This window comes from Falco cherrug, chromosome 9 (genome assembly GCF_023634085.1).
Source record: "Falco cherrug isolate bFalChe1 chromosome 9, bFalChe1.pri, whole genome shotgun sequence".
Classification (NCBI taxonomy): domain Eukaryota; kingdom Metazoa; phylum Chordata; class Aves; order Falconiformes; family Falconidae; genus Falco; species Falco cherrug.
The window spans coordinates 51,506,325-51,557,591 of NC_073705.1; the positions used below are offsets into that span (position 1 = coordinate 51,506,325).

General features: G+C 41.3%; 1 long non-coding RNA gene across 1 annotated transcript; it reads left to right on the top strand.

Moving 5' to 3' along the window:
• The first annotated feature begins 926 nt into the window (after window positions 1–926).
• On the top strand, window positions 927–45,024 carry LOC114015866 (uncharacterized). Its single transcript, XR_008734022.1, has 12 exons — window positions 927–1,639; window positions 5,208–5,361; window positions 12,694–12,893; window positions 29,470–29,584; window positions 29,679–29,841; window positions 31,172–31,341; window positions 31,709–31,823; window positions 32,402–32,564; window positions 35,333–35,540; window positions 40,925–41,066; window positions 42,063–42,108; window positions 43,059–45,024. It is a non-coding gene; the product is annotated as an uncharacterized LOC114015866 (long non-coding RNA).
• The last annotated feature ends 6,243 nt before the right edge of the window (window positions 45,025–51,267 follow it).

Consider the following 51,267-nt stretch of genomic DNA (forward strand, 5'->3'; position numbering starts at 1 on the left):
TAAACCGGGATCATCATTACTAATTCGGGTGTACACTAATGCGCAACAGGTTAATGATACTTACTTTAATATTGATGAAACGCAAAGATTGCGTTTAGCAAAACACCAAATTTCACTGCGTGTGAAACTGTATTCATACAAAAAAAATTGTGTGTTGAATATATAACAATTTTCATGGATGATCCTTGTAGATTTGAGTTTATTGGGGGTTGCTGCTTATATGTTTTGTCTCATAGCATTTTGAGCCCAAATTTAAAATCCTCTAAAGAAAACCAAACTGTGAACTACTTAAGATGATGACTGCTTTAGCGTGCCTTTGATCCCTCTGCAGACCCAGGCCTAGTTTAGAGAAGCTGTTCATGCTTTTTGATATTTTTTTCTAAAAAGGTAACAAATAAGAATCTCAATTTAAAAAAAAAAAGGGGGGGAGGGGGGAAGAAGCAGCCATGCTGCTATATTTTCTCGTATAAAACTATTCAGATATATAGCAGTATCACAAAATTAACAAGCACAAAAAAAGATTAATTAGTCCTTATCGAGGTATTTGGTAATCTCATTTCTGGTCATCTGAGGTTAATGAAATTTTGTTGTATGCCAGCTGGGAAGGAAATCATGAGTGGCTTTTTACTGAGCCTTCACTCCAGAATTTTACGCCGTCACATGGGGAAACAGGAATAATCTCTCTGTCAGGGATGTCCGTAATGAACTGTGAGCTTTCACATTTATTGTGGTAGCTGTAACATTGAGAAACGATGTTTGTGATCCACAGGTATTTGATTTACGGTGTTGTTTTATACTTCATCTTCTAAGTTTAGGTAGGACATGCAACATTAGTTGCGTGACCTTCAGATAGCTTCTGACCCACAGTAAACTACGAGTTTTGTGGAGGTCGCTTTGATCAGAAATGACCTAAAATCCTACGTATTTCTTTACCATCTTCTAAATATAAGTTATTACCTCTTACATTATGCCCTGGGAAGTAGTCATAGCTTCTGATCTGTCAATGAGCCTGCATTTCGGTTGGCAGATGATTGTTTGATCCTGTGGCCCAGATAAAGAAGTCATCTGTCCTGTAACCAAACTGTACCCAGAGCTGGTCAGAAGGTAAAAGCTGAATAAAAGTTTTGTTTTCAATAGTAAGTGGAGTTTTTTTGAACTGAAATTTTCATAGCAACACATCTGATTCCAAAACCAGATCTTACGGCTAAGATTGCCGTGGCTACGATGGATCTTGGTCAAATGAGGACATCAGAGTCAAGTCAGCAGCCTGGAGGTCACACACACCTGTGAGCACCCGACCACCAAGTCAGTAGCTGGCCACCAACCTAGTAAATCTCCAGAAGTATTTGCTTTCCCATTGCATTTTTTTTTCAGGGGGTGGGGGAGGGAGGGAAATCCACAGATAACCTTTTGTTTTTCTAAACTATTGTAGAATGAATTCCTGTTGTCTTGTCACTCCTCATTCAGAATCCCTTTCCTGACCCCTCTCTCTCTCTTTCTTTCAGTGTCACCTTCCCGTTTCCTCTAAAGGCTTCCCTATAGCTGGGATGGAGACTCAGGCTTACATCCCGTCACATCTTTGCTGGTTCGGTATCTCACAAGAGACCTTTGTAAAGTCTGCTTATGGTCATGCAATAAGGTAACCAGATCAGCAGGCTCGGAGCCAGCACTGGGACATGAAGTTAAGGCAGGGAGTACACGGCATTAGCCAATACTATTCTCATCATCTCCAGAAAAGTTTTCTCTGAAGTGGTTTATTCATACCCCAAATTGGATGAAGCCAAAAAGGGAGCGCTAGCTTTAAGGCATACACAGTGTATGCTTAATAAAAAGCTTTCAAGAGAGGAATGCGTGAGCTAATGCAGTCCTAGAGCAAGGATAGCTCATGCTTCAACAAGTTATATGCATTTTTGTGTCTGTTGTTGATAACTTGCCCCTACCTGTCAATGCTAATTATCTCCAGCTAAATGAATGTTCAGCTTTTAGTGGTCAAGAGATTCAATGCTTAAATGAACAATTCCTAAGCTGTCAGAGAATAGGTTCCCTCACACGTATGGGTTGGTGAGGTAGCATGTAAACACATCTACTCAGCACGAGGTCAGTTGGTGTACGAGCTCCAGTTAGATGGTATATACGTGATGGGGAGAAAAAAATCATACTGAAAACAAGACACGTTTCAGGTAGCAATGAGAGCCAAAGCCATCAGAGCGTGTGATGATATCCTTGTCAGATAGCATCTTGACGTAAAAATTGCCAAGGGAGATTTTGGAATCTGTACCAGAGAAGGTTCGTTTGTAAGGAAACCAAGGCACAGATATGCTAGGAACAGCGCAGATTGATCGTGCAGAGGCAGAAGTTTAGGTAACTGGCTTCTCACAGACTCTTACACTCTAATTTTCTGTCTGCATTAAATATTTTTGTTGTCTGTATAAATTACGTTATCTGGTTTAGCTTAAAAGACCTTTTGAGTTTCAACGGGCATCCAGGTATTCCAATGCGTTCAGCCATAAACTCCTCCACACAGGTTATACATTTGAACTAGTAAAAGCTTTTGTTAAGAGGGAAAAAGTGTGCTCCTGACTATTGGAAAGTTCAGTAGTCGAAAAACATTTCCTGCTTCTATAAATGACACATTTGAAAATAAAGCGTTTCATTACAATGGTCGTTTGGAGGCTGCAGCTGGCAGCTGGCACTTTGGGGGGGAAAATTATTGTGGCTTTGACAGTAGCAGAATAACAGTGTATGGATGAGATGGCTAGCAGTATTGATAAATACGTAATTCTGACCAAACCTGAGCTTTCCTTTGGTGTCAGCAGGCATTCTGAAGGAAGTGATAAGGCACAAATGAAAATATTCCTACAGAAAACATAATTTGGGGGCAGAGGGAGAGAGGGAGAATGCATTCTTAGCACTCCAGGGTAATCGAGGCTGGAGTGGACCTCAGGAGAGCTCTAGTCCTACCTTCTGCGCTGAGCAGGGTCAGCTCTGGGATCACACCAGGTTGTGCAGGGCTTCCTGAAGTCCTGGGCTTGGAAACCTCTAAGGATGGAGACCTCGCAGGCTCTAGGGGCAACCCGCTCCACCAGCCTTATGAGGGAAAGCTTTTCCATCAGCATGTTAAGCCACTTGACCCTAGATATTTGAAACCATGAGACAAATGTGACCACTAATGGCCTTTGAGCCACGTCTTTTTCTGTGAAAAGACAGGAACGTACATCATTGGGCTTTGGAGGCGGAACTTTGTCACTAGAGCACCCTGTTTTGGGAAAGTATTTATCCAACCTGTCCCAACGGAGCTGTTCCAACTAAGAAATTTCTGGTATGTAAACCGAGCAGGAGTCTGTTGGTTGGACCCTTGTTGGAAGGCGGTGGGCAGGAATACCTGCTGATGCTTTGCTGTGCAGTATTTCACGTGGGGTCTTACCTGGCAGGGGGGCTCTGCTCGTTGGATGGAGTCCATCAGGTAGGGGAAGGAAGAGGAGTCGCTGATTCATAGTGCCAGACGGAGCTTTTGCAGTCTGGTCCCTGTCTAGACTCGAGGAGCTTTCCTGGGGGCTTCAGGTGCCGTTGTCATGGCAGAACAGCGGATCAGGCTTTCAGAGGCTTTAACCCTGTGCCCCCCATGAGCTCCCAGCTGTGAGTTTTTAGGCTAGGTCGTGGACCTCCTTCCCTCGGAGGAAAGGTTTGCTATTTGTTTCGCCTCCCATGCTGCAAAGATTAGCAGCAAAGGACAGAAACTGCACTCGAGTTTCAACTTTAAATATTGAAAATAGCTGGGGAATGGCAAACCCACGCTTCGGAGTAGCAGGCTGTGGAGCTGAAGTGTTTGGCACGCAGCTGCGTGATGTTTCAGTGTGACTCCTCACACACTCCGGTTTAAGCATCTGTTTAACGATTTGGCTGACCAAAGCCAAGAACACTAAATATTGTATAATCACATCTCATGTTGATGCCTGTTAAAGTATGTGAGTATTATCAATACTGGGTGTCTGCAAGTAATTTGAACTCTGTTGCTAAGTCCCCAGGGTTTTCTTTTTTCTTCTTTCTTTATTTATTTATTCTTCTCCTAGAATTTAGCCTAATTGTATACAAATATCAATGTTCATCAGTAGGAATGTAGGAGGTAGGAATTTTGAGTTTGTTTACTTGTTGATCCTGACCTCTTTTGTGGCTTTAGAAGTGGCATGTATGTGTCCAAAATATGATTTTCTTTTTAACACCTACCAGTAACTAGACTTTATGGATATTTATTAATAAAATCCTTGAGGAGGAGGTATTTTTAATATAGTGTGTCACAGTGTGATGGTATATTTTGAAGCTCTTTTCTGTGCATAGTAGATACTGACTTTTAATATTGTTTACACAAAAATTAAACCAATTGCTTGGTTTTCTGACACTTGAAGAAAAGCTACTGAAAAATCTAAATATTTACCAAGGTAGTAGATGTGTTTATGACTGATTTTGATCTGTAAAGCTTGACCAGCTTGGAACGGAGACTGATGTTTTAAAAACTGGTTTTCTTATCAAATGCTATTGCAAATGGAAAAAATTAGTTTTAAAGGATTTAAGGAAATAACAGCAGACTCTAAAATTTTAACATGTACTCAAGTGAGTGGTCTTTACCTTCACAATCCTGTTCCTATGGATGACACTATTCATATGGCTGAAGGTTGCGAGGCTGAATCCAGAGTAAACACATAATTTAGTGGGATAATATTCTGAGTGCTTTTAAATGTTATTCAAGATGGTCTAAAGCATGTTTATAATTTACTGGAAGTGTTTGCTGTTCCCAATTTATTTTTCTTTCTCTGTTCATAGTATTTGATATATACTTACTCTGGCTTGTAACAACCCGGTGCATAACAGACTTTTCTACCCATTTTGAACACTTTCACATTAAGTAACCATACGTTAGAACATGTTCTATTTTTAAAAAAATAAAAACAAACCCCGAAGTTTTTCCATTTCTTTCATCATAAAAAAAAGGTTAAGACCTTAAGATAAAATATAAAATAAAGATACTGAAGCTTAATCTGAGCCATGAAATGGATTCTTATATGTTTATGTTTGCATTTCCAAGAAGTCATTTTGAAGACCCTGATGGCAAAATCCAGGGGGAAATTTGCATACTTAAAATGTCATTGGAATTGAGAGACCTATATCAAGAAAGTGATCCGGATTGGTTTTGTCCCTTGTGTCTTGCCCAGGTTTTGAAAGTTGAGTGCCTAGCACCTGGCGGGGCTGCCTTGATGGAGCTCTTGCTTCCTCCCAGGATGGCACCGCGTCTGCTATGGCTGTGGGCAGTGTCACCAAAGCTCACCTTTTCCATGGCTGACTCATGACCACTGCATCAGCTGAGAGGTAGGTGAACTGATCTTTCTTGCCTCCACAGTTCCCAGTTCTCCCCAAACTGTGTGGATCACTCCAGGCTCTTGGCTGTTCTGTGCTGAGGTATCGCCCATCTCTCGCTGAGGCTGAGTTACCGTGCCGCCGAGAACACAAGCTGTATGAGTACAGCTGCCGGGAGAGGGGGCGGCAGTCGGGCTTGCAGCCAGAGGGATGCTGGGGATACTTGTCTAGTCCCTGTCACTGGTGTTCCTGTCTGGTGAAGCTGAGTCATAGAATCACAGAGCGGTTTGGGTTGGAAGGGACCTCGAAGCCCACCCAGTCCCACCCCGTGCCCCGGGCAGGGCCCCCTCCCCCCAGCCCAGGCTGCTCCCAGCCCCATCCAGCCTGGCCTTGAGCACTGCCAGGGATGGGGCACCCACAGCTGCTCTGGGCAGCCTGGGCCAGCGCCTCGCCACCCTCACGGGGAACAATTTCTGCCTCACAGCTCATCTACATCTCCCCTCTCCCAGCTTAAGGCCATTCCCCCTTGGCCTGTCACCACGTGCCCACGTACAAAGCCCCTCTCCAGCTTCTTGCCGGCCCCTGTAGGTGCTGGGAGCTGCTCTAAGGTCTCCCCGGAGCCTTCTCCTCCCCAGGCTGAGCAGCCCCAGCTCTCCCAGCCCGGCTCCATGGCAGAGGGGCTCCAGCCCCCTGACCACCTCCGTGGCCTCCTCTGGGCTCGCTCCAACAGCTCCATGTCAACTCTTTTAGGACTCTTGCAAAAGATGCAATCATTGTGAGGAAATTTTAGCAACAGTTTAGATATGATGCAGAGATCTGTGCTATGCGATTTGTCATTAATGAAGGACATCATTTCTGCAAATATATCTCCTAAATGTTGTGCTTGCTGTCAGTGGTCTCACTGAAAGATCTTACTAGTGACTATAGTGTATATATTTATATTTTCTAATAACATATTAACATGACCTACTTGCTGCTTGCTTTCATTAAAAAAAAAAGCTTAAGAAACTCATTCTTTACAAACTCATTTAAGGACATTTCACTATTTACTTCTTTGATAATATTTAAATTTCTACCTAAAGGACATCAGTTCTTGAGAGTGCTGCTTAACCACCAGCTCTGCATTGCTGTGTCCATGCGTGGATACACACACCTGTGCCCAGCCAGCATTTTTGTATGTATGCATTTGATTAATATACTTGGGATATTTCTGCTCTTAACTGAACTGAACCTGAGCTGACATATATTTCAAGTAGACTTCTGAAAGAAAAGAGGAGCCTGGTATGGGGGAGAAGGCACAGAATCAGGCTTTTTACCTTTATCTAATTTACAGAGCCTCCAGAGATTTATTTTATTTTGACTGTGATGGTGAAAACAAATTCACTGTTCTTGCAGGTTGAGATCTTATCAGACAAACCTTAGTACAAAGCACATTTTACGTTCAGGCCATGAACCCTGGAAAACAGAGGCTTATAAGGACATTGCTGACAAGGTTTAGCATTGCAGTAGTGTTGATGCCAGCATGGTTAGTTAAAATGATCTTGTTTTTAAGGTAAAGATTTGAATCTGTTTTTACACAGTAATGTCTTGAAAATAGAGGGAAAACATTACTTAGGATGAGTCATAAAAGTGCTTTAAAAATGCTATTAAGATTTAAGGCATAATGCAGATCCCATAAATCTACTCTGCATTCTTTCACTAGGAATGACAGGCTTGTATGAAAAGTAGGGATTGTAAATCAAGAATCTAAATAAGGGTGGTTGTTTCTTTCTGACATGTAAATATAGATTATACGTTAGTTGAGCCCTGACTTGATTGCCTTCTGGTTCCAGGGGGACACACAAAGTAGGCGTTTATTCTCCTGAGCAACAGTTTTACCTTGTAAAAGCTGGTAAGCTAAAATATAATTTATCATTCCTCTGGGAAGAAACTTTTTTCCCACTGATTCAGGAAGGGGATTTGCTTGGTCTCTCACTCAGTCCTCTTTTCTGCCTCCCTCTTCATTCACCTCTTGTTTAGAACTCTGTGTGTGTGTTTTGAGGAGATGGCGTTACTTCTGACAGCACTCCTGGAGCTCTCTAAACACAAATGTTACCTGGAAGGATAACCCCCACACACACACGCAAGCGAGCACACCCGGGCGCACACGTACACACATGCACACACCCTTTTCAGCGTACACAGGGAGACTTTGCTCCATTTCTGAAGTTGTTTTAAGAAGCAGCTTCCATGCCAAACTATCTTTCCAAATCCATTAAATGCCCCTTAGGAAATGCCAACAGCTTTCCATCGTGTTATCACAAATACATTTGACCATTTGCATCTTTGGCCTTAGCTTCATTTATTTTCTCCCCATACCCTTGTCTCCACTCTCCACGCTGCAACTCACACGGTGCAAACCTGCACAGCAGATACTCCCCTGCCCCTCCAGCTGCTTATCTGGACGGGGAGCAGAGCTGGCGCTCTCGCTGCAGCCAGCTTACTTCACCTTATCTGCTTTACGCTTCTATATTTAAACAAGGAGGGCTCTTTGTCACTGAACTAATATAAAACGTAACTTGACTAGATGCCTGACTCTTTAAGAAAGGGTATCTATCACTTTTATGTGGCATTTCAAAGAAGAAGGCATTTAATATGCTGGAAGACAAAGAAGGGAGTCTGTCTTAATGTACAACTAGCCGTCTAATGATTAACTTCTCTTGATACTTAATCAGTTTATGGTAGAAAAAACCCGCAGCGCCATGGCATGGTTCAGTGTTGTGTTAAGGTGTCTGCTGCGCTGTCTAAAGTGATACAAAACCTGCATACAGCTGGTACAGAGAACTGTATGATACACCTCGGAGAAACAATGCAATGATAATCAAAAGCATTTAACACAGGAGGATGAGGAGGGCAGCAGGGAGCCTGCAGGAGCGCAGTGGATGCAGACGTCCTTGTGCTGCTGAGGTGTTTGTGTCAGGCTGTGCCACCTCCCGCCCCCCCAGTCCCTCTGCCTCAAGGCCGGTGTCCCGCTTGCCCCGGCGCGCTGCAGGCCCACGGCAGAGCTCCCGCTCGGCGCAGTGGGGACGGGGGGGTGGACAGAGGGGGTGGGGGCAGGTGGGCCCCTGCCAGCGATTTGTGAAAGGCCAAGGTCTGCTTCTACCCCCACCTCGGCGGCGGGAGGCGCGACCTCTGTGGGGAACTGCCAACCAGAGAATAATGGGAATGCAATCCTTTTTTGACATGACTCCCTAAGCCAACCTTATTGCAGATACCTCCTTGCATATATGTTGGTTTGTATAGGGTAAGAGTCTCTTTCCTCTCCGTGCCTCGTTCCTGAAGAACCGAGAAGTTTGCTTATCTTCTCTCTGACTGCTACAGAAGTTGCAGATAAATGCATCTTCAGCCAGCTAAGGTTGGTTGGGATAATTCCTATCCCAGCAGAGGACAATAATCCTGTCCAAGCTTTTTATGTAATAAAAATACACCAAACATTTTGCAATTGTAGTCTTAAAGTACATCGATCAAAACTAAGGAAAAAGCGCTAGGAAATTTTTACAATGGGTGTGACTTTTTAATTTATGATGATTTTGTCCTTTTCTTCTCTTAAGAATAAGTTTACACAATGCAGATCTTCCATTGCCTCTATTTGCATAAAGCAGAAGTAGAAATCACCTTCTTCTTTCTTTTGGCATTTTTTTTTTATTATTATTTTTGTGTGTGTTTCACAGCTCGATTGCTGTGCCATAACAGTCCGTACAGTGTAATACCATGGAATACGGTGTCCATTTCATTACTGACCCCACCGGACTGGAGTGCTGCATTTGTCTGTATTTGTAAGAGGAACATGCTGAATCTGTTCCACCCTCATCTTAAAAGAGAGGCAAAGTCTTCATCCCAACTCCTCTTCCTCCAGAGGAAAAAGCCTTCATATGTCCGGCTTCTTTATATGAGAGCGTACTGCACATGAGAAAAAACAGGGCATTTTGACTTGCCAATGCATTTCCAGTTAGTTGAAAGACCATATACTGATTTCTTATGAGGATGATCACTATGTATATTTTCAACTGAAATGATTTGAAAGTAAGGTAGTTGTGATAAACAGTATGGTTTTGTCGACTGTAAGCCACTGCACACCGTAACATTGTGCCTGCAGCAGTATTCAGCATGCCCCTTACGACATAGTCACGATCCTGGAAATTCAGCATGCGCTTGCCTTTCACAACAAGATAAAACCCCTGAGCTGCCTGCCCCTGGATCGAGATCCCTTAGCGGTGATTTGAATGGGTGTCTCTCTGGGTAGAGGGTGTTGGCACCTTCTGAGACTGGTTCCCATCCCAGGTGCATCGCACGGGTCACCCCAAAGGGCGTTGCAGATGTACTTGCCCTGCTTTTCCCGGGAGGGGTTCCCAGCAACGTGCAGTCCCTGCCACCGCCTGAAACCGCAGTTTGGCTCTGGCTTGCTTACGTTTTGGCTGAAACCTCTTCAGAGGTGTGTGAACTTTTGTGAACCCAGCCTGCACTCAGGACATGGGGCTCTGATTATTAAACACTTTTTCAATGTCTGTAGCAGCTTTCACCCAAAGACCTTAGGACACTTGAATGCACTCGTGATTAACTGCACACTCTGCACTCTGTCCCAGTAGAAAACACCTGGGAAAGCCGGGTCAGCTCTGGATATACTTTCCCAACATGAGGACATGGTGGAGAGGGACCTGGACCAAAATCTCATTTAAAATACCTCAGATGGCTCGGCAGTTCTGCTTTGCAGCTCTGCATTTTGAGTGGCCCTTTTCTATGGCATGATTTAAATCATGCTATAGAACAACCCCTTCCAAATTCTGGAAAAACACAGGTGCCGTATACATATATACAATAGACAAACTTATCTCTCTGATAGTCGTACAGCGAGATGAAGGACAGCCCCAGGCTTAGAGCACTGGTGTATGATTTGAAGACCTGGTTTCCAGCATTTTTTTCCCCATTACAGGATTTTTGAGGGGGGGAGAAAACAGTTCTGCCTTTCTGTTTCGTATGCATTTTTATTGCTTTATTAAACTGTTGCCATACTTGAAACAAAGAGACCATCCCACTGCAGTGCACTAAATGCACTGAAGAGTGAGATCTGCCCCAGTGTTAAGGTAGCAGTGGCCAGGTAGGGGTCATGGAGAACCCATGTTCAACCACTTCCATGGACCTGACGTGGCCATCTCTCAGCAGAGAGCCAGCAGTGGGCACAGGCTCTGCGTTACCTCCCTTGTCTTGCTCTAGTGACTTCCTGCAACACAGGGAAATCCTCGCCAACCTTTGGAACACCAAAGCCGTATCAGTCTCTCCTCCATACAGGTGGTATTTAGAGGGAGTTGGGTTTATTTTTCTTTTTCCTTTATTGTTTCTTTCAAAGCTACGTCTGTCCTGGAGCCCAAACTGCAGGTGAGTTTGCTGTCTACGTAATTGCATTTTGTACCTTTGAATATATCTGAAGGCAACTGTCAACACTGATCCTTAAAAGTCTTCTACCTCCTTTCAGTCTTTGGGACACAGCTAAGCCTAAAACCACAGAGCTGCACAGCCCAAGATTTCTGCCAGCTTCTTACGTGGCTGGGATTTTATAGCGATATCACACTTAGGTGTGACTGACAATTCATAAAACCCCAGAAGTTAGAGGTGGAAAAGACTGTTAGGTCACCAGCTCCATTTCCCTGCCAGGGTGGGATATGCCGCAGGTGTTTCTGCTCTAAGACTTACAGAAGTGCTCTGCCAGCGGTGGTTGTCATTAATGAGCGTATTTGTGAGCCTAAGACTAAGTCCTAGTGGTTGTGAGCACCACCTCTGCACAGAGTGGGAGTCCCAACTGCTCGCTTCTTCCCGGACGTGGGACGTCACGGTATGAAACGTGATCTCCTGTGGTCTTTTGTCCAGAAAAGTATTGGACAATAAAGCACACGGATGAGCTGGGTTATTCGCTCAGGGCACAGGTTCTGTAGCTGGTGGGATTTAGACAGCTAGCTGTACCCACTCGGTATGATCACTTAGTCTAGCCTTCCCAATTTTTAAGTCGGGGAGGAATTTCCTTTTGCTACAGGGTAGTACAGTCACAGTTAAGTTTGCTCTTTCCCTCCTTAATAGTTTAGTACCGTGCAAGTCACTGGGGTCTTTTATTATGATATTTTCTGCAAAAGATATTTCAAGCTATTCATTACTAGCTGGATATTGTAACATTTTGCTGGAACTTGTAGAAGGAGGTGGATTTTTTTTCCTTTTTTCTTTTTACAGGTAAGAATGAAATTCTTTTACTTATTTACAAGACTCTTAATGTATCTGACAGAAAGAAAATGGAATTAAAGCAAATAGTAACTAATTTTTTTTTACCACAATATGAAATTCTGTTTGCTGTCTGATTGCACATCAAATGTTGACATTAACTAGCAGATATGCCACTTCCATGCCAGGGTTTCATTCTTGGAACATGAGATCAGGCTGGTTCTGGGAAAATAAATATTAAAGAAAACATGCTCAGTAAAGTGCTCAGCTCATAAAGGCCCCGTGCGAAGAAATCTGGGCAGCTGCTGGCACCCCCACTGGGGCTTGCTCAGCTCGCAGCTCTCACTTTCTGAGATTAGCATTACGGTTGTGTTTTTGCAGGTAGCCAACGTGATCCCGTTTCTGTTTAGAGTTACATGACTTCAGTTTCCCCCCAACACTGTATTTGGAATGAGCTCTTTTCTCGATACTGCGGGTATCAGCTCTTTTACTATTTTTCAGCTGCTTCCGTTTCACGATAACCTGGCACTTCCTTGGCTTGTTTTGTTACAAAGCAGGAGACTTGTTTTCGCAGTGTTGTTTCCTTCTCTTTTTGAGCTTCCTCAGGTTCCAGGAATGACCCTGCAGTCAGGTCCAGCGTGCTGCATGCCCACCCTTCCCTAGCAGCTGTACAGAAGCCAAGCGTGGCACATGCTGTCCTTGCCTGATCTTCGGAAGAAGTTGGGACTTAAGAAAGGAACGTGTTAATAGGACACTGCCAGTGTTTCCCCTGAGCTGACACTCTTGGCTACAGAGCAAAGACTGGTTCTAGGTCAGGGAAGTAGTAACCAAAGGCAGCCTTTGGCTGTGGGTGAGGAAAGTAACAGGCAAGTTAATTCAGCCTTTGGCTGCGACCTTTGGATACATCTAGCCTGATGGAGTGGACCCACCTTCTGTTGCCCCCTTCCCTTCTCTCCAACCCCTCCCTGAAGGGGCAGAAAAAGCCACAAAGCTATAGAGAACCAAGGAGGTTAAGGGAGCCTGAGCAGTTACTGAGGACTTCTGTCCCACAGCCATGTAGTAAACACCATATAATAAGTTTTAAATTTTATGTTCCTACAGCAGCAAGAGGTCCTGGAGAGGCAGAAGCTCCATCACACCAGTGTGCTATATGTGTGTGTATCCACTCCATCCTTTCTTTGAAGATTTCCTGAACCCTTTGAGGAACTTCCCTGCAGGTCGACCCTCCTTGCTTCCAATGATGCTCCATGGCTGTCCTGTGAACCAGGACAGGGTCTGAGGAAAGGCTAAGATGAAAACAGGTAGGTGAGTAAATATCTAATATGAAGGAAAAGGAGAGGGAAATCCTCTTCCCTAGGGTTACATTCTAAGCTGAATGGAGAGTTCTGGGTTGAAAGGTTAAGGAGAGAAATTATTTTTGTTTCAGGTGGAGCTCTTGTTGGAGGGAAGTGTTGAAATCAGAGAGCTTTGGGGTTAAGAAAGTTTCTGTGCTCAAGTAAGTGGTAGCTGAGCAATTACTTTAAATAATTTCAGTAAAAGTAGTGAGCAGGGAAATTAATTTCCTTTCAGAATGATGTGGTGGAAAGGCAAAACCTGGGGTTACAGCTCAGACAAAGGGAAAAGCTAAATGCTTTGCGTTAAATTCCTTGTGCATTTCATACTTTTACGGACATCCTTGAAATTTATAGTGTAGATGCTCTGGTTTGAAGTACAAGCTCACCTTGTCTGACCTCCCACATAACACAGGCCTTTGAATCTGACCCTGTAATTTCTGCATCAGGCACCTCTCTCCCTGTTTGAGCTATAACATGTTGCTTAGATATCCATCTAGTCTTGACTGGAAGACTGCAAATAAAGGAAATCCATCACATCCTTAGGTAGCTGTGTTTAAATCACTGAGATAAGCCTGTACATCTAAGGTTTTCCCTGAGGACAAGACAGTAACAAGAATTTGCTGAAGAGGCCAGTGCTTGCGGGAGGGTAAGAGGCTGCAGGTCCAGCCATTATTTTTGTAGAGGTGGGAAATGGGGACAATGCCAAGTGTTGCTCTAGGTCCAGTGCAACTGAAGTGTAACATCGTTCTGCAGTGGACTTGCTGTGAAATGTATTCTTTGCAAAGGTAAAGGGCTTTGAACGACCAGTGGGTGTTGGTTGGTTAATTATTTGTTTTTCGAGGCTGACATTGGTGGGGTGACTAGGCAGTAATGCTATAGTGAGAAAAAACTAAAACCTCTTTGATAAAAGGGAGGCGATGCTACCTGTGAAAACAGTTCTATTTGGAATTGTACTGTCTGATTACAGGTCATTTTTTTTCTGCCCCATTTCAAAAATTGTTTTGAAAATATTTCACTTATGTCTTTGGCATTTGAGGAGCCAAATTTGCTTTCGATACCAAAGACTTAGGTGAAGTTTAAGCCCAATGAAAAAAAAAGAAAGTTGTCTGAGGTAACATTATATTGAATATTTTTATTTCATGCTGACAACCTCCAAATGATGTTACTCTCTGATAGTGATAAACATGAACCCAAATCTCAGTTTTGTTGTTCTTTCTGTCAGAATTTCTCAAAAACTGTTTTCACAGTTTCTCAAACCTGAGCATGAAGTTTCAGCTGGACTGATTTCAATAGCATTAGACAATATACTTCCTATGTTATTTAAGTGGTATAGATTTCACCAAAGTTTGAACAAAGGTGTTGACTTGTGAACCGTCCAATGGCTCTGTATCTCTTTTATATGGATCTTTTGGTATGTTTTAACATACTAATGAGGTTTCTTGTCTTTCTGTCTTTTTTCCCCCTCTTATCTACTAAATCTTTACTGTATGCATCTAATGTTCTTAGATGTGTACTTCATTCCTTTTATGTCTCCCGTTTTCCTTAATACAGACCTCCTTTCCCTTAGTGCCCATCAAGCAAACTGTAAATCCCAGACAAAAATAACATGTGGGTGGCTCCTGGGTGCAGGTGGAGCTGGGTGGTAGCAGCCCGGAGCTGAAGCTGTCTTGTTGCAGGGTGGACCTCAGCTGGTGTCCATCGGTACTCCTCTGGTGGAGCACTGTGCTCTGTTTTCATTGCATTTCACTTGAGAAGAGTTTCTGTAAGGCATGTACTCATTCTGTGAAACCAGTCCCGGGTGTCTCCCCCAGAAATAACAATAGCATTTATTCTGAGGTGACATCTGTGTAAAAACGCCCTGTTCAATGGCACCACTGCCTTCAGTTGCCTCATTTCACTTTGTATTTGAACAGCATTAACTTGTATTTTTCCCATTCCATTTTTTCATGTCTTTTATTTGTTTTTCCACCGACAGGATCTGTGGAGTTTAAAGCAGATTTAAATCATCAAGATTTAGAGTGAAGTCAGTTCCATCTTCTCTTACAAATTTGTTTTTACCTGCATTAGCCTTCCCACTGATACTTTAGTTTTTGTCTTCAGCTCTCTTGCCAATTACAGACATCTAAATGAGATTTTTGCAGTATTTGAGACGACTAAGGTAGCACCTAGGCTACATTGTTCCACGTGTTTCTCTGTTCATCTAGACCGCTTCAGCATTGCATTTGCTGTCATGCTGTAGAAAGAGCCATTCCACATTTTTAGTGCATCTTAGGACAGAATGACAAGTATTGTTCGTAAATGACAGAACAGGCATCGGAAAGATATTCTGGTTAATTTAACTACAGCAGGATAACGAATCTGAAAAATACAGAGGAGCCTTCCTTAGGTTCAGGAAAACGTCTTTCAAGATTCACAAGCTTCCCTCTGCCTCTCCTCAGAAAACCGCCCAAACGAGCACTCTAGTGTGTTGGGGGTTTTCCTCATAGAAGTCTCTTAAGAAGCGGAGTCAGTGGGTCATCATCAGGTCAAGAGCCTTTGGTTATGAACGCTGCCTTTCATTTGCTTGAGTAGGCGACCACACGGCCCTGCATAACATTTGGTACAGCCTTGTATCACCGGTTGTTGGAAATGAGGTGACATGTTTATGGATGGAGGTGTCAAGTGTGCAATTCTGTAGCTCCAAATTTTGTGCAGTGCATCATTTCTCCTTGCCCATCCAACATCTCCTCAACAATGATACAAAATGACTTTGTTAAAGAGGTAGAAGGTGCTGAATTTGTTTAAGGGCAATTGTTTCAAATGCAGTTGACCTGGACTATGTGGGTAAAGATACACTTTTAAAAGCTTCTAAATAAGGGACTACGACAGTGTATCTTACCATTAAAACACTCAGTATGCCTAAGGTAAAAAGAAATAGAAGGTAAAAAACGTTTGAGTACCTGTCACATGAAGACCAAGGTATCTAGGGGGAAAAGATGAACAAGAAGGACTGTGAAGTAGAGTGTCATTCATTAATCTATCACTATATGTCAATTGCTTTGGACATTCTTAAGAGAAATTATATAGGATGTTATCTGAAGATACACAAAAGACTAAAATACATAAGAAAGTTTACCTTTCGGGTGCATAATGAAGTTAAGTAAATATGTTCAGTTAGAAGCCTAGTTTCAGGGATATGGACTAGACCTGCCAGTCTGTGATAGCTGCCTACACCAACTCAGCATGACTGGAAGAATTTTGTCTGCATAGAGTTGCTTATATGCAACTCTTCTGAAACTTCTATTATTACCACTACAATACCAAAAATCATAAAAGACGGGGAATTTAGGACTTCTATGCATAATGTACAAGTACATTAAAAGTCTTCACTCTTAGGGCTCACTGCTGCTTAGAATCGACTGAACTGGAAGCTAATGAAATACAATTTTTGAACAGAATGGCAGGAATGTGCTCTACAGAGCATTTGGCTACAAAGATGTACACTTCAGGGAATCTATTGTACCAAAAATATAGTTTCCTTTTTTAGCAGGCAATGGGGGGGGGGGGGGGGGGGGGGGGAAGTGTAGATTACTGTCCTATGGAAACTTTAGAGACTTGCTCTTCAAGGTTAGGAGCACGCTGGTAGACTTCTACAGTTACCAATGCTGTTTTCTGCGCAAAAAATTTCTGTGAAATATATTTTTCAACTTCAGAGTAGAGATAGGAATTATTGTGCTAGCCATTAACTGTTTAAAAGTTAGGATCCTATTTAGTCTAGGCAAAGGAAGTAGGTAGACACCAGTTAGTAACTCTTCCCACCTATTTGTAGATGGCTGTCTGAAGAAGGGGTGGGTACTTGAGCCCTCATTAATCTCTCTTCATGTATGAGAAGCAGGGGACCTACCATGTTGTTAGGCAGAGCATTGGAAATATGAAGTAAAGTGTTTATTTTCCAAAAAGCAATTAGGTGCTAGTGAGGTCCTGCCTGTTTTGGGCTCTGCTTCTAAAGGAACTGTTTAGAATTTGGCAAGCGCTGGCCTGTCCGATGAATGATGATATTAAAAAATAAAAGCATTGAATTTGGAAGGCAGCATCCAAATAACTCCCAGTGGTTTCTAAACCATATCTTGAAAAAAATCCCACCCTTATGCTGCTCCTGGAATAAAATTAACAGAGTAAAGTAGATTAGTACTGTCCAATATAACCCTCTGACTTCCAGGTCCCTTCCAGACCACTTTGCAAGTCCAACTTAGTCATTACCTCACGTTAAGAATTCAGAAGGAAATTGAGTACAGCCTCCGTCTACATTAGGCTAGATGTATTTTGGGTCTGTTTTCCTATGTCCTGCTTTGATCACTTATTTTGTTTGCTTCACAGGATAACAGTAATTATTACAGAAGCAAAATGAAATTAAATCAAAGTTTTTCCAAAAGGTTATAGGAAGTAGGGACTCATAGCCTAGGAAACTTTACCCAATTCAAGTCAACTACACAGCCTGTGACCACAGAAGTGTTTTAGGAAATTTTTTTTCATTTGTCTTAATTTTATGTATCATGAGGTGCTTAATAAGATGCCATGTGTAATGCTGAAGTGACCCGCTTCTACTTTACAAGTGCAATTACCTAAAGACAGGCTGGGTTTTGTGCAGTTTTCTGTTGGGATGTTGAGGAGACGGCAGGTGGTAAAGCAGCCGGTGCCAAATCTTACAGCACTGCCCTTCTGGAAAGTAAAGTGGAGGTGAAAAATGTTACCACATCTCTGGGTCACCTTTCCCCTCTGAGCCTCCCACTCTGGAGGGAAGCCTCGTTGTTCAAAGGCTCACATTGTACCCGTGGCCTTTCTAAATAACATAAACCACACTCTGCTTCAGTGTGGGTGGGCAGTTAAAGCTAAGGTAAACAACCCGCATTGCCAAGCAATATTATTTTAAGCAGTAGGCAAGATGCATTTCAACAGATGCGTTTCAAAAGGAATAACCACAAAGATATGGGAAACACCTGCGAGCCTTTGTTGTATGGGACTCTATGGTGGGACCTGATGGGAGTGCAAAGCCCACCTGCAACTTCTCTGCAAAGCTGTTGCAACAACATCTGCAAGGCAGGGGAAAAAAATGCACCTATTGAGGGGGCATGTTTTGTTTGTGAAAATGAACACGGGGGCACACAAGAGCCACTGTAAACGTGAATGCAAATTGTCTCCCTGTTATTAGTGGGGGAAGATGGGGTAGAGAATGGGCCAGAGGGGGTGGTTGTCACCTCCAGCCCAGCCCAGGATGGCACACCTGCAACCAGTTGTGTGACACAGCACCGGCTGTTTACCCAGTGTGTTTCCAGATCTCAGCCTCAAGATTTACTTACTACAATCCCCACAGGTACAGCTGTGCTTCACAGATGTCAAATTAACAGCACATTTTTGTCAAACACACCTTGTCTTGGCTAGTTGCATGTGATGTCTTGAAAATATCATCACCTCGAGTAGGGAGGGGACAAACTTCTAATATAGGAACAAGTAACTTCGTATAACAAGTTTATAATCTTTCATAGATTAAGGCCAGAAGGGAATATTTGACATCCTATGTAACACAGGGCAGACTGCATTATTCCACAAAAGGATGTATTTTAGAAAGACACCAGCTTTTGTTTAAAAAGTTTAAGTGATGGGGAAACCATGCATGAGAAGTCATTGCAGTGATTGACTGCTATCGAGTAAAAGTCATCACCTTTTTTCCAGTTTGAATTTATGTAGCTTCAGCTTCCAATCTTTCAGTCTTACTATGGCTTGGCCTGATATGTTTTTTTAAAAATCCTCAGATATTTTTTTTTTTTTTATCCATTTCACTCTAGATTACGGTCTAGCTAGTGGCAGGTCACCTTTGGAAGCTTGAATACATGTAGTATCTAAAATTATTCCAAATTGTCTACAGGTTGTTGTATTCTTTCATCTGCCTTTTGACCCGGCTCTGATGTTTCAGTAACAGTAGTAATACATACAATTCCTCCAGATTAGGTCTTTTAATTTCTTATTCCCTCTATGTTTCTTTATAAACTTGCCCCTTGGTTGTAACATGGTTGACACCTTCCCAGCTGATGAGCTGCCGTGAGACACAGCACATGTCCCCTTCTCCCCGGGCCCCTGGGTGTCCTGATCCTCATGAACACAGCCCAAAGTACAGTAAATTAGAATAAATGGAATTGCACTGAAGGAGCCCCATGCCCCAAAAGTAGGTCTTCTGCTATGAGAAGGTTTGACTTAACTCATCTAATCTGTAACAACTTAGGGAAATGCCACGGTTATGTACAATACTATTTAATGTCATTGCATCCCTATAAAACCCATCACAGCAGTGGTCTGAAGACGTGGCAGTATTACAGCTTGGAGCTGTAGAGGTCTTGGACCACAAAGTGTGTTTGTTTTGTCAAAAGCCTTTTCCTGGACTCTAGCTGCAGGCTCTAACAAGTATTTGCATCATATTTTACCAGCATGCACGGCCTTTCTCTCTCCCTGATCCAAGCAAAGTGGAGGTCATGTAGCTATGACTGATATGGGAGTAATTCTAAGGGGGGAAAAAAACCCTGCAGAGAGACTGGAAAAGGGATAGAAATGGATTATATTTGTCTACAAAACCACTGTGTAGTCATGCCCCAAGACTAAAAGATTACAGGAAATACAAAAATGCATCACTATCCTGCACTGGCTGAAGCTAATCTGCATCTCTATAGGCTTAAACAAACACTTGGTGGAAAGACTTGTTGGATGACACCCAGCTTGGGGCTCTTGTCAAAAAGTTGCTGTACAGATTTTGCCATCGTAGAATCATAGTCATTTAGGTTGGAAGAGACCTTTAAGATCATCAAGTCCAACTGTTAACCCAGCACTGCCAAGTCCAGGACTACTTATGTTCTCAGTGCTGCATCTACACATCTTTTAAACACCTCCAGGGGTGGTGAATCCACCACCTCCCTGGGCAGCCTGTGCCAGGGCTTGACAAAACCTTTTGGTGATTTTTTTTTTTCCCAATATCCAATCTAAACCTCCCCTGGTGCAATCAAGACAGTGATCTGTTTCCTGCATCCACTTGGACTCAGATCTGTTTACTTTCATCTTTAAATAACCTATTGCTACTCATTAAGGGGGTTTCTCAGCTCAGTCCTGGAGAAGTGGAAAGGTAAGTGGGGTTCTGGCTCACATACCGTGAGTGAGGGTTTTCAACATTCACATTATAAGATCTTTGCAGAGAGCATGACCCAGAAAATATCAGGCTTCACCTTTGCTGAGCTCTCAGTGACAGGCAGTAACACACGCATCTTTTCAGGGCTAAACTGGATAGGTTTGATCAAGAAATAATTGCAAGGTAATAAACAGGGACTCCTAGGATGCAATTTTTACAGGTTTGCTTTTCACAAAGCACATTGTAGCACACATCACTGAGCTTCTACTGTTTTATACGTTTTCTCAGCAAAAGAAAGATCTTCTCTCTTCGTTGGAATAATATAAAAAATATAGAATTAAAAAGCCTAAGGACACCATCTGAGGTTGAGGGAACATTTATAAACCCTGGGATTTTTACAGGTTTTTAAAAAAATTAAGATCATATGTCTAACCGTTTGAAGTTTTCTTCCATGGGTTGTTTTCATAGTGAAAAGTCAACTTAGGAAAATGGCTCTATATTGAGATTTCATTGTAAGAAAGAAGAGAGAAGACAGGGTATATGTCTGTCCCATCCTAGGACATGGGTTCAAGTACTATATTGTGATTTGCTCAAATGTTGTTGCTGTCCTACAGGAGCCAGGGAATTTTTCTTCTCAAAGTTTCCTCTCTCAGGTAGTCTCCCCACTTCAGTTATATGGAAGAAAGGAGTGCAGTGCTATGCACCTGTGTCCTGCAAAACACTACTGACTTTGCAGTCCAGGGACTGATCTCTCATAAGACAGAGATTAATTCCGATGAATTCCATGTCCCAGCTGTAATGGGACATTACTCGTGTCTTACTTTCGCTGCTGGCATGATGTGACTATAGGCAGCGTTACAGTTGGTGCCGTATGCCACAACGAAGGCAGGTCAGAAAAGAAGAATAAATCCGAAAGCATGATGAAAAGAAAATAAGAGGATTAACCTATTTCTTTACCTCTTTACATTCTGCAGATTGTGCTCATATTGTAGTCAGTGACATGATAATCATCTCGGTCAGGGAGAAGAAAGAGTTACAGGGTACGATGCTCTGGGGAAATGTTGCTTTGCTTGAGGAAAGCTGATGTTGTATTAGCAGAATCCTGAAAGTTTAAGGGCTGCACTCCTGCTTTAAGTGCAGTGGACTGACTTTGGCTTAGAAGACTGTAGAAAATGGCAGATTTCTGCTCTTTACGCTACTGATAAGCAGAGAAGCTACTTAAAATGTTTTCTAAATTCTTGTTCTCTGACAGGTAACTGATTGCTCTTTTTTGGATTAATGGACCATTAATACAGGCTGTCTCTGCAGGCTCAGGGTCTGTTCCTTTCCTCCTGGCAAGCTGTAGCATGATACAAGTATGCAAGTGCCAAAAGTGTCTTTTCCATCTTTCTTGGTGTCACACTATAAAGTACTGGAATGCCAAACAAACAAAACACATCCCATTGCTGTCAGAAGCCTGTCATGCTGCTACTAAAATCTGGAACCATAAAAGGAAAGGTCATTTCTGCATTTTGCACAGAAACTAATGCTTTTCTTATGTTTATCAAATGCACTGAGGATTCTGATCCTTAACTGGAGCTGAAATATAGAGAAATACTGAAAATGACAGCAGCACTGTTGGAAAATAGCCAACTGACTTCACACTGGATTTTGAATCCCGTTTGGTGAAGGTCTACTTTTCTAATAACCTGTGCCTGGGGCTCACTGGAAGTCACGCATGGAGACCACTTGCCTTTTTCCCTACCAGCAATACTTCTCTTCTTTCAAGGATGACAGGCCAATAGCATCCCAGGGCGTGCTGAGCTGATGCCAGCAGTATTTCTCCTTTGTGGATCAAATAGCAGGAATCGGAATGAACCTTCCTCAAATTCTCTTTCAGGATCTCCTCCAGGCAAAACTTTGAGGTTTGCATAACTCTGAAAAGTAATTTGACTTTCCTTTGGCAATGAAAAATAAGCCACTTATTTATGCCAAGCAAAAATATATTTCTTCTTAGTAGCATTTTTCATCGCTAATATGTCGTTTCTGTCTTGCTTTTTAATTTTTTTATTTTTTTCCTTCCTCTTGCTGTAATTTTCCCCTCCTTTAAGGACATTTTTACATGTACTGTTTCAGGCATGCTGAGACAAGAGTAACATATTTGCAGTAGTTTATCAGAATGCATGAATTTGATGTGGTCAGACAAAACATTTTGGTTAGTGGTTTGAATGTGTTGTTGAAAACTGAAGTATGATATGAATAAATGGAAAAATCAATTTTCCTTTGTGTCTTGAAGTACTCCCAGAAGCCCCAATAAGGCCAATCCAAAAAAGAAAATAAGAATGTCACTTTGCAATTAATAGAAATGTGGTTTTGATGCAATGTAATACATTGTCAGAATAAAAGTAAAGCGGCTATCATCTTCGTTTTTGATCAAGGCTAAGAATTTCTGTGATGCTTTTCATTTTCTCACATGTAATGTGATTTTTAGTTTGGAGCCAGCTTACAGCCACAGAGATGTCAGTAAGTGGTACCTTCTGTCATTAGAACTTTGTGCTAGCAGTTACAAGAAAGCTTAGTTCAAGATGTACAAGATCCTTTGGGCAGTTTCAAGAGATGGCTTGTGTCTTAAAGGTGGATGTTTATTAACTGAAACAAAAACAACAAAAAAAAAGATTAAGAAAAATTCACATATGTCTTCTCAGTGGTAGAGCTGTGACTGCTTCTTGCAACGGTTTTTGTGGTGGATTCTTTTGAAATTCTTGAATGTAGCCAGCTCTATAATGATCATCTCAAATTTCTGGTGATTTTCTAATGTTCTGGTGTGTTTTAAAATATCACAGAGATGCCCTGCCTTGAAACAATCATGCTCCCCTCATTCATGCTTTAATCTTTTTTGGAAGAGGAAAGAGAAAACAGTCTAGCTGTACATTATGCATTTAAATCAAGAAATGTCAGAGGGGCCGTACCAAGAGGGGAGCTGCCAAGACAGGTTAGAAAGAGGTCAAGCTGGATCACATCGATCACTAGTTACAGCTTTAACCGCACGGAGGAAAATGGCTACGGCACGACGCTGGCAATGCACGGCTTTGGCCGTACCTCTGTCAGCTCTGTGGGTGATGGAGCACAGGTTGGAAGTCCTTGATGTGAAGTATGGTAATGCCCTGTGGAGTTGAAGTTAATAATACAGAGAGGAACAAGGGAACAGAATATTAAACAAAAGGGGCAGGTTGAAGTGATTTATAGGGAGGGCTGAATTTCTCATTACTATGTAATGGAGAAAAAGTTTTTAGAGCACCAGAAGTTTTTAGGCTTTCTATGGCTAGAGGTGAGTGCTTTGTGGCGAGATGAGTAGGCAGAGGATCTCCTCGTCTTACATTGCGTAATTATTCCGTAGTGAAAAGCATCTATTCTCTTCTGTGTGCTCTCTTCAGGCGTTCACGCTCTAATCCTCCTCATAAATTAAGAGCCAGTAATCACCTACTGCTCTTCAAAGTTTCCTGCTCCTGTTTGATGTCATTATGCTTAGTTCATCCTTTACACCAGGGTTAAGCCTGGCTTGCTTTTTTTAGTGCTGCCCCTATTTAATCTTCTTAATTTATGTGATGGGCTGATATTTGTTTAGAACTCTAAAATAGATTTACATAGTAAAATGGAGATGTCACTGAAACAAAGAGAACCTCTGTTAATAAGAACTGGAGAGTAATCTTTCTGTCTTCTCTAAAGAGATTACATTCATGAAGAGAAACCGTGTAAAGAGGAAAGGGTTCACTTTGTGCAAGATTGTTTTTTAAAGAGAAAATGGAACCCAGGAACAGATTTTTGGTATCATTTTCTGTTATTGCATAGCAAATGCAAAGCATAGAACTCCATACATGTTGGCATGTATGACATGGCAGAGATGACATGATCTAGAACATCTGTGTACTATTAGATTCCATTGACTCTTATTTTTATTATAAAGAGTATGTTTTCAGAAGCAAGAGATGCATCATTTATTGACCACACAAGACAATTTTAACTCTCCAACCCATAACAACACTAACTGAATTAAAGACATCACTCAAAAGTAACTTCTCTTTGTTTTCCTGCAACCAGACAAACCTTAGGATAGGCAGCTATATCCATTTTGGGGAAGATGATGTCAGAAGGTACATTGACAACTCATTCAAAGGTCAATCCTGTCAACTCTTATGGCTGATCAGGCTGCAACGCTCATGTGCATAGCTGGTGGTGTAATCCAAGCTTGTGACAAGCCAAGCAGGACTTCTCTGGAACCTAGGTTAAGTATAATGTTATAGAATGGTGGCAATGGAAGAAAATGATGTAACAGGGTTGATCTTAACCATGAAACGGATTTCTACTGGTGTGTAGGAACTTCCAGCTTAGTCTTCTGGTGTAAACGAACCTCTCTACCATACAGCAGCAGCTGGTTGCTCCAGTGGCTCTTTGGCTGGCGATCCCTGTGCAGTTGTTATATAGGAACATCCCTGCAATCCTGACATTAATTCCTTTGTGCTTACTCAGTGCCCATGTATATACCTTTGGTCATTTAATAAGACCGAAGGAGCCGTTTTGTCACCTACCCAGTATCACCGCAGCCGAGTTTACAGTCAGTCGGGTGGAGAAGCTGTGGATAAAATTTGTCATTTGCCATTTCTCAGCTGGGCTTCCTCATCTGAATAGCAAAAAACCTCAGGCTAAGCAAGGTCATTTAATGGGAGTTATGAAACTCTAAAAGCAGGCTTAGACCATGATCAGCAACTAAATTTATTGTAACTGTTCAGATTAAGGAGACGTTACTTAGATTAGCAGTCTATGAGGTTTTGTGGATTGGAAGGATTGTTCACTGTTGTGTTTTGCTTAACAATAAATGAGAAAGGATATATCAATTAAGCTTATCAGCAGTATTGTTGGGAGAGATGGAACTTGAAGTGGCGAAATAATAGCCCTCCACCCAGGATCCTCAAAGAAATAAATCAAACTGCCAAAAGTGTGGCTTTTGCCGCAATGATTGCACTGATTTTAGGTTGTTCGTCAACAGAGCTTTGCTGGTTAGGCCTGGATTTCTTTTCTGTTTTCCTAACCAATAAAATTATGCCAGCAAAACTTTCGGGTTTTAGACAGGATCTGAGTGACGTATTTCAGTTGAATGATCTCAGAATTTTTTGTGTGTCTCTGTCTCACAAATGGCCTTTTCAACACCAATTTACCAAAGCTGGTTTGTAAGATCATTAGACCTTTGGTTGGTTTTATATATAATTTTGTAAAACAATAGCAGCATAACATACAAGGGCAACCCTATTCCTCTAATTAACTCTGTGCCTTTCAGATATCAGCGTTTCTGAAATAACCCTCTTAACACTCTGCACTTCTCAAGTAACTGTTCTTATATGTGGCAATTAGTTCTGGAAAATATCAAGAGTTACAGACTTCTGGGTTCAACTCCTGTGGGGCAGTAATGGAATTCTTAGAGATCAGCAAAAAGGGAGAATCATGGGGTCTTCAGAAAATAATTGGATAGTTGATGATGATTTACTGAGATGATTTAATTTTGTCAAATAGAGAAGAAATGAGTTTACCTCAGTGGATCCAGTTTAGTGTGCTGGTTTGCTCAGCTTTCTGTATTCCTCTAGTCCAAACTCTGTGTGTGTTTTGTGTGACTGATTACACGTGAAAGCAGCTGCTGAAGTTTCTTTGGATACTTAGTTACCTTGAATTTTCCTATGAAAGAATTCAAAGCTATCTGGGGTCCTAAATCACATTTAAATAATCCAAGACTGTGATTCAGCTGATTCAGGTCCATTGCACACCCCAAGTGGAAAAGCCTCACACAGCCTTCTGTCAAAAACATATGGAGAAAATGCGGTGGGAAGTGGAATGATTAGCGGTAATCAGCCTGTTTCAGCTCCTCTGAGAGCAGCACCAGATTCCTGCCCCACGGGAGCTACTCAGATGATGACAGACAGAGTGCCTGAGACTCAAAGTGCTGAGCATCTGTGATCCCATTGACTCACTTGAAAACGTAAGTCCTCAGGTGTCCTGAAATCCCCTAAGTTTTGCAGTTATTTGGTTATTAAATTCCTCATGCATGGGCTATGTGCCTGGTTTTGTTCTCCAAAGAGGCCACTCTTTTGGAAGTCAAAGGCTCAGGTTTGTACTCCTGTAGCTTAAGCCATCCTGCCCATTAACCCAGCTTCACTTCTTTGGAAGAATCTGCCCTTTCCTATGATCCCAGTAGATTTTCTCTTGCTGTCTCATTATCAGCTTTCTCACATTCAATAACAAGAGCACAGTAGGACCTTTTTTACTCTGCTAACACTAAAAATGAGCTGTCAATCCTAAACCATTCCCACTTTATTGGAGTTGGAACTAGGCAATCTTTAAGGTCCCTTCCAACCCAAACCATTCTGTGATTCTATTATTCATTCATGTTTTCTCAAAGCCATGTCTCCAACTGTAAATTCTCCTTTGTGCTTGAATTTGCTGGAAGCCTGGGACCTCTCGCCTGGGCACTGCGCTGCTGCCTCTTACACAAGGATCCAGTCCCTATGCACTGGAGCAGAAATTTATCCTAGGGATGGAAAACCACATCAGGAACAGAAGAGCAAGCCTCTTCTGCTGGTTGGCACCCCACTGAGCTGGCATCCCCAGGCCCGGTCACCTTAGTATAATGATATTTCTAGTCAGACCACAGTGTTGTGTCCACTCCTCCCCTGTTTTTTGCACAAGGACCATTGCCAGGGCCGAAGGAGCTGGTCAGCTCCTGGCTCATCCCTGATGTGATCCCCTCAGGGCTGCTGAAACAGGTCAAAACTGTGTCCGCTTCGTTGTGGTCTTCACCGTGAGCATCTCAGCCACACTAATGGCTCTGATGATTGCTGCCGCTGGGCACTTGGTGCCTAACGCTTTGTTATAGTGGCTGCTCAATACAGGCTTAAATTAGGATGTCTAGTGTTAGACTGAGCGTATTTATCTTGGGCTAGCATGACTGCAGTTAATAATCGTGCTGTAATTGAAACTTGCCTTTGACATCACCTTCCGACTGACTAATTGGATTGTGTCTTAGTTATTCCCTGCAAGTATTTTTTTCTGTCTTTTCTGATCAGCCTGAAAGGTAACCCCCCAGCAGTGTCAAACCCAAACCAAATTGACCTGTCACAGAAATCGAGGCACAAGTTCAGTTTTTACACTAGAGACCTTTCTGAGCGAGTTAAGAAAACAAGGTGAAAGTTTGCGCTTTGGTGCATGGTGGAGCCCAGTGACTTCTTGTGTCACCCGGGATTTTGGAAGTCGGTTTTGTTGTTGCTTTGCTTTCATCATAATTACTTCCATCAGGACAATATGGGGTTCAGAGGCTTCCAAATCAATGTTAACATTATATTCTCTCACCATATGTAAATGAACATGCGAATTCTGGAATATTAAAATGATGTTCTTGGGGTAGAGTATACAACACACCCTTCATAATGCTATTTATAAACATGGAGAGAGAAGTGAATGTCTCAGTTAAAACAGCCAGCTGACTATGTGGCTTACGACGTATAAAGCGCTTCCCTCATAATGTTTGCATTTGTGGGAATATTTCTTTTTCCTACACTTTGTCATGCACTGATTTTAAATGACTGATCTCTTGCACGATAGCTTATGTGGCTGTGATACAGCTGGCAGGCAACCTAAGGCATTCTTTAATTTTTAAATAAATAAGTTAAAATAACAGTGATTGAAACTGAGGCTATATTAAACTTGATATAAATAACCTGACTTACAAAAAAGCAGCTATAACTTTATAACTCGAAGTCACCTACAGATTCTGTTTCACTTCATCCATTATACTAAAAATGTTTGTAGGGAAAATGGACTAGATGACTACACGTGGTTTTTCTTGGAGGGACAGAAGGGAATTTTTGTCCCTGAACTCACCTGTTAATTTCTTAAAACTGTAAAGAGCAACAGGACACCATGTTGCTCTCTATACGCGCAGGCTACTTGAATAATACAGAGATCAGTTTCAATGCTGAGTCTGTTTTTCTCACTGCACTACAAGAAGCATGTGATATTTCCACTAAATGCCCGCATGAATTCACAGCTGGTGTAAACCAGCAAATTTCCATTCATTCCTTTCTTGGTGCAGTGTCACTTTGGGAAGTGCCTGTCATTGTCATCAAAAGGCTAAACAACAAGAGATCAGCCAGCATCCTCAGACACAACTGGCTCCCTGTAACTTCCGTGGAGTGGTACCGTGCATGCTGCGCAGAAATTTTGTGTGAATTTATCTTAAACAACTTGAAGTGTGTGGGTTTTTTTCCTTATTCCGGAAATGGTATAGCCATGTCATATATGCTAGAGAAAAAAATATATTACGATTTAAGTAATATATGTATTACTTGACACAAGTGCTATTTCAAACACGTGGCATAAATCCATGCTCCTCGTCTTAGCAGCTGAAGCAATCCCAGTCCTCCTGGGAGAAATGGAAATCTTGGCTAACCCTACCATGTCCTGTACCTCCCACTCCCACCCTTGGAGTGGGGTGAAAGGATTTAGGAGAGATTTACTGTGGCAACAAGCCTAAGCCTATCTATTTAATTCCAGAGCTATTTTCCTTTTTGCAAAAGGAAAGCACACAGCCTTTCCTTGTGCTCCACTTTGTGGTGTAAGACTTCTCTTGGTTAAAGCACTGTATAAATACAGGTCTTTGGTACCCATGTCACTGACTGGTTATACTGGTGGTCCATCTGCTTCATCTGCTACTGTTCCTGTTGTGATCTTAAAGGCTTGCCATCATGTGATACATTTGGGTGCTGTTAGAGTGATATCTGAGCTTGTTTCAGGTTAAGATTTTTCGTATCGTTTAAAGGAGTAGGATGCCAAATTTCCACCATACCAATGAGAAAGTAACTTTTCCCCTTCAAAAGGGGTTTTTGTGTCCTCAGCTGAAGGATTTCACTCACACTAGCTAAAAAATTTCCAGCACAGAGACTGTTCAACGTATTTACAGGCAATGGTTACTGATCAGATGCCACTCTCACCGATGAACAGGATGAAAATAGACGATAAAATTCCTTTAATTAAAATCAATATGTGAGGAATGGCTTGACTTTGCAACTTTCAAGAAGGAATGATAGATTCCTTTGGATCCTGTAGCACCCTTTCCAGCCCCAGCTGCCCTTCTGTATGTAAGAAGCTATACAATAAAGGTCCATGTGTTCTATCTTGTAAATCATGTTGATTTCTGTCTCCTAAAACAAGCTTAATACTTGGCTGAAAAATTGCCTCTGTTAGTAATATTATTTGTAAAAAAACCAGCTGGGCTTACATGTATGCTCTCTTGTTTGAGTGAAAAACTATAAAGATGGCTTGACTGATTTTCTTTCTGTAAGAGTTATTTCCTCTCTTCTCCATGTTTTCACGCAGTTTTTGGAATCCCTAAAGACTATGTATCTAACTGCAGCCGGCAAATACAATTTCTCCCCTTAAGCCCTGAAGCTCAGCAACAATGTTGTTTCAAGCACCTGGAAGCCAAGAACAGGTACTGTCATTTTTCTTCTGCACAATTTAATTTTTTCAGAGTTATTAATAACTGGAATGGTAGATTTCCATCCTTGTGTTCTCGTGTGTTTCAGTGCTTCTGAAAGGTCCTAAATGATGTAAAGATTGAGGATTCAGGAGGGACTCCTGTCTATTTCCACGAGGGCGTTGCTGGAGACATGTAAAAGCAACTCCAGAAAGACTGGACTTGTAGCCAGATGGGATGACAGGTGGGTACCTTTTTTAAGATTGCCATGGGTAAAAGAAAGGACGAGAACTGAAGCTCAGCTTCAGATGCATGTTCAGCCTGCTGAGCATGAGGCTTTGAAAAGTATGATTTACTGATCTCATTGTGAGAACCTGCGCTAACTTTTGCTCCTGTATAGCAGAACTAATATGCATATAAACAATGCAGCTACTTTCATCTTCTAAAAGGAATAATTTATAGGTTAGGACCTGTAGATAACTTTATTATGCAGTCACCAGCTTCATGAAGTAGAATCTGCTTTGAATAACCATGACCATTCCATGGAGACATCTCACAGAGTGATCGGTAAAACTCCTGGTCGCTTGACAGCTGCCATAAAAGTTCTTTGTCACACAGTAGGACTATGGTGCTGTGTAACTAAGCAGACGAGGGGGTGTTTTCTGTATTATTTTCCCTGTTTTGTAGCCTTTGGCAAGCACATTGCTGTTGACTGCACACCTATAATCCTTAGCAGAACTTGATATGCTAAATCTGTTTCATGTTCATCTAATCTATGCCATGATTAGTACTTGCAAGAACAGTACATGCCAGGAGTGAGTTAATGTTTGCATAAAAGATATAAGTTAATCAGAACTAAGCAAGCACAAGGCTACCAAACTGACTTGGCTGGTAGACAGCCTGTTAACGTAAAATGCAGACCACGTTAATTGTTAAATATGCTGATCATTCTTTCCAATTCTCATCAAAGTGAATCCAACTTTAGAGCAAAGGAATTAATTCAACTTTGTCTTAAATGGCGATAGTCCTGTTTTCATGTGTGGGTATTCCTAATCTTCCTGTCTCCCTTCTTATTATTTGTATACACCGTTCCATTTTCTGGAGACAGCAGATGCTGCCTGAAGCATCACAACAGAGCACACTGGCTGCTGCTCCTGCTCGGCTCTAGGCTGGCTGTGAGCTTACTGTGTTTCCCTGCAACTGCACAGAGATACCCCTTTTCTGCAATACTTCTAAGAAGTCGCTCTCTAGTTGTTGTTGTTGTTTGGGAATTAATACTTCAAGGATCACAAAGTTCGTTGCACCGAACACGGCAGCCTAAACAGTTTTAAATTTTGTGAACTTCAGAATATTATCAGACCCAGCTGAATGTCTGGGTGCCTTACAACTTGCTACATCCAAGTTTAGGACATGTTCTTTGGTGCAAATCTACTAATGTAATGGTAGGAACTTCTTTAGTTTTAGGTACTTGGAGCCATTTCTTTTTGGACTACAGATGCTAACAGTGATTGCAAAAAACTAAGTCATGTCTTTAATTTGTTGTAAAAATAAAATGCTCCTCCCTACCTTTTAATAACATGATACTCTGTGCTCTTTCCATAGTTCTATAAATGGTCTTAAAAAGAAAACTCTGAATCTGTGAAATGTGGCGGGTTCATTAAACATCTGGAAGTACTCTCATGGCTGTCATCACTTGCTTTCAAGACAGTGAAAAACTAGGCTGTATGATTTCTTGATATTCATACAAGGAATACCTAGTAGCATCATGGTTGGTAAATAAAAGATTAAATTTTCTACACTGGAGATTGATGTTTTAAAGTTTGCGTTTGGGCATTTCCTGAGGGCCTGTTACTAATGCATAATGTTAGGGGCTATTTGTTTTTACTTTGTAACTAGAGGAGGCAATCTAATGCTCATTAGGTAATCTTTATTGGACCATCTCTGCCATATTTATACCGCATAGTACCCTTATTACATGCTTTGTTCCATTTATTTCATCTGTTAAAATTAGATATTTCCACTGTATTCAAAAAGCATCCATGTTCTTGGCTAGCAGGCACAGAATTTGAAGTGAACCGCTAGAAACTGTTTCTAAAGCAACTTTTTATACAGTTTATTATTCCCATCTCTTCTGTTCAGGAGCAAGTGTTCACAATGCCTGTGGTACCAGTGTCCCCATGGAAAATCAAAGGGAAGAACACAGTGACAACAGTGATTTTAAATCAAGTAAAAAACCCAAACCCAAAACAAAGAGGTAAGAAAGTAAACATTGAAATGTTTCATTTTATATATGATAAAATATGAAGATTAAAAAAGCTCCATGTTTAAAGGGCCCTTTGCTTTTTCCCTTTAGTAGTGTGAGGGGTTTTTTTGCTGGCTCTGGCCGCTTTTTAGATCTTCCATAATTGACTTTTTTTAAAAAAAAAAAAGTAAGGAGAGAGAAAGAAAAAGAAAGGAAGCAGTTCTGAGCATTTTTAACAGTTTAATCCTCTCTTTTGACATTTGCCATGTACTCCCTAGATTTACAGTCTACTGTTTCAGAGCGCTGCAGTGAAATACCAGCAACACAGAAGAAATAAGACATTAGGTCACAGCTATGTGACTCAAAGAAATGGCTGGAAAAAGCAAAGCACTTTCGATTAAATACGTGAAGAAAACAAAGAATCATCCAGGCACCTTCATATAGAAAATGTCCAGAGGTTTACGCTGAAAGACACTGCTTGTGCCTTTTATGTTATGTTTCAGGTTTAAAATGTCTTTTTTTTTTTTTTTTTTTTCCATTTTTCAGAAAGCAACAAATACAGATTAAAAGTGAACATTCTTTTTCCACAGGTATTTCAGGGGAAGAATCTTCTCTGCATTTTAATAGATGTGCTGCATTCACACAGCACGCAGCCTCCAGCGTTAGCACCGGCACTGCGGCAGTGCCCGGCATTTTCTAGGACCTCCTTTTCACACGCATCATTCGTATAGATAGCAGCTCTACTTGTCACAGGTAAAAGGTTGGTAGAAAACGCCAGCTTTTTTGCTAGAACCTGCTAGGATAAATTCAAGAGCACAGTGTTTAATAATTATGTACCTTTGGAAAAAGTGCCAAGATGAAATCAGCGAGCTAGAGGACAGTGAAGCGTAGGAAAAAATACCACGGGCATAAAACGAGGCCAGATGGGCTTGACCTTCACAGCTGTGTGCTGAACCTCCTGCTGAGGCAGGCTGCTGGGCACGTTTGGAACGGGGCAATGACCCTCCGTTGATTTCACAACAGTCGTCAGACCCAGCTGATGTTCTCGTGTCATAGTTTAACCAGTGAGCTGGAGGTGGCAGTCTCCATGTTGCATGACCAATATAAAAAATAGCAGAGACTTCCTATTTGTCTGTGCAGCCTTACAGCTTTCTGTACCGAGCTTTTCTCCTGAAGGAACTAAGATAAGCAGATCCAGTGGCGGTGTGTGTTAATCCTAATAGTTATTAGTTAGCATTAGTTAATCATTTAATAATAGTTAGCTGGAGACCTTTCCATGCTGTCAAATACAACAGACTTCACCGAGATTATGAGGAATTCCTTCCAGTAATTCCTCCTGAAATGGCAGTAATGGTTCAGGACGTCATGACCTACGTTGTGAACTTAACTCATAGCATCACTGAAAGAAGTTTGTTTGTAGAGATTTTCTTTGTATTTGGTATTCCAAACAAAGGAAATTCTTTGTCATTTGCTTTCATTGCAACATTTTCTTGGAAGATTCATTTGTGTATTTTTACTTTCTTTTTGTTTGTATGTTCTCTATGAGGCACGGAAGAAATTTCAAAACGATGTGTGAACCAGGTTTTCCTTCTCAATGCGACATGCTAGCCTTCAAAGGACTCTCGTGTGTGTGCACTTGGGACTGTATTGCTAGGCCAGAATTCCTTGGAAGTGGCCACAGATTCCAAGCTCATCAGTTTTGGGGTGTCCTTTTTGACACAAATGGCTTGGGATATCAGACAGTACAACGACTATTTATGTCCTTAGAATTTTCTTTTCTAAAACCTTCTGAAGACAACTATTTCAAATCTAAAATTCTGAATAAATGCATCAGTTGAAAATACTGGCTTAGCAGTACAGGTTTGTCCTTTCCAGCCACAATATGCTATACTATCTCTGAAGTGAATGATTAATTAGATATTTTGATGTGTTCTCATGGTGGTTTTGTAGTTTTATGTTCCAATGAGGACTTATGGTATAAAACTTACAGAAGCTTTCCCCTAACCATTTGGCAAAAGGCCTGGCAAGGGTGATTGCTCTGTTCATTCTTGAATGTGATAATACAGATGCAGCACTCCGTAGCAGTGCAGAGGATATGCCTGTGATAGGGAAGTTTTTCACGAGGCTCCCGGCTCACTGTATGTGTTGCACAGTGTATGGAAGGGATTTGGATCCTTTACCACAAGCAGCCACTTCAGGGTTTTGTAAAGCACTTCAGCTCTGACTGTGGACATAAATGTTCTCCCCAAATTATTTTTTAAACGAACATTTTGGACAGAAATTAGATGAGCTAATCCTTATAAATTATATGCCATACCAAGTAGAATGTGACATATTAAAACTTTGGAAGCCCATTAAGGTCCACGACATTTAAACCTGTTTAATTTTTTGAAACAGGATTCCTCTCTTATGAAATAACAGTCAGTTCAGCTTTTCCAGCATTATACCTGTGCGTAATGGAATCATCCCTCAGCATGACTGGTGACTGTCCAGGGCTTAATGAAGGAGGTTCTAGCAATCATAAAACCTGATTTGTGAGCAAACAGGCATACTTCAGGAGAGCCCAGCTCTAGCTTTGTACCACATCAGAGAGATAATTTAACAACCCAGAGCTGGAGATTTTGGTGCTCTGATACCTGAGCTGACACTAATCAGATTGCTCCTTTCAGCTGGCATCCAAGGCTTCATGTCTCACCTGAGCTTTACCTTGGGATTTGTTGGGCACTTCCCAACTGCATAGTATGGATGGGCCTTGTTAATTCCTGGAAATAGTATCAGCCAGAGAGCAGACCTTAAAGAAAACCATTTTCCAGGTTTCAGAGATTGAATTCGGTCTCGATTTGTGGCAGAAGTAGCAGCAGAATAGCAAGATTTCTATTCAGTCTAGAAAAATTGTTGCTTTTAATTAGTGGCCTAGTGCTGTATTTGGGACCTATGGCATTGTGGTAGTGTAACAGGGATTTCTGTTCCATTTTATTCCACACTGGCCCCCTAATTAAAAGGTGTTCATCCAACAAAGGAAACTAGGAAATTATTTGTGAAAAAGGGGGGTGGCTATAAATGCTTTTTGGGTTTTTTTAAAAACTCTTGGGTGGTAAAATGGAAGGGTACTGTACACTGGGAAGGTGATGAAGAAAAAGGATCCTGGAAGGACATAGCCTCAAAATGAAAAAAATAAATCTGGTAGAAGGAATTTGACTGTGCTACTGTTTTGCTATATCTACATATATATATATATATATATAGTGACATAAATATCTATATGTGCTATACATCTCTTACGTTGATGTAAGTAGAATGCAGTTGGCTGTGGAGCATCTCGATATATGCTATAAATATCCCTTATGTTGATGTACGTAGAATGCAATTGGCCGTGGAGCCTTCCGACAGATGGTGTCTCTGAAGGGCTTAACCAGAGCTGTTAACCAGGATAACCCAATAGATAGAAACATGGAAGAAGGTTCTTTGATGTAATGGGGCATCTTGGCTTGGGTTATTTATTTTTTTTTCCTCTCCCCCAGTCCTGAAGTTCTACAACATCGGGGTGAGATCCCTGAGGAAAGGATACTGAACAGAGGAGGAGGATTGCAAAAGAATGTGACTGCGAGTGTGTGCCAGAGAAATGGGAGAGAGTGCTGGAGTCTGCACGTGTTCAGGAAGACGAAAGCAGAAGAGCCTGCCATGGGGGACCACAGCCACAGTGTCCTGGCTTGTGACATTCAGTTCCAGGTATAATGCAACCTGTTTTGCCTGATATTGTGATCTACCAAGTGAATAGGATTGAGCAGCTTTTTAAGGTGTGTGTAACAGCATGGTAGAGTCAGACACATGTGAAACCAGTCTCAGCTCACCGTCTGATCTAGCCTGATGAACAGTGACCCAGTTCCTGTATGCTCACTGGGCTGTGAACAGGTCCAAACTCACTCATGTATAACTTTGAATTTATCAAGTAGAATCCTCCAAATTAACAGATGTGTCCATTGTGTCTCCTGTTTAACTGAACTATTAGTAATTCATCACTTACGTAGCATCATTCAGGAATTCCAACATGCCCCGTTCTACTGAATTTTTCCTTGCACTGGCAGTAGGACCAGCTTACCCCAGCAGTGCACTAGGTAATCCATTCACACGGAGGGCCTTAGCCATGACCCGCTTTGGCTCCAGAGGCACCATCACAAAATCCCTTGCCATTTCCCACCTGCTGTAAATGACACTAAAGATAGAGCTGATACAACATTTTACTATAAAACTTAATTATAGGTCCATTTTTCTTCATTAAATTAATGTTAAACATAATCTATTACAGAGGTTCCATTCAAAGAACAGATGGGAAATACAAAGTAATACAGATACAGATTAAACAATATTGGCAACAGTTAATACATTTACACAAAACACAAAGCTAGTGTGTGCCAAGTGTTCTTTATAACTATGCTTAAATCATGGAAAACAAAATCCTTTCCTAGATTTGTTTTTAAATTTGTTCAGATGCAAAGTACTTCAGTGAATCTACAGGGTAAAGGCCTTCCAAGTCTATGAAACTTCAAAGTCCACTCTGTTAAATGTTTTGAAGATTTTATTATAATTTCTCTTTTTACTGAGTTATGATATCAAACAAATAAATTGCTTGAGCTAGGAAGCCAAGCAGTTAGATCACAAGAATTACAGCTGAGGTGTCCGGGCTTTTCCAGTGGGAGGAACTGCTGCCTTAAGAATAGTACAGCAAGATTCTGTTTGTCTAAGAAAAAAACCAAAGAATTCAGCTTCCATATGATAAAGTGTGAACTGCTTTGTGAAGGGACATGTTGCCCACACTGCAGCCAAACGCCTAAACACAGCCTGCATCAAAGCCCTTTCTTCTTCACATTTCCGATATCTGCTCAATAGCTGTTTAATTTCTTACTGTACCCACAGCGTCCATCAGCATAAGAGCAACCAGCACCCTTGCCTGCATGACTGCTACTTTCCCATGGGCCTGGATGGGGCACGTAAGGACCCAGTCCCAGAGAGTGGGCAAACAGTTTAGGACCACCCTGTGAGAGAATCTGTAGGGCAACAGAAAAGCGTTCCTCTCCCGTCTTGTTTGGTTTGACAAGTGACGGAAATAATCTTGGTAAAACCTTGATTTTTCCTTTATGCTGAAACAATATCCAAGGGAATTTGCAGACCCATTTACTGTAAAAAAGCCCCAGACCCAGCCAGCCTACGCTCTGCAAGACCCTACCCCTGTGCTTGCCACCGGCTGTGGCCGGGCGAGGCGGACAGAGGGAGACAGGCTGTGTGGGATGGGACCATGATGTCCACAAAATCATCTGCTAGATAGCTGGATCTTCACAAGTACTATCTGAGAACTGTAAACTCAAGCTCCCTTGCAAAAATCACAAACGCGAGTCAAAAGACCAGCAGTGACTCAAGCAGGGGAAGCTTGTCTTTTCTGGGGTTTTCTCCTTTAGCCTGCTCCTCTTATTTTCTCTACACTCTGTCTCTCTCTCATCCCCCTGTCTTTATTTGCATGCATTTTGAGGTATGCAAATTTATACAAACATATTTACACTTACACAAACAAATCCTCTTGCTTTGAAAATATTAAGTATTCAAATATCTGGGGAAGAAAAGGCGGTGAGTGGATGTTATGCACTGAAACAAAATAAAGCAAGACAAAGAAACTCTAAATTTATTGCCAAACTAGAAATCCAGTGCCTGCAAAACAATTTAAGTATGGTAATAATTCCTTGAGGCAGATTATATGAGCCCCTTACACATGAGTTATACTTCAATAGTGACATGCAACTCAGTCTAACAAGGAGATACAGCTCCAGTGCTTAGAGTGAGTAGGCTCTACCTAGAAAATGTGCCTTCCTGAGTCACTGCAGCATCTAGCAGTATTGCTCTGCAAGTTTTCAAACACACAGAAACATGGAGTTCTCAGCTATATATATATTTTTGTGTGTGTGTTATTGATGAGAAGCCACATTCTTAGAGGAAGATACAGATACTCTTTTCCAAAATACCTACAAATTTGCTGTGCATTGATTCAGACTATTCACCTGGGTGAAATCTGATCCCTAAGAAAAAATATTTGGAGTTTAGCTAAGCTGGCACTCTGATCCCCATTGCACAGCACGACCACAGATGGGCAAGGACAGAGATACTCGTAGTGCTGGGAAGAGAGGGAGGGTGGGACCGTGGTGCAGCCCCCATGGTAGCACACCTCACTGTAGTGCCTGATTGCTGGGTGACACTGAATCACTGTTGAGTTCTGGGAAGCAAGAGTCCAACTCCAAGGGCTTTCCTACCCCCCACCCTGTTTTTCTTCTCCCTTATTCCTTCTCCAGTTTGTGAAAGCCTGGCTTGAAATTTCTATTAATCCATTTTTCTTAGGTGGGTTTTTTATATATATATATGTAACATTGCACTGTTACAAATAAAAAATTCTTTCCCTTCCTTAACAGCCTCTAGCACATAGAATTTTGGCTAGCAGCTTGAATAAACATGTCCCTTTCCATCAAGGCTGCATAAACATATTGGGTGCTGCCTGATCCAAGACACCTTTACTCTTTCTTAGGCATTTGTACAGTCTACTGCAAGATGCCTTGGAAACTTGGGAGTTTCCAGCTTAACTGAAAGTGCTAACTGCAGATATTTAATGTATGAAAGCTTTTTCTCATGCTCTCTCTCTCTTTCTCTCTTACGTTCCACTTGGACAGCAATTTCATCATCATTTATTTTATATAAGCCCCACTTCAGAATGAAATAGGACTGTTGCTCTCCTCGTTTATTTTTTCCTGTCTCATCTTTGCTTTCTGTGCTCTTGGGAGGCTGTTTGTCCTGTTTTCCCACTTGGCATGGATTCAGAAATTTTTTTTTTTTTTTTTAGTTGTCTCCAAGGCTACAATGCTAAAAGGCCCCAGAGGAGTTGGGTACTTGACTGGAAAGACACTAGCAATATCGAGGGCCCTGCTCCTCCTTGTTAGAAGAAATACGTTTTGCTGGAATTTTTAAAGGAAGATACAGGGCTGTAGGCACCAGCTGCCTATGAGCTGTCTCTGATCCCTTCACTTCTTTTGAAAACCCTAACACATGCATTCATCTCATGATGTCAATTTTGCCGTGAGTACTTCATGACTAATTATGAAGGTCTAAAGGCCAGCTTGTGCTAGAGCTTTGCTCCTGAGACGTGAAGCTGCTCACTGGCCCTGCGGTGCTCAGGAGCTGTGGGAATGGGACACTTGGCCCTGCCAATCTCTTCTAACAACCTTCAGCAGGAATGTGCAGTGCTGCTCTGGCAAATATCGTATCAGATGGAAGAACTGTTAGTATTTAAATTATACTAGAATTAACCCAATAAACGGGTCAGACCTTTTATCCAGTCTAGACTCTGTGCCATAGGTGCAGTTTACAAATGTTACAGTAATTTGGCTGATGATTCTTTCTGGATTTTAAAGCTGTTCTGAAATTTTCTCCCTGCTAGGACTGAGAGAAAAAATTGAGGATGAGAAATAAGTTTTTGAGAACCTTCTTCCGAGAAAAAAGTGGTCAGTTCAGGATAGAGATTTTGCTAGTGGTAAAAGAGAACAGACTAACGAATACCACTCCTGGCTGCATCGTGTGAGTTAAACAGATTTTGTTGCATAAGTAATTATTTATAGAAAGTAGAACAGATCCAAAAGACAGTCACACCCAAAACGAGCTTTGCACTGTGCACACATGTACAAAGGCAAAGTCTTTGCCCATATAGCAAACAATTGGGAAAAAAAAAATTATTTCCTTGTCTGTATTTTTGACAACAGTGAACATTTCAAATGGAGACACCGAAGGTTTAATTTTTCTCCAGTGCTGCCTACAATATCAAGATGTGCTTTTCAGTATAATTCTACCTTCATGGAACACAAGGAAGCATTTTAGATTTATAGTCACCCGACAAACTACTGGTGACACACTGACAAAAATAATTCATTTTACTACCTGTCTTAATAATTTTTCTCACTTTTTCTGTCAATAGTTTTCTTTCTGGTTGCACCATTAATTGAACTTATATGTTGCAGTGATAATTAATATGAGTTTCATACAGTTTGAAACATGAACATTTCTGACTACTTGGAAACATTTCCTATTTTCCTGATTTTAATTAAACTATTCCATTTCATACATTTCAGTAGTATATGTTGGAGATAATCTGGGTATTTCTTATCAGAAAAGGAGAATCTGAAGGTTTTTAGGTATCCATGTATAGAAGTAGTCTTTAAATTTTAAATATATCTAGATCATATCACCTTGGTCAGATCTACTCAAGGATGTAGACACCTAAATCGGATCTTGGCAGAATTTAGGTGCCTATTTCCAAAAATAGGACACTCCATCTTTTGCATAAACCTTCAGGTGTCCAAAATTATTGACACTTTGGCAACTGGCCCATTATTTTCGTCCTGTTGTCTTGTGAAAATGGAGAGTAGACCTCTGCACTGCTTGGGAGCAGAGATGCATGGTAAGCTCTGGTAGAGCTACAGGAACATTCCAAAAGATCTTGTTTCAGAGAACAGCAGTGTCAAATGCTGTCCTGGATAGGACTGGTGTATACTGTGGGCTTTTCCAGTTGAACTCCAGTTATGGCTCTGACCAAATTCTTTGGCCCAAAATGTTCTAGTGTTCACTAATTTTTGAGTATGTCAGATTTCTAACCAGCTGCCCTAAGGTTTTATCAGTTTGAGTTACAGAAGTAAAAAAATTATTCTACAGCTTCACCTGAAGACAGCAAGAACTGTAGCTCCCCACTTCATAGCCCCAGAGCTGTTGCCAGCTGTTGAAAGTACCCTAGATGCCTCCTGCCTCGGAGGCAATTTGTTGCAAGGCTTTGGCTGGATGATGTTCATGTTATTATTTGTAAGAGCAAAACATTGATTATATCATGTATTAGAAAAAAATCATAATAAGGCTACAAATCCCTTCTAGCTAAGCACAAGTGTGTAGAGACAGTGAGGTATTTCTCCAATAAACTTCTTTTTCTTTGAGCGACACTGCTCTCTTTAAATATGACTTCTACATATGTTTGTTCCATGGCATTTTTTTTTACTCCACAACTTCTCACTGAGTGTTGTGCTCATTTTTTTGTTCAGACTTCCCTGCGCATGGAGTGCCAGCCAAAAGCAGGAGCAGCACCACCAGCAGCCGCATTTGAAGCAGCCGCGTGGTGTTGAGCACGTGAGGAGTGAGAGGCGCTGGGCAAAGGCTGCACCCTCGGATGTGTCCTCCATCCTGGTGAGCTTTGTTGACTCAGAAGCATGTGCATGGTAGTTCTGTGGCAGGTCCACAAGCTGATGCAGAGACAAATTGCCTTACCCAGTCAGCTCCCCAAATTAAAACCCGAGGCTGGCAGAACATCAAGTACCAGGATGCATGATGGCAGGTGTACAATGGAATTTAGGTCAGGCAGGGAGGAGAGATCAACAGCACAGAGCCACAGGCTCTAATTCTAACTAATCAAGAGACCAGCCAGGGGTTTAGTCCTGACAATTGAAGTGGTAAACTGAGAATAATTACATGTTTGGAAAAACATCCCCTTGGGCATTCAGAGTCTGCCCAGATCACTAGAAATGATTGTGATAAAAAGCATAATGAAATAACCAGGTCAGCTGGTGGCAGCCAGGACATCTATTGCAATAATCATAATCCAGGCTCTGCAGAGAGATTTTGGGGGAAGACTAGAGGATTAGTCAAGAGCTGGTGTGTGGGGAAGGGCAGCCATTTAGCTGTTTGGGAAACTAGACATTTTGAAAGAATCCTATATAAGGAAAAAGAACAATTTGACACATTAGATTTAGCAGAGCACTCAGAGATAAATTTCTGAATTGCTGTGAGCGATGTCAGATATTTAAAAATACCTGTTTGGAAAATTGCTGTGTATTTCAGGTAGGTGTTCAGTGAAGCCTTTGCAGGAGCATGAAGATGTCTGCAGAAATTTAAAGCACATAAGTTCAAGGAAATACCCTTGGGGTTATGAAGCAGGATGTAATGTAAATTATTCATAGCTGGAAATTAGTAATTAGTCACTCAGTGACAGAGGAGACAGGAAGCCTAGACAAAGTGTTCATTAAGAGGTTCTAGGCCCTTTTTCATGCAGGCTGCAAAGTGATAACTAGAGTCATCAGCCAAAGCAAAGCCCACAACACACCCAATTAAGAAGAGGTTATCTTGCAGGAGCAGATTGTAAGTCAGAGAGTCTTACAGCTGTGTGAATAAAGCTGTGTTCTCCAGGGACCCAGATGGAATTTCAATGAAAGGATGAAGACATTGCCCACAGGTAGGCTGCCAAACAACTGTTCAATGAACAGGGAGTCATCTGCTCCATGAAAGATGTCCCTCAGCTCATGGAAGTCATCTGTGTCCATGGGGTCACTTGTTCAAGATCGTTTGAAGCACACAAATATATAGCACTGGGGTGCCACTGTTTAATTTTGTACTAGTACTGACTTTGGGGCAGGGGCCATAGTGACCTAAGGACTTGCACAGTGAGCACCCACGTGGTCTCTAGGGACTGTAGACTTCTGTCCGGGGAAGGAAAGAGAATGAAAGTATTCAACTAGATATGGGAACTGGGAATGTACGAAAAGAAAATAAATATAATTTATGGTAATAATTGTACTAAGCAGAGCTGCAGGAAAACAGCCAATTATTTTAAAGCCTGTTATTTTAACAATCTTAGAGGAGTTTTGTTATTTAACTAACTCGCTATTATTTTTCAGGAACTCTTTTGGTAAATATTTTGTGTTTTAAAATATAGAACCTAGAAAAATGCAATGAAACTAAAATTCTTTATTAAAATTAATAAATACATTTACAGAAAGAAATATATCACCCAATAATTTGTGACTTTGGGGGCTAAACTTTGGGAAAAAAGTAACCTTGAAAAAAAGGGTTTAAAAAATCTGCAAATTTTTCATTTGAACCTGAAAATGCACTTTTATTTAAAAAGATTATTATTAACATGTATATTGTATGTAAGTTCACTAAAGCTGTTTAAGTATTGCAGCAACTTAGTTTCATAAGTTCAGTCTATGCAATAGATTTAAGGAAATATGATAGGCAGCTGTTTCCTAGGGGATGGAGACGTCCATTCGAATTTCCCCACAAAAGATCCTAAAGGATCAGAGAACTGTATTTTAGAGTTGGTTTGGTTTTGTTTTGTTTTTTTCAGTAGAAAAGAAGCTGTACTCAGCCTAACTTTACTCTGTGTGCATAACATTATCACAGGTTTGACCCACGGCTGCTATTGCTCATGCTGGGAGCAGCAGGAAAACGGAACGAGGGCTGGCAGCGTGGTTCTTAGCACTGAAGTAAATTTAACAGCTCTGTGTATTTGTTACCTGCAAATTTTCTGAGGGCTTACTCCACTTCTGTTTTTTTGGTTTACTTTTTTTAGGGGAATATACATGTTGGGAGAGTACTCAAAGCCCAAAAGCATTTGAGAGACAGTTGGTCGGCATTTAGGTGTCTGAGAGATGGGGTTAACCATTGATGGGTTCTGCCTCCTGAGGCTTTAGTCTTTACCCACCCCCAGAAAAGCACAAGGCAAAGCAACTCCACATGAGGGCTGAGAGCGTTTTCATGCTGTGAGACTTCATTAGGGGCTTGTGTTGTAATTTGTGTTTAATTTGTAGAAAGGCAAGCTGTAAGGATCCTTCTTAGCATGCTAGGTATAGACTGTCTACATGTAATGCAAAAGAGAAGAAAATGTATACAAGATCAAGGGCAACTAGAGTATACAAGGAAACTGTGTTAAATTAGGAAACACATCTAGGTCAAGAAAGGGTTTCAATGGATTGGAAAAATGAGGGAAAGAAGATTTACAAGACACAAATAATTATCAAGTGAATTTTTTGGCATGTGGACACTCTCAGGAGAGAGTCGGTCCAATAGCTATTTGAACTAAAGTCAGCCAGTTTTTGCTATATGAGCAGTGTAGCAGTGAGGATCATTTTTACAGGCCAGAGGGAGGAAATGAGAAGATTATATATAAATCAACAGAATTGGAAAAATGTAATAATACAGAATTCTGACAAATACTGTTTTAAAATACATTCACTTATTTAAAAGCCCTTACCAAAGCTGCATATAAACTTATAAGCTACCAAGAGTATGAATAAAAGGCTCTGGGGTTTTACTCATAAAAATGTGCTGACATAGATGGGTCAAATTTTTTTCCATTAAGTTTAATGGTAGAATCAAAATGTACATCCATGCATGGCTTGAAAAGAAAAATGTCCAATTTGTGAAGTCTGGTACCAGCCAGTGAACGAGATTAAGCAAATGAGAACTTAACATAGGGGAAAGCTCCTGGTTTTCTGCCATAAAAAAGAGTGATAATACTGTCAGCAGCAAATGTGATGCTATTTTCCAGTGGATGCTAGAACTATTGCATCGCATTTACTATGGCAATGCAAAGTTGTTGACAAAGATATACACATTTCCTTCCTCCTGAATTTATTTTCTTTACTGTGTTTATTTTTTAAACAAAAATGTCACTTGCAGATAAGAAAAAGAAATGGAACGAGAGTAAAAGAGGCAGTCAGGCACCTCAACTTAGCCCTTCTCTAATTTTTTTTTTTTTAGCATAAATGGACCTGATCACAAAATGCTAGTTTGATTTTAGTTACCCTAAAGGCTTGTGGCTATAAAGAGCTGGAGTGTTTGCTCTGACCCAGTCGTACCCTTTACTTTGTGATCTCTGGAAAACATACGGGCATGACTAAACAACAAGTGCAGACAATGATGCCTGCTCCACCCTGAGACCTACCTGACTAGACGTAAGCCCGCTTTAGACCAAAACCTGGGTAGCCACATTAAAGCCATCACATTTCCTTGGGTGTATATAAGTGCATCTACTTTGCTTTCAAAGAAGATGTAGTTTATGGCTGGCTAAGCCAGAAGATAAGTCAAACTATGACTGCATCAGTTCGTGTAGACTCACTTTTGGAAGAACATATCGATGGGAGCTATTATTCGTGGTGCCACCAGTTTTACAGCTTAAAATTGCTTTTAATTTTTTTAAGATGAAGGAACACAATAACAAGTTCTATAGCAAGTGTGTAAGACTATACACACTGCTTGAAGGACAAGAATTTATTTAGCTACTATAATGCTAGCAATTAAAATAGATGTTCAGCCCAGCTTTAAACCTGGGAGTATAATTATGATATTCAAAGTCCTCAGTAAGACAATCAAAATGGTCACGTGAAGTGTAAATGAGCACTTGGGCGGTTAGAATCCCCATATCTCTGCAGAACGGCATGTGGTCAAGGAGACAGAACCATTATCTGCCCTGGCAACTCGTACTTTGGTTAATCTATGTGTTCCTGAATGCAGTTATACTGGTAGTACTCCTCACAACCTCTTATCGGAACTATAGTAAAAAGTAAATATTCTCTGAGAATGATCCCTCTATTCAGTCCAAGAACCAGAAAGCCCTTAAAACACTTGCATCATGAAAAACAATTTTCTAGAACTTGTATTTTCTCAATCCTGTAAACACTGTCTATAACAAAATGTACCATTCCTCTGATGGCTGAGTCATTCATGTAATGGCAATTTGAAGTCCAATACCCACAGTTAATCATTATATCATGAATGAGCTAGAAAACTTGACAAGAAGTTGCTTCAGGATTTTTATGAATTGATTATATCTGTGGGAGATAATCATATGTCTCCCATTTCCCAGCACAGAATAATTCACATGGGAAATTGCTAGATTACCTACTATTCTGGTTACCTGTGACACTTCTTTATGTAATTGGAAATGATCTGAAGAGCAACAAAGTGGCAATGATTCTCAGCTCCCACATGGGAAACCATCAAATCAACTAGGACTCTTCCAGAAGAGAGGCAGCTGACAAGGGTAATGACAGGGTCTATAAAATCATGAATGATGATATTGTAGATGCTAAAGGTTTAGTCTGGTTTAAGAGGAAATTGAACAAGTTCATGGAATAGGAATCCACTGAGGGTAATTAAATCATGGAAACGACATCTGAAGCTGAGAGCGGCCAGAAGCAGAGAGAGCCTGAGCTGGGAAATCCTCCGTGCTTGCTCTGTTCTTGCTCTTTGCCTGTGGATGCTGTCAGGGAGAGCGGACTGAGGTAGTCAGACCTTTGGTGTGATCGCTGCCCTTATATTTTTATGTAAGAAAACCTGTGGAAAGTGCCATCTGTTGAAGTCTACATGACTGGTATGACTTTTCGGGACAGAAAGTGTTATAAAGACCCCACTTGTGTATTTGATATATCATACCGGAACGGGTATTTGAACAAATAAATACATAGGCAAAGCTTTTATTTTTAATACCCAAAGCTGCATTATTGGAACTGTTTCTCAAAAGCCAGAAGAGATAGAAAATATTTCAGTGAGTTGGTCTGCTTAAATGAAAACAGGGCTGAGCTTTGTGTATTTTGCTGTCTGAAGAGTTTTGTACCTCTCCTTCTTCAGTCCCTAAAGAGGTTCAACCATTTGCCTATTCCAAACTAAGACAAAGGAAAAAGCTTGTTTTGTGGTAATCCAGTTATGTCCTTACCATTTCTATCTATCTTCAGACAAGTCATTGGAGATGTTGATCGTTCAGACAATAAACCAGTAGAAGCCCTCGCTGCATAAACGCTGCGTAGTGATTTCAAAACCAAAGCATACACTGTTGAACGGTATGAAATGCGGGTTTGCTGCTGCTCTCACCATGATCATCGATATCACCACCTTCAGAGGTGCGCATCACTGTCTGTGCAAATGCCTTGAGAAGGGTGAGGTGACTGCATAGCCTTCAGGTACCACAGGCATGAGGAGGGGAGCTGATTTTAACCTCCAAGTCTACCACCTAGCCACAGAAACCCAGCTAATAAAGAATTACACTGAAGAAGTTACTTTGATTACAAACACAACAGCAGATAAGACAAGATGGAAGTTAATCCTTCACTAGGGAGGGAAGCTAATGAATTAAAATACCGGATAACACCAAGAAAATATTGGCTCCAGGAAAATCCAATGGGTGGGCCAACTGCTTACCAATGCCAAAATTAAGTACAAATATTTAAAAACAGTATCATCTGGAAAGTGCGGGGATAAAGATAAAACAGCAACTAAAAAAAGACCATTTGTACCAAGACAGTGGCAGAGGTGGAAAAGCCTTCATTTTATTGACTGTTCTCATCAAAGCTATAAAATGCAAATGTTGTGCACACATGTGTCTACCATCTGCAGGGCCTGGCAGCCCGCAGGCTGGCTGTATGGGCAATCAAATTTTCACATTATGAATGATAAGAAAGCAATACAGTGGCAGCGGTAGCTCATGATGTGCTCTACCATGCAGGTGGTGTTTACAGATAAGCGCCTTTTTGGAACGAACACTTGAGGTCAAAATAATCCAGGGAGTTTTTTGAGCAGAGAAGCAAACAATATTAAAACAAATATGAGCTCATTGTAACCCTTACTGCTTAGGTCGTTGTGTTTATGGCAGGCTTCCCAAACGGAGCAGTTTCTCTTTGTAGTCATGCAATGCACCTGCCACTTTTACAGCACAAACTCACACCCCTGTGTTCACGTTGGTAATCTATCTGCATGCCCTCATTGTGGTTACAGGTTGTAACACCCAGATTTGCCCCTTAGTATTAATTTAATGGATTGCATCATGGAGAAGTAGGTTGAAAAAGGTAACTTGTACAAGAAAAAGGCATGTCTATTTAAAAGAAGTTTAAACTAAATAAAGCACTATGTCTTTGATGAAGACTAGCATACATATTGAACAGTTCACAGCTCTTAATACCAGGATAATAAAAAATAAGTTTCATATTTGACCTCGGCTTTCAGACACAGTTATGTTCCAAGATGTGCTGTTCAATATGATTTAAAGTAGGCAGTCATCACAAAGATGAATTAGGACACATCAAGTTTGGTGAGATCAACTCTGCAATGTTATAACTCAATTTAAATATGTGAACAATCTATAGACATGAAACAAATCATACCAGCTAAAGAGCTGCCTAAGTGAAAGGTCTTTGACTCTGAATGTGTGATTTAATGCTGATTTAGAAGAGTAATATGCAGTGGTACCAGAGGCTGGCCCCAGGTCCATTAATAACGAGCAGAATCTAGTCCTTCTAATACCAGATTCTTTTGTGAAAATATTTTCTTCTTTTTGGTTCTGTGCAGGGCTACAATAAGCAATAACTTGCTGTATTACCAGTTTCAGTGATGGCAGAAGGCATTCCTGACTCTTACATCTTCTGAAATTCATCCATCTTCCAGTTACTTAATTTTGTTGCGGGTTTTGATGTCTTAACCAACCTCAGCTGTATAGTGCTGCTTCTGTCTGCAATCAAAGAAGCCACGTAGAAAAGAGTTATTTGGGAAAACTACTACTTGTTTTCTGAATCTGACAGAAAAGTGAAAAAAAAAAGTCTAAAAATTTTGAGCTTTCAACTTATCTTTGAAAGAGCCAAATGCTTAGTACTAGGAGGGATTGTTACTCTGTTCACTGTAATTGAGTGCAAAGACCTGACTCAACAAAATACAGAAGTCAGTAAGGAAATGGCTTATCTGCTCAAAATACTGTGAAAAATTCAATGGGAAGACAATGCTGGGTATTTTAAAATACTTACTATGAAAAATAAGCGTATGAGAAAGATGCACAGTAAATGATAAGGAAGACATTTAGGTCATCTTTTTACAGAATCAAAAGCAGAATTGTGTGTAGCTGGCGGTCACTTTTGGTAAACATGTTCGATTGCTCAGTATTGGGGAATCTTCGCTAATTTTCTGTTTGGAGACAGTAGAAATAAAAAAAATGCACTGCCGGCTTTTTTAGCGATGCTAGAGCCTTAAAGCTGCTTTTTAACACAGATGGTACAGAGGTGGAATACAGTCTCATATTTCTTTCTAATAATAACTATCATTCGTAGGGAATTATATTTCCCAGGGTACTTATCTGTTTGTCATATACACACATTTACATATATATACATTTATATTTTTTAAAACCCCAAATATTTATGTATCTAAAAAAGACCATTTATGACAGAGTGTCAACTATCTCCTTTAGCAGGCTTCTTGGGGGTTGCATGCCTCGCTTCAGGACAGAGTGTGTGGTGCACTGCCTCAGGGATTTATTTCAACTTGCATGGCAATCTACTGTGAAATTATGATTTTTCAGTGCTAAGTGGCTGTTCCTGGCAGGAAATGTGGTTTATGAATGCTAATGATATATGATTGGAGCCCGTCTCACAGCTCTGTTCCCTCCACTGCAGAAAAAGGTTCATCAGCTCTGTGCCAGCACCGCACACCTTCCCTGCTCTGCACCACAGGTTTTGGAGAAAGTCCCAGTGCCTGTGTAGGATTAGCCTTGGGAGCAGCCATCTACCGAGCCTTCTGAGACAGAAATTGCCCCCCCCCACACACCCCAAATGCATCAGTGCAGCAGGGTCTCTGCCACTCCCGATGGGTTTCTTTTTGCAACAGCAAGGTGAGTGGAGGCAGCAGGAAGGGAAGGGGGGAGCAGCCAAGCTGGGTTTGTGGCTCTCCTTTGCCGGAAAGCAGCATGGCAGCGGGTGATATTGCTGGAGTCTCCTCACCTCTCCCAGGACAGCCATCGCAGGCAGACAGACATGCATGCAGGAGGGATCCTGTATTAGCACTGCATGTATGCAAGCTGTTGTGTGGCTCACCTGCGGCCAGGAGAAGCCTGGGATGCCAAGTCAAACCTAGGAGAGGGGATCAGCACCAAAAAAAGTTGAGTAAAGGGAATCTAATCATCTCTGCTTCCACCCCGGGCAGAAAACCTGCCATGATATACAGAGATCTAGGACCGTTAAGATCCTACCTGAAAAGGGATGTGCACCTGAAAAGTGAAAGCACCAAAGGCACCAAATTTGTCTAGTTCTCTACCTCCAGAGTCTCTTATCTGCAGCCAAAGTGATGCCAGCAGACTACAACTATATACCAGGTGAACAGGTAAAAACTTGGGAGCATGATAGGAAGACCTTGTCCTTAGATGCCAGTGATGTTACATTTGGCTGGGATCAGCTATCATCTGCCATGCCCAGGCACTTATGAGTGCACCCTCAGGGGAAAAAGAAAAAAACAGCCAGCACTTGTGAATTAAGCCAAGAAGAAGGGAAATGTAAGAAAATAATCAAACCCTGGCAGCATCCTTTGGCTAAAGCTGTGTTCAGTCTAATACTACTGATTTTTCATAAATATGTCATATACTTCTTAACCTTATCTTACAAAGTTTACCTGGGCTTTGACTGTGTATTTAGTAACTCTTGGATATAAAGAGAAAAGAGATATCTGTTTTTCTTTCCCTTTCTTTGATTTTTTGGGGGTTTTTTTTACTGAATTATTAAAATAGAGTTAACCCTTAGGAAGTACTTGTGGAAAATGGGATTCATGCTGAACCGTATCACATCTACAGATCTTCCCAGGGGACATTAACATTCAGTGTGGTAATCCTTTATTTTCTAGCGAGTGCAAGAAAATTTTCTTGTAAACTAGTGGGCCAGACTAATCAGTGGGGCCATGTCAGAAGCCCTGGTGTGGGAGGATCAGAAATCAGGGTGCCATGGTATTGCAAGTGTGTCACGTAACCTCCAGCACAGAGAGGTGAAGGTGGGTCTGTGCTACATCCTGCACTCCCTGATCCTCAGGGCTGACGCCCAGTCCCAAAGGCAGTGTATAGCAATCTTTCAACTTCACTTTGACTTGTAACAATACCTGAAAGCATTAAGTGGATCACTGATGCGTGGCACATCCCAGCTACCTCTCTCCACCCAGAACATCCCTCCTCCTCGTCCTCAAATGTGAGTTATCACAGTGGTGGCTTTCACACATGCCCAGCTGAGCGACGGATCTCCCCTAGTACTGTAAGGTACCTGGTACACTTTCTGGCACATCACAATTAATAATAAATTTTTATGTAGATAAATATTATACCACACCTTTCATCATGCAGAATAAAGGATGCACAGAAAGCCTAAATAACTCACCCAAGCCTGTGACAAAACAGATGACAGCACCCTACATGCCGTGATTCCCAGGTCAGTGCATGGAGTGAGGGGACTTCTTCCCTCCCTGGTGTTAGAGTACAAGCAGCCAGCAAAGAGTATCAACCTTTCTAAAACGTCCTGATGGAAACAATGAGAAAGAATTCCTTAGCAGTGAAATAAGACAGAGAACAATGGACCGCTGCTGCAACAAGCCCCTTAACAGTTTATGTGATGATGAACAGTGGTGTCTCCTTCAGAGGGGAGCAGACATACCCCTTAAAGATTCATGGTCTTTTCCACGGTTGTTACAAGAAACACTGAATTGGATGATTGTATTTTAGGCGCATCTGTATCTCTTTTGTGGGTAACTTTTCCTGCAACGTGTCTCACACAGTTGCAAATACCCATACATAGGTAGTGACATCAAGGGTCCCATCAGA